Source organism: Silurus meridionalis, chromosome 21, assembly GCF_014805685.1.
Source record: "Silurus meridionalis isolate SWU-2019-XX chromosome 21, ASM1480568v1, whole genome shotgun sequence".
Taxonomy (NCBI): Eukaryota; Metazoa; Chordata; class Actinopteri; order Siluriformes; family Siluridae; genus Silurus; species Silurus meridionalis.
This window is the reverse complement of record NC_060904.1, coordinates 13,213,028-13,270,880: the sequence shown is the minus strand read 5'-3', so window position 1 is coordinate 13,270,880 and position 57,853 is coordinate 13,213,028. Positions and strand designations below refer to the sequence as shown.

Here is a 57,853-nt window from a genome sequence, read left to right as displayed (position 1 = left end):
CTTGGATAATTTAGTAACAGTATTTACTGTTGTTTTAATTGATGAAGTATAACAAAAGTTTTCACAACTTGAAAAAATCAAAAGATAAAATTTTATTCCTTAAATAATCATTAAATCTGTCTATTGATTTACATACCTCCCTTATACTTACTGCCACTAGGGGCAGTTCCTGAAATGTACATTCCGGAAATGTCAATGTTGGAATGATATTATTAGAAACAAAGCAGACACAACACAGAGACATAATCCAGGCAATAAGACATCAAAAGTTTATTTTGGTGAATCATTTGGGTCAGAATAAATAATGAACAGGTTTGCTCGTCTGTTCACCTAAGGGCCAGTGAACAATAAATAGATGGCACTGTTGCGGTGGCAAAAAAAAACAAAACAAAAAAAATTTAAAGAGCTTAGTCACATCCAAGATCAAATACCAATACTGTCTCACCGTCCTCCTTCTCGTTTATCCTCCTCTTCCTCCTGTTGTGGGTCGTAGTGCATTCCTTTGCAAACCGGTCTAAACTGAGCCCGGCTTTATTTTCTCCACGTTACATAAACACTGCGGAATGTAGCCTGAATCACCGGGAGGCTCGTGTCAAATTAAACCATGGACACAATTGCCACCATCGAATCTACATTTGTCCAGAAATCTAACCAGGGATCTATAGGACTTATTTGATTGGCTTATTTTACTTCTTCCGACTTATTTATAATGCTGTCTTTTAGCTTTGTAAACAAATTAACAAGAAAATTCCATAGAAAATCTGCAAACTGAAAAATATTAACACCTTTGAGAAAAAAAAAACAAAAACAAAAATTGTAATCATTTCATTCAATAGGATGGTTTTCTAATAGTAACCAAAACCCTGTGCATCATCATTTTTTATTTAAACATACAGGCTGAGCGAAATGAAAGATTAGAACGAGCGAGCCGATGCGAATCAGGCAGCATCGTTGATCGTAGGGATTTCGTTCGGGGCGCTGTGCCAGTCTCCTGAAATTCAGGGATTTGGAGATCGTGCAGGGGTCCTGAAGTGAAAGATGCGATAAGGTGAAGGGGTTAATTGAGGGATGGAGATCTCTCGGTGGTCCACAGGAGCTCGATGTACGACCACTTGGTCTGGAGGCAGCGCTTGATCGGCGTGTCGTCTGTACGCACCATTGGATCCTCGAAGCCGAGAACTAATGCGGTTCCCTCGACATAACTCACCTGTACGCAGAGAGTCAGACAAGATTAAGCTTTTCACTTTAGAAAGCCGTCCCAGGAGGCTCACATACAACAATCAGTACTTTTAAATTATAGTTTCTGTAGTAATAATAATAATCATTTTTTTTGTATTTTAATTAAAAGTTTTCAAAGCAGTTCACAAGCATAAAAAAAAACAAAAAAAAACACAATACATACATCAGAAAAAACTAATCACCTGAAAGCTATCCTGAGAAACTGAGATTTAAGAGCAGATTTAAAACGCTAAATGATTCAGCCGGTCTGATCTTAATGGGGAGAGAATTCCAAAGTTTTGGTGCACAAAAAAGAAAAGACCCGGTCCGAACGTAACAACTCGAAGACCGAAATCAGACAAGCGGGGAAGATCACATTAGGATTTTAAAGTCAATCTGAAACCTGAGAGAAAGCCGAACTGGATAGATGTGCTCACTGGACCTGGACTTTATCAGGATTTTAGCAGCTGAATTTTGAACAGCCTGCAATTTGTTTAAGGTAGATTAAGAAACCCCTGCATGCAAAGTATTACAGCAATCGATGCATGAAACAGACCTAAAAAAGTCAATCTTTCATAAGATAACATGGGCCGCAGTCTTACTGTGCAAGTATTGTGCAAATGCAGAAACATTGTGATAAACCTGCCACGTAATACAAAGTCTGACAGTAGACAAATAAAATAAAAACATGCGGTTAACTATCTAAGAAAACACATTGACTGTTATGGAAGGAGTCTCCAGTGTCAACATCACAGCCGGAAATAATAACAGTCAGTAACAGTGGTTTTTTTTTTTTTTTTTTTTTAAACAGTCAGTAAGTTTTGTCCTAAACGGGAAAATCTTTAGGCAAAGGAGTTTGTGCTTTTCAAGTTACATGGCAATTTTTCTGTGTCTTTAAGACGAAAAGGAATGAACATGTTTTGATGATGAGGATGATAAGGGGGAATTTTCAAGAGATTAGTTGCGTCGTGCAAATTTGATGTCTCCAGTGTCCAAAAAAATTTAATTAATAAATAATACAAAAAAAAAAAAAAAAAAAAATCACTAAATAAATAAATAGGGGGGGGGGGGGGGAAGTGATTCTTTTCAGACAATTTAATTACAACTTCACTATCAAGCCGGTGAAGCCATGGTGCAAGGAAATGTAGAAAAAAAGTTAAAGAAAATGATTGCTTTGATAATACAGAACCCTCGTGTGGTCACGCCAGTAAAGTTGACTGAAATATGCGGAGCTGAGGGCCAGTGAGAAGTCTTCAGAGAGTCAAACATATCCGTATGTACTGTAAACGCTCATGTTGGACAGAAAACAAAGTGATGACCAGAAGATTGCTGTAAGCAGGAAGAGGAAGGCCATGGTCGGAAGACAGTGTTTAAATTTTAGGTCAGTGTTCGAGCGCCAGTCTGCCTCTCATTACAGACGTGGCCTCCTGCAGTGACATCATGAGACCTGAGGTGCTCGATGGCTTCCATATGGAGGGCCTCTCATTGCCAGTGTGGAACCCAACCTACACTATGCCATGGTGCATGTGTGCAACGCTGCCTCTGTGTGTGTGATTAAGTGGCCCTTTATAACTGAAAACCATTACTAAGGTGTCAGTGAGAGTTGAGATTGCATTAAAAACATATGAGGATATTTCGTGCCCATTAGTGAGAGCGCGTGCTTAACATACCTTACGCACAACATCACAAGAGCCATATGCATGTTTAACAGCACTGTGTCATGGCAACCGTGTGTAGATGGCTCAGTGTCACGGTCAAGGCCATATCGGAACGGTCCGGATGCCGACATGGCTGAGATGAGAGGTTCGACGACCCGAGAAGACGTAAATCCGAGGTCTGCTCGTGGTCTCCAATTGTGCGATTTAACTCCTTCCAAAATGAGCATGCGGTCCGTCGAGGACTCGTCTGAACCGTTCTCGACTGGGAACAATTTGAGTTCGTTTGCATGTTGACCTGTGTAATTTCTCGGTACAGCGAACACGCTCTCTTAAGAATATAATTATGAACATACTGAGAGGGAAAAAAAAAAAAACATGCTGCGTTTGGTGCTTTGTAGGTAAAACAAGGACACATTGCGTCGGTCAGTTGAAACTCCACTCACAGAACATTCTTTTTTTTCTTCTGTGTGGTCTTGGCTGAACACTGAGGAATAATACATGTACTCAAAGACACTACGTAATTAAGTAAATATGAAAGTCAGTCAGTAGCTATGGGCATAAATATATTCAAAGGTCAGTCAGTCAGTAACCGTGCTAAGCAGTCTGTATGTCAGCCAGTCAGTATGTACAGTATATGCATTAGTATATTCAAAGGTCAGTCAGAAAGAAAGTTTGTGAAACAGTCAGTTAGTATGTCAGTAATTTGGTATGTCAGATAGTGTGGTTTTATACTAGTGATTTGAAAGTTAGTGAAACAACTGAAAGTTAGTTAAACAAAAAACAAATTGCTTAAATTGACAATAGACACCATTTTAAGGAAAAACAAATGTCATATGGAATTTGATGGCTGCAACAAAAAAAGTTTTACAGGGCCATGTTTACCACTGTGTAGAATCACATCTGTTGGTATACATCTGGAAACTGAGGAGACTAGTTGCTTAATTGTTGGTAGAGGAATTCTCTCCCATGTGTCTGATACAGGATTCTAGCTGCTCATCAGTTCTAGGTGTTCTTTGTTGTGTTTTTCGTTTTATGACGTGCCAAATGTTTTCAAAAGGTAAAAGTTCTAGAATGAAGGCAGGCCAGTTCAGCACCCGGACTCTTCTACTATGGAGTCATGCTATCGTAATAGATGCAGTATGCAGTTAGCATTGTTTTCCTTAAATATGCAAAGACTTCTGGAGGTGTTAATGAGCTTGAGAGTTCCATTTAAGAATCGTGGTTGTTTGAAGCGCAGTGCCGCCTGAGGGCCCGGCGATCACGGGCATCCAATATTGATTTTACCTATTTGAAGACACAGTCTTTGACAGATTGCCGATTCTCTGCCTATCTTTACTTCTGTGAGACTCTGCCTCTCTAAGCTAAATACAATATTTATACCCAATCACCTTACTGAGCTGTTATCAATTAACCTATTTAGTTGCAAAATGTTTCTCCAACTGTTTAATTTTGTTACCCCGTCCCTTTTTTGAAATGTGTTGCAATAATTATTATATATTAAAATAAAAAATTACCTTATTTTGTTCCTGAAAATGGTAAATTGTAATTTTTTCTATTGTGATAAAAATATGGGTTTATAATATTTGCAAATAATTGCATAATCTGTTTTATTAAAATTTTAGTGTTTCAGTCATCCAGTAAAAGAAATTAAAATCAATAAATTGCTATACAGTAAAATTTAGTGCTAAATTCAACATTGAGTGTTTTTTCTTTATGTACATGTAAATTGATGTCAAATCAACTTCTGGGAGTTTTAATTTCTCAAAACTGATACATGAATTTAAGTAACAGCAGCAAATTAATATTCTATATATTCTGTATGCCTCCGATAACCTATTCTTGACCCATCCTTCCAATGGAAAAAGTCAGCTGCTTTTTCCATCGACACAGAGTGTCTTTATTTGCCTTACCTTCACATGGAAAACTACAGGGGGGGATAGAAACTCTCTCTTGGACAGAATGTGTAAACACCTGCTATGAAGATTAAAGAATGTAAGAATCGGGCTGCAGCCGAATGGAAAAACCGGGAGGTGTAAGAATTACTTCATAAAAATTCTCCATATTATTTGGGATAGTGTGTGAAGTGCTCTAGATTATTCTTACAAGCCATAACAAATTAAAGCTCATGCTTCCTGAAAGATAAGGCTGGCTTGTTTTCTTACACTCGGGTCCAAAGATTTAGTCAGCATTGACCTCGGTGTTACTAATTTATAAGGAACCTTAGACACTTGTTATACTTGGTTGTTGCTGGCCACAGTCCCTTTAGTGCAGCCAACTATTTATGATTCAGAGATATTAGAATAAGCGTCAAGACTCCAAACGAGAATTTCCCGTGCCTGTCTGAGCCGGCCATAGTGCACAAACAGGGCAACAATGAATTTGTATTTGTAGTAACACGATTAGTCTGGTAATAGATGGTAATGCATGATACTATTGATGAGCCCAAAACAATACAAAAAGTGAAACACTGGCCATAGTGATGACTGCAGCAATCATATAGTAAAAGAATTTGCTTGTTTTATATTAAGAGAAAAATAAGAAAAAAAAAGAAAGGTGGTTTATACTTGTCAAATGTACTTTTAAATGATTTCTTCACATATTCCGGCAATGTTAGGAAGCTGGTGGTAGAGTTTAGGGTCAGCCGTGTTACAGTGCCCCTGGAGCACAGAGGGTTAAGGGCAAAGAGTGGCAGCTTGGTGATACCAAGTCTTGACCCCCCCCAAACATCTGAATAGGAGGGGTGGGGTAGGGGGTCGAGGGGTGGGGTAGTGGTGTGAGGGATTGAGGGGTGGCTCAGTAGTTAAGGCTTTGGGTTACTGACTCGAAGGTCATGGTTTCAAGCCCTAGTACTGCCAAGCTGCCACACTCGGGGCAATAATTACATTCGTAATAATAAAACTAACTATTATTAAAGCATAGAGGCTGCCTAGTGAAAGAGAGACAGTTGTTTGTTTAAATTCTGGTGCCACATTCTGTGCATGATATACCTAAAAACATGCTAGTTCTGGCAACAGTGTTATCAACATGTTTAAAACAGTGGTAAAACACACAGCGGGGTTCTGTGTGCCAAGAATCAACAGTTGCGTTGCTACAATTTACAGATGTGAACACATTCATTGGTAGTCCAAGTGTCACTTTTATTGTGATGTTTCGAATTAATTGGGTCCTTAAACAATTGCTAACCCAAAGAATGTTAATGGAAGTTTTTGGCAAGGCACATCAGCGGTATGTTTATAGATGCAAAAATGAAGCGTTCAAAAATAAAGAACGCAATATCCACTGTGAAACATGGAAGAGGCTTGAGTGTGTTTTGGGGCTGCTTTGCTGTATCTGGCATCGGGAGCGCTAGATTTGTGCTGGGAATAATGAAATCCCGAGCCTACTGAAACTTGAGGAGTGCTGAGGTCCTCTGACAGTATAATGACCCAGAACTTACAGCTCAAAGCACCCAGGAATGGCCAAGAATAAAACACTGAACTGTTCCGAAGCTTCTATAAGCCATGACCTGAATCCTATCAAACATCTACGGAAAGAGTTTGATACATTTTTTTTCAAATCTGTATAGCACTTTTTAAAAAAAGGGCATTTTCTCAAAGCATCTTTACAGAGATAAAGCGTTTATAAAGTAGTATAAAAAAAAGTTTAGGGCCTATAAGTGTGTTCGTTATAATTATAATTTTATTCCTAATAAGTGAGCCAGTGGCGATTGTGGCAAGCAAAATCTCCCCTGAGACGGTATGAGGAAGTAAGCGGGAGAGAAACCAGACTCAAAAAGGAACCTATCCTCATCTGAGTGGCACCGAATTGTAATGTCTATTCATTACATCATTACATCATTGTTGAGGTGCACAGCGATGGGCGATTACATGCAAAACTGTTCATGCAACAGTTCATTTGGTCCTGAGCCATTGTAGTAGACTGTTGATATTAATTACAGTCCAAATCCATCCTCAAAGTTCTTGAGTTGAATCATGCAGTCTGGAGAAAGCAACCTTCAAACCAGAGACAGCTGGAGCAGCTTGCTCATGAAGGCCAAACTAGCTGTTGACAGGTGCAAAAGTCTTATGGAATACATTTACATACTTTTTAATCTCTCAAAAAAATAAAAAAAATAAAATAAAAAAATATTAGATTCAGTTCAAGCGAATGAGAAGGGTTATTTTAATATTAGCAGAAGCCAAACACACCTGATTCATGGATAGACCATGGACACTTGATCCTAAATGACTTCTCCAGAAAAGCGATCCGTGTTCTGGAGGTTCGTTTTAGCATGGTCCCCTTGAAACCGGTAACACAGCAACTGCCTTTTTACGAGGAGACCGACTTCACGTTCGAATCTCCACTGATTAAAAAGATAAAGCACTTGCCACAGGTCTCTCTGTACGCTGCACACATCTCCTGTCCCTGTGTACATATGTACACATATTTCCTTAAACAATTGCTAACCCAAAGAATGTTAATGGAAGTTTTTGGCAAGGCACATCAGCGGTATGTTTATAGATGCAAAAATGAAGCGTTCAAAAATAAAGAACGCAATATCCACTGTGAAACATGGAAGAGGCTTGAGTGTGTTTTGGGGCTGCTTTGCTGTATCTGGCATCGGGAGCGCTAGATTTGTGCTGGGAATAATGAAATCCCGAGCCTACTGAAACTTGAGGAGTGCTGAGGTCCTCTGACAGTATAATGACCCAGAACTTACAGCTCAAAGCACCCAGGAATGGCCAAGAATAAAACACTGAACTGTTCCGAAGCTTCTATAAGCCATGACCTGAATCCTATCAAACATCTACGGAAAGAGTTTGATACATTTTTTTTCAAATCTGTATAGCACTTTTTAAAAAAAGGGCATTTTCTCAAAGCATCTTTACAGAGATAAAGCGTTTATAAAGTAGTATAAAAAAAAGTTTAGGGCCTATAAGTGTGTTCGTTATAATTATAATTTTATTCCTAATAAGTGAGCCAGTGGCGATTGTGGCAAGCAAAATCTCCCCTGAGACGGTATGAGGAAGTAAGCGGGAGAGAAACCAGACTCAAAGGAACCTATCCTCATCTGAGTGGCACGAATTGTAATGTCTATTCATTACATCATTACATCATTGTTGAGGTGCACAGCGATGGGCGATTACATGCAAAACTGTTCATGCAACAGTTCATTTGGTCCTGAGCCATTGTAGTAGACTGTTGATATTAATTACAGTCCAAATCCATCCTCAAAGTTCTTGAGTTGAATCATGCAGTCTGGAGAAAGCAACCTTCAAACCAGAGACAGCTGGAGCAGCTTGCTCATGAAGGCCAAACTAGCTGTTGACAGGTGCAAAAGTCTTATGGAATACATTTACATACTTTTTAATCTCTCAAAAAAATAAAAAAAATAAAATAAAAAAATATTAGATTCAGTTCAAGCGAATGAGAAGGGTTATTTTAATATTAGCAGAAGCCAAACACACCTGATTCATGGATAGACCATGGACACTTGATCCTAAATGACTTCTCCAGAAAAGCGATCCGTGTTCTGGAGGTTCGTTTTTAGCATGGTCCCCTTGGAAACCGGTAACACAGCAACTGCCTTTTTACGAGGAGACCGACTTCACGTTCGAATCTCCACTGATTAAAAAGATAAAGCACTTGCCACAGGTCTCTCTGTACGCTGCACACATCTCCTGTCCCTGTGTACATATGTACACATATTTCCTTACACACGATTGACGATACTTTGTCTGGAATAAGAACGGGCAGCCTTCAATCTCTCGTACTTCCTCTGGAAGTCAGAGGTCGCATGCTCATGCATACACACACAGATAAATTGATATACGAGGCAGGCAGTGTGTGTGTGTCTTACTCTTGGGATAGTGTGTTAATGCCATCAGGCTCTTTATAGGTAAGTGTGTGGAAAATGGGAAATGGCCCTCAGTGCAAGGTCGGGGGAAACCACTTTGCTACTGGTTACAGTAAGCGATGAGGATCCCAGCTTAAGAATATCAAAACTATGAGCAGTGAATGGCAAGTGGCAACAACTCCCACGTCCGTCACTGGCTGACGGTTGGATTTGAGCTGATATACAAGTTACAGGCCAAAGTGATTTTGAAACGGTTTTGAAGTTGTCTAGTGTACCCACTCGTAATTAAAGGCTTCACAAATATAAAAAAGTTATACTACAAGCCGGGGTGAGGGAGTAGCATGACTTACTAATTAGGAAGCTACTCATTTAACTATGGCCTTGTCATCATTTGACTGAATTAGTTGTTTAATTCTTAATGGTTGAGTCATCATGCAGCAAGTGCTTATTCAGGGTTTCTGCAGGTTTCAACAGGTCGAATTAAGACTTTATTAGACCTTATTAAAAATTTAATTGATGACCAATCTCACATTAAAAACATACACAAATACGTCAAAAAAACCGGCCTTAATCAAGCCCTAAATTGATTTCTTTTTTCAAGCCAAGTATTGCTAAACTTGCACTTCCCCATAGTCGAAATTTTAAATCCTATTTATATTTGGACTGGCAAAAGAAAGACCTACAACACCAAGGAAACAAACATGCTGAGTGGGCATTTCAATGAGAATCAGAAGTATCGTTACACGGACATCGGAAAAAATAAGATCCGCTTAAAAGTATTTATTTGTAGATTTTACACCTTTTTTTAAAGACTTTTTAAGACTTCATGGAAACCCTGTTGTTAAACGAGCACATCTTGTGTATTGCATTCACACAAATGTCACGTGAGTGAGAAGATCTACTCAGTGGGCACTAACACATGCATGCTTCAATTCACGTTCTTCGTCACTTTTGTTCCTGAAGTAAGACGCATTTAATGGCCCAACACTAAAGACGCGGTTTTAAATGCCATTACGTACTAAAGCGTAACTTAAAGCAAGCGAAAAGAGCTAAATAATAGACTCTGTGATGGCCCTGATGGTTTAATTCTACATCGGTTGAATTATTTCAATATTGGCACAGAGAAGTACCAAAAAACTTGTACTCTGTCTGGAAATGGGTTTTAAAGCATCTCTGCTCAGTATAGTACAAATGGCTGGGATGACATTGGACATTGTTCCAAAGCAGCTTTATTGAGATAAATACATCGACCAGGCATAACTTTTTGGCCACTGATCAGGCGTAACATTATAACCACCTGCCTAATATTGTGTTGGTGTCCCTTGTGCTGCCAAAACAGTCCCGACCTGTCGAGCATTAACAGCTTAAACATCTTCTGCAATTTGAGTTACAGATGTCCCTGGTGCCAGTTCACCAATGTTTCTTCCTTAGACCACTTTAATTGATACTGACCTCTGCAGACCAGGAACAGACCACAAGAGCTGCAGTTTTAGAGATGCTCCAACTTAGACGTCTAGCCATCACTATTTGAAAAAACCCGCTCAAATCCTTACATTAACCTATTTTTCCTGCTTCTAACATGTCAACTTTGAGGACAAAATGTTCATTTGCTGACTAATATATCCCACTCACTAAAAGGTGCCATGATGAAGTGATAATCAGTGTTCTTCACTGGTCATAAGGTTTTAATGTCTGGTGCCTGGTCGGTATAGGTTATAAAATTTTAATTTATATGCAAGTGCCTATAGGTTAAGTGCCTATAAGTCTATCCCTAATGAGCAAGCCAGTGGCGATAGTGGCAATGGAAAAACTCTTCGAGAAACCTTGAGAGGAACCAAACTCGAAAGGGAACCCAGCCTCATCTGGGTGGCACCTAATAGTGCCAAAGGCTTCATACCGCATATTCAGCAAGGATTCGATATTTTCAGATGGTCAGCAGTATAACAAAAAATCTTTAGGATGCAACGTCTATATCTTGCGACTTGTGTATTGTCAGGTAATACCCACTTAGTGCACACTGCACTTTGCGGCATACAGTGCAAATGCACTTCTAATCATATCTCTTCCTATAGTTTATCTATTTAAAGTCGAAATGTATTTTTCCATCAACTAACTTTGATGCCATGTTTTCTGACTTTCTGATCCTGTTCTTTTGTAAAGTTTTGGATCTGTGCCTGTGCCTCGAATATAAATAAAGCTATGCGTTTGTTAACACTGTCTGCCTGTTCTCGGACCAGTGGCTACGTACGTATGTTGAAGATGATGTTTGGACTGTCCTTAATAAAAAACATGATTGCGTCCTTCTACGTAACACGGTTGTAGGAATGACTGACGGATCAAACGGATGTTCGTCTCGTACCATCTGTGCAGACAGTCGTCTGCTAGAAAGAGTAAATTGGGACATAAACCAGGAAAACACTCCTCCGACGTTAACACGGCACAACCCTCCTCGAGTGCTTAAACATCGTATGCTAATTAATGTGTCATCAAGAAGGGGCTTCAGAGGCAGTCAACCATTGAAGTCAGAAACAACTGACCGACTCTTAGGAGACCAGTGGAGAAGTAAGTAGGCTGCTGAAACGGGTTAGAAGTTAAACACACAAACATTGTTTTAATAATAATCCCATTTAGACGACTTTCAAAGCTGTGCGGGGGGTCAGCTGAGATCAAGGAGTACGACTAGTGCTAATGTGTACGTGTGTGTGTGTATAATGTGCATGGGCATGATATGGGTGAGGTTGTGCGTGCGTGTTACCTTCTCATTGTGGTTGGACTGCTTTAGGCCGTTGTAGTGGTACACAGGAAATGAGTCTGGAATCCCTGAGTCCTGCAATGGCAAGAGGATACTTAAGTGTGTGTGTGTGTTCAAATGCAAGACCACCTTCAAGATAACCACATGCAGTCGTTCTTTATCCCAGTCTCTCCACACATGAACAGATCTGATCGATCGAATCTACCATAATTCAAATCAGGTGGATTGAAGTGGGTAAAACAAGTAGATGTAATGAACTGTGTGGGTGAAAGCCATAAAATAAAAGCATCATTCAGGCTGACTGACTCGACCTTCCTCAAAAATGTTGTTGCACAGAACTTTAATTAATGCTTCCCCCCATTCCAGAGAAAATGCCAAAAGATCTCTGTCCAGCACAAACTAATCAAAGTGAATGAAATTATGCCACTTTAGGCAACATGAAAAGTATTTTTCTGGACCTAAAGCGCAAGGGCCAGATCAAACAAGCATAACTCCTGCGGTTTTTTGGCTCTAGCGAGCAAAAAAAAGTCCCGGAGCCTAGTTCTATGCATCGCTGAGACCCCGAAACGCAGCCAAATCACTCAGTCTAGCCGTGTAGCGCTGACACAACTACAGCAGCGTGTTTCTGAAACGAGCTTCGATTGTTTGATGAAACAGCAAATGGAGGCATTTTGCCAGAATGTATCCCAAACCCCTGATCTATTTAACACGCAGTCAGAGAAGCTGCAACAGTAAATATAAGCGTCGCTTTCTATTTCCCCGTCTTCACCCGAATATTCGGCACATGGGCTAAAATGCGACATACGTTAGTAAAGAGAAGTCGTAGCTGCCAATACATAAACATAAAAATCCTAGAAGGGAGAGGAAAACCAGAATTATACCACAAAAACCTTAGCGCAAGTCGGCAGTCGGGACGGCTCTGTTCTCACAGCATAAACGATAAAACACTCATGGCTTACACCGTTTCGATTTTGAAACCAAACAGCTACTTAAATAAATTTACTTTATTATTTACATTAGATTTTATATATAGGAGTTTATTACTTAAACCAATAATAAAAAGATGTAGAGTAAGTCAGAAAAAGTTGTGATTTAAAAAAAAAAAAAAAAACCAAACAAACAAAAAAAAACTTGCATACATGTAGCTCGATTGCTTGTTTATACAGAATTGGATTGTTTTTAGACCAATCAGGCAGAACATTATGACATTATGACTGGTGAAGGGAATAACACTAATTATCTCATTATCATGGCACCTGTTAGTGGGTGGGATATATTTATTAGGCAGCAAGTGAATATTTTGGAAAAGTTGATGTGTTAAAAGCAGGAAAAACGAGCAAGCGTAAGGATTTGAGGAAGTTTGACAAGGACCAAATTGTGACGTCTAGACGACTGGGTCAGAGCCTCTCCAAAACTGCAGCGCTTGCGGTATGTTCCCTGTCTACAATGGTCAGTACTTATCAAAAGTGGTCCAAGGAAGGAACAGTGGTGAACCAGCGACAGGGTCATGGGTGGCCGAGGCACGTGGGAAGCAAAGGTTGACCAGTGTGGTCCAAACCAACAGACGAGCTCCTGTAGCTCAAACTCCTAAAAAGGTTAATGCTGTTAATGCTCGACTGTTTTGGCAGCAAATGAGGGACAGACAAAATATTAGGCAGATGGTCATAATATTATGTCTGATCGGTATAAGGCCCACATGGTGGATGACTGCAATTACAATAACTAAAAATATACAAGCTGCAAAATATACTATAAGGACAAATGTTTGTGGACACCTGACCATAAAATCTGTATGCCTTTTTTGTTCTAACAACATTCATGCTTCTGGGAAGATGTTCCACTAGATTTTGGAGTGTTCTTGTGGTAAATTGTGTTCATTAAGCCACAAGGGTGTTAGTACAGTCAGGTACTGATGTGGGGTGAGGAGGCCTGGGGTGCAGTCAACATTCCAATTAATCCCAAACGTGTTCACAATTGGGTTGAGGTCATCTTCCACTCCAAACCATGCAAAGCATATCTTCATAAAACATTGTTATAATAGAGCACGTGCAGGTTTTATTTCAAGTGAAGTAAATATTTTTGAAAATGTATTGCATCCAAACACATCCTATACAATTGTGTGCCTATAACTTTGTGGAAAAAGTTTGGAGAAGAACCACATATGGCTGAATTGTCTATATGGTGTAACAATAAACATAAAAAAAAAAAAAACATGTTTAAGCCACAGCCCCTTTAAAAGGGTGCAAACAAATCAATGTTTCAATTGTGCATAAATCCCATGCACAAACAGAGGCTGTCTGGAAGTATTAGGATTTTGACTCTTCCAATCTGTAAGCTTAGACGTTTCACCAACTAACAAGAACAACGTGTTGGCGCAATGCCGAATACTCTACTTTACCTGATCGGGGAAGAACTCGAGCAGGAATGGACCCAACAAAACAATTCCTAGTCCTTCTGGATCCAGCTTAGTCTTCATCAGATTGACACTGGTTTCAAAAAAAGAAAAAACATGAGAGAGGGTAAAAAAAAGAAAAAAGAAAAAAAAAAAAAAGTTTTATACTCTATACACACATTACATTACTGTATATCTGGTGTGTTCATGTTAAAAAAAAAAAAAAAGTTTGTACAAGAGAAAAAAAATATATAAAGTGTTGCAATACTGTGCTGTAATGCCAAATTATGACGGCCAGTAATAGAAGTTTAGAAGTTATATATAGCCATGAGTAATGTCTGGGACCTTTTTCTTTGAACACAAGTATGCTGATTTCTGAAACGAGCGGACTGTTGCTTTTTAAGGAAGCATGATCTGCAAAGGTTGTGCAACCACACTCGGGCACAAGCAGCTAGAAAACATACAGATGAGATGATTTGTGTTTGTTTCTCAATTCTGATTGGTTAGAAAGTGTTAATTGGTTTCCTATTACAGAAGCTCAGGTAGTAGTTCCGATCGCAAAGTACATCCAAGGTGATTGTTCTAATATGTTTATTGTTTGTGTACTAAATACTCATTTACTGTGTATTGCAGGGCAGAAAATATGCATACTATAGGCCAATAAATGGATAAACTCTTACTTTATTTTCATTTACAGAGTTATGATGGATTACTTTTTTTTCCGAGGCTGAAAGCAAGATTACAGATTGATATCCATATAAATGGTATTGGAGTTGCTCTGATTTGATGCCGTCCTTTAAAGGGATCCCTGATGAACCAATTTTGCCAAGTGTCTAATTCATGTACACTATATTTATGCTGTGAATACATGTGATGACTGTTACATATAAAACATTAGTGCCTCATGAATGACAAACTGCAGTTATACAGAACATAACAGGGTGTGCAATTTCATTATGAGATCTTTTGGTTAAAAAACGCCCCGTGGAATCTTGCCGACTAAAGCGAGCGCTAGAAATGAGCTGTTTATGAGGTGAGAGTTTCAAAGGCCCGCCATTCTGTTATGGAGTGTGTGTTTACAGGGAAAGTCTGCTCTGAAGATCTGAGTCTGGATGAATGTGCTGACCCCTCTGGACCTTCTGTATCACTTTAACAGAGCTGAGATGAAAGAGGGGGATTATTTTCCTCTGTTTCTCTTTCTTTCCTTTGCTTTGCTTCTCATCCTGTAGACCGTCCAGAGGAAACGTGAACCAAAAGCAAAAGACACCGGGGCGTCCCGAGGAGGACTGCAGGTGCGTCTTCTTATATACATACACAACTATATATACTGTATACACACGCTCATTATGGATACCAAAACACACAGAAAACATCCGACTACTGTTATCAGTGAAAACATTACATTCAACTATGCACAAACTTACTACTCCGGCTCCGAGACCAGATCCAAAGCCTTCATAACGTCCTCAAGCAGTGTGTCAGGAATGAACCCGTTATCTAAAGAAAAGAAAAGAAAAAAAAAAAGATAGGAAACATATGGTTAGTCCTACTGCTAGGGGTTATTCATTTATAAAAATAAAAAAAAAGAAGAGAGAATGAGGTATGAAGAAACTTAACCCTGAATCTTTCTCTAAATCCATGTAACATGAGAAGACGCCTAAAACCAGTGAACTGTAAGACAAGATTTATGCTTGTCTTAGCAGTTTTTCTTTATCATCCTCATAAAGCTATCGCTAATATATTTCAATTAATGGGAGAAATGATACTGAGGATATGTTTGACTCAGTAATACACAAAAATAAAATAAGAAATTTAAGTTCATGGTAGAACATTGAATTTTTATTTTTTTTATAATGTGTAGTTATTTAAATCATTTTTCCCATTTTTAAATCATCAACTTTCCCAGGACAGACATATCAAATATTTATACTCAAGTAAATACTCCAAAGTTCTGCCCGGTCCTATGGTTTGGTCACCTGAAAGGGCTAGTAGTGAAGTACATTAAATTAAACAAGTGGGAGAAAAAACAAACAAGGTTTCTGTTATAGCAAACAAAATTGTGGTTTTGAGCTCTGAATCACATGCAGGAGATAATTGGCATCTATTTTCTCTGCAAGATGTGAATGCTCACATGGTGTGATCCTGAAACGATCTTTTGATCGTGAAAGACCTCGGAAGAAAGCCGCCGCCTCAGCCAATGTGTGTAGCGCGGAAGGTGGTGGGATCCGGAACAAGTTGAGCTATTGGTTTTTGGTCAGGTGTCCACAAACGTTTGTTTATATAGTGCATGTGGTGTGTGTTTGATGTACGACAGTAGAACGTGTCTAAATTCTGCCACTGAATATTTCAAAGTTTGCCAATGCGATTTGAAAACTATACATATAAAGGAAAAAAAGTTAATTATTTAATGGTAATTCCTCTGTAGGAAGGAGTTACACCTCGTCCACAACATTACCTTCTTTCTCTGTACTTCTCAAGCAGGCACACAAACGCGTGTTGTAAAAGATTCTATCAGACTCTTAATCACAAAAAAAACAACAAAAAAAAAACTGTTCTGTTCTGAAAGAGGAGCATTGTTTTTGTTGAAATGCTCAAAATGTTTTATAAGTATTTGCACTCTGGTGACAGAATTGCCATTTTCTTTAACACCATCTTCAGCAGAATAAATAGTCATTCTCTCCCAGTAAACCTCTGTTCTAACTTTTAGCTTTGAAAATCTGGCTTGTAGATTTTAATCATTTTTTAGTATAAACTCTGCCTTAGTGCACAACAAAGATCTTCAATCCTGGGTAAAAAGAAAATTGATTACCCTAACAAACTAATCACCTGCTTATGTAAAGTAAATGCAGACAGTTCTTCACTCACAGTTCCAATGAAGCTCCTTGAGTTGCCATGCGACATTTCCTCCCCGTTTGCTGATAAATTCTATTCTTCTGGGAAGATGTTCCACTAGATTTTGGAGTGTGCTGCCACGTGGGTTTTGGTAAAGTCAGGTACTGACGTAGGTGAGGCGAGGAGGCCTGGGGTGCACTCAGCGTTCCGATTCATCTCAAAAGTATTCACTAGATTTGAGTTCAGAGCTATACAGCAGGCCATTCAAGATCATTAACCCATGTAAACCATTTCTTCATGGAGCTCAGATTGTGCACAGGGGCATTGTCATGCTGGAACAGGTTTGGGTCTCCTAGATCACGTGAAGGGAAAATTTTATTCTACCTCATTCAAAGACATCCTGTACAATCGTGTACTTCCAACTTGGTGGTAACAGTTTGGGGAAGAACCAAATATGGTTGGAAAAGGCAAGAGTCCCAATACTTTTTCTATACTGTGTACATACTCCTAGAGTTTATATTGCAGAGAAATGAGTGTAAGAGATACAATGCAAGTAGATGCTTGGAATTTTGTTGTTCTTTGTTAAATATTCTTGTGTTACTATGAAACATTAGGGAACTTTTTATACTGATAACAGAGGTGCTATTAGTTGTTGCTTAAGCTGAAAAACATCAATCTACTTTTTCCACAGAAACAAATTTCGGTTTGATAAAACTTTTTTTTTAAGAAAGATTCTGACCTGCGTTGAGAAGCCCAAGTACACGATTTTCCTGAGATACTATATATTGCTATAAGATTTCTGTTTATACCACCAAATGACGGATCTCACTTGGGGATCCAGATCGATCGATTGCCACAAGACTCAAGAATTGTCGTTGTTTGCTGTTGTTTGTCTGGGAATTCCTGCTTTCAGGTAAAAATCCTTTCAAAAGGTGGACATAACCTAAAGACCACTGTAACACAAACCACACTCAACAACCAATGATATTACATTCTAGTTTTACACCAGAACCCTGCATTAAAGCAGGTTCAAAACATTGCAGCTCTTTCTCGATCGATCTCTAGATTACATTTTGAGCTCCTGAATTTACCCCACACAGAAATAGAGGGGGAGATGGTTATGTTCTGAAAGAAAAATATATTGTTTATGTTACAATGCCAAGCATGCCATTAGTCAGAGATTTATAGAAATGTTTCTTTTATCCTGCAATGCAACAGAGCAACAATCTATGTCATTCCAAAGGGAGGAAAAAAAAAAGAGAGAGAGAACATGTCTTTCTATTGCAATTTCCACAATGAATTTACACTATAATGGAAAACTCAAAAACCTCTTTATAAATATTAACAGTTCTGTACCCACTGCTCTTTTACTGTTCTGCTGTGGTTAATCCCCAAAACTAAAAGGTCAACCAAATGCTAATGCAGATAAAACTACTTTCTTACAGTGCCTGTCAAAAACGTGACTTACAAAGATCACATTAAAACAAGTGAGCAGATGAGGGTTAAGAGCCTTTGCTTAAGGGGCCCCAAGTGGCAGTTTAGTAGACTGGGATTTAAACTCATGGCCTTCTTAATCAGAAGCGGCGCTACTACTTCCCATTGCATGACATTTCATGGCCTTGCGTTAAGGCTGAATTATGAAATGGTAGGCATGTTGGACCAGTATTCCTGTCACCCAGAAAAAGTCTCCAACTTTCCCTGCTCCAAAACAGGAGTCCACCTCCATGTTAGAGCCAAAAATGTCAAAATTAGACTCAACTGTCCATAGAACCTTTAATTCTTTTATACAAGGAACATGTACCAAAGAAACTAAGAACTACAGGAGAGCGATTACAGTACGATGTTCAGTCATCACGAGCTTGTTGTGACTCCATTAAAAAAAAAACGTAAAAGAAACGAGTGATTTTACATCACATTGAGTTTTGAAACATACAGAACGTCCTCTGTGGCACATTTTCTGCTTGCATATGTGCGAGCTTTGCTTGAGGTTGAGGCCTACAATCGCTATTGTACTCGGATGAAACCGAAACAGACGCTACATGCTGTTCTGATAAAAGACGTACGACATCTAAAGGGCATCCAGTCATTTGGGGGGTAAAAAACATTATTCAACTTCAACTGGCGTTCCGTTTTTGTGACTATTCAGAGTGCGCTTGGATTTGGAAAGTTTCATTAGGCTGTCTTAACATTTTGTCGTTTTAACGTCCTTACAGCCTCATAACCGTAAGTCACATGACTGTCCCGGGTGATGCTAGTTCAAAAATCCAGATGCATTTTTTACTTGCAGGCTAAAAGATCCCCCTTACCCCCCATTCTGTTTTCTGATATACTGTATTTCTCCCTCTATTCAACTCCTCATCCCGATCTATCAGGAAGCTTCGGTACTGAGGCTTCCATACTGTGTTCAGTAAATAAAGGAAACCTGCAGAAAATACTTCGACTTACACAAATGGCAAAAACAGATTGCTAAAACCACACAAACACACGTTACGAGCAAACAACGGTAGGATCGTAATCTACACCGAATTACACCATCAGCTGAGAGGATCGTTTTCTGATCGTGTTAATTAGATACATGGCTTTTCTTTGATTACAGGAACACATACACATGATACACAAATGCTAAGTTCACTTGCTAGACCACCAGGGAAGTGGAAGCTCTAATGCGTTTCCCCGTCCCATGTTTTGGTTGTTTGGAAAGCTACTGAATAAGACAGTGGGGGTTGAAACTCTAAATCTGCCTGGGGTAAAAATCACTATATTATTAAGCTCTTAACATGAGTAAATTACAGTCTAACAGGAGAATAGAATATTATTATAAAAAATAAGTGTATATTATATAAATATACACTGTGGCATCTATTAGATTCATATACTTTCTAGTCACCACTAAGGCACATAGAGTAAATAAATAAATAAATGCAGGCAGATTCAGCATGAAGCTGAATATTTGAGATCTGACTGATTCCAGTCAATTCCACATTAAGTCATAGACGACACTAGGAAAGTATGCAGGTCATCAACTAGTTTAGTAAATTATTATTATTATTATTGTTATTATAATTATTATTATTATATAACTTTGAACAGCTCAATGCTGGGTGCAACATTTCAAGATTTGGATTATTGCATTAAAAGCCAACCCCCGAAACAGTTCTAAACTGTTTAAAGGAAACAGGGCATTGTTTCTGATACAAGCGGAAAAAAAGGGGTAGCATTGAGAATATTTAAAGAAACCGTACCGGATATCAGCAACAAAGGGAAAAATAATACATTTTTAAAAGTGGAGATGAAAATACATAAAAAAAAGTGTTTACATATACACTGACCAGGCATAACATTATAACATTATGACCGATTATCTCTTCATCATGGCACCTGTTAGCGATGGGATATGTTAAGCAGCACGCAAACATTTTATCCTCAAAGTTGACGTGTTAGAAGCAGAACAAATGGGCAAGAGTAAGGATTTGCGCGAGTTTGACAAGGACCAAATGATTATGTCATGTGATGTTTAGACGACTGTTTCAGAGCATCTCCAAAACTGCAGCTCTTGTGGGATGTTCCCGGTCTGCAGTGGTCAGTATCTATTAAAAGTGGTCCAAGAAGGAACAGTGGTGAATTGATGCACGTAGGGAGCGAAGGCTGACCCGTGTGGTCCGATCCATCAGACAAGCTCCTGTAGTTCAAAGTGTTGTAGGAGTTAATGCTGTTTATATTATATAATATAATATATAATATTACTGTGATGTTGCATCAAGTCTGCAGCACGTTTGTACTTCTGCTCTGTGTGCTGTCCTGTATATAGGTCTGTTCGTTCGAGTTGGTTATGTGTGATTCAGTGTTAATTTATAGAAGATCTATATGCAGAAGAATCTATATTGAGGAATCTGGATTGTATTGGGGCAGAAAATTAGAATGGTGCAGAGAATACGTTTATTAATATTATTTATTGAACATTTTCATTCAGAATTCATGCTATGAATAGTGCTGCGTGTAAACAGTCAGTATGAGTTGATCCTGGTTGGGAGAATCAGCGGCTGTCCGGTCTTGATATAATTCATTGTGGAAATAAGGAGGAAACCCCTTTTAAAGACCGTTTAAAATCACAAAATCTGACAGGCTGCCTTTTGTAAACTGGGTGTCTATTCTGCCTGGAACAAGAAAATAAACAGAGCGAATGTTGCTTTTTCTGTCACTCTGACAGACAGTGAGGCAAATAAACATATGAAAGAGAAGTGCCCCCCAACCCACACCTTAGACACTTCAAGTCCATACCAATATCTTTAACCCTCGTTCTCTGTCTTTCTTCCTGTTCTCGTTAACTGATCTCCAGCGTTTTAAACTGTAAATCATTTTCTTAAAAACAAAATGAACAGTTAAGCTGTTCGTGAGTCTTCCTTTGGGATTGTTTTACCTTCTGGATCAAAGGTCTGAAAGACTCTTCTGGCCTGTTCTGAAGGGGACTCGGGGGCCACCAGAGACATCTCCTGAAAACAGAGAGAAAAAAAAAGGAGGCTTGTCAGCAATTTTGCAAAGTCGATTAAATAAACACCACTTAAGCAATTTTTTCCATTGAAACAGTTTAGATTTGTTTTAATGACGATATATCTCAAAAGCCACATATAATAATCATAATCAGCGGGTGCTGAAGAAATCGGCGCTGTAAATAAATAAAAATGTTCGAATGTCTAATTGTGGATTAAGAACTAACCGACTCCAGACAGTAAACAGCTGTGGTGTTCTAAAAAGCAGAACGGACGCCGTCTTTTCGCCGATTTGGAACGGAGCCCTTTTAACATCTTAACCGCGTCAACGCTCCGGCTTCGCGCAACGAGCAGTGACAAATCACTCAGATTCAGATAATCTGGGGGTCAGAATCTTAAAGCGGGGGGCACGGCACATTTACTGTGTACACAAGAATACTGAGCAGAGTTTGAACAGCACAAGGACGTCTCCGATTTCATTTGTCCAGAACTTTTCTTCACTGGTGATGACAGGCAGAGATAACACGACAACGAATGTTATTAAAAGGATTCTTCATCCTCGCAGCCTGCACAGAACATTACATGGAACTTGGAGCATAGCAAAGGTTCCTCTGAAAAACGTGTTTAACAAGTCAGAAATATTGTGACGGAATTTTCTTTCTTTCTTTCTTTCTTTCTTTCTTTCTTTCTTTCTTTCTTTCTTTCTTTCTTTCTTTCTTTCTTTCTTTCTTTCTTTCTATCTATCTATCTATCTAGGGTCGTAAAAATCCAAAACTGTTTAAAAAAAAAAAAAATAAGAGAAGGCAATTATTTCCATATTTCATGTTTAAGAATAGTGCAATATTGCTAGCTATGGTTAACTGTACAAACTAAGATGGGGGTTGAGAGGAGATTTTATGCCTAAAACAGTCAATTTTTTATATAATGCTATTACAAATCAATTACAAGATGGCCTATATTTTCCAGAATCATGTGTTAATTGATCTGTCTCATGTTAGCAAATTTAGTGAGCTAGCTAGTTGTGCACAGTGACATGTAGCAAAAAAATATATCAAATAAATAAATAAAAAGTCAAAAGATTTATTATTACATGGAGGATGATCCCAAAAACCGCCAAACTCAGTGTCATGCTCCATTTTCACAACTCAGGATCAGAATTCTTTATTGCTTCCACAGGAAAATTGTTCGGTTGCAATTGAAGTCAAATAATAATAAAATTTAAGGAATGTATATGGACAAAAGTATTGGGACACCTGCCCTTTCCTGCTATATGTGGTTCTTCTCCAAACTGTTTGAGCTTGAGGCATTTGATTGTATTGGACTTCTTTGGATGCGTTATAACAAAATTGAAGCTCCATGAAGATACTTGGTTTGGAGAGAAAGATCTCAACTCTACTGAACAGCTTTCTGATGAATGTGAACGCTGACTGCACCCCAGCGCTCCTCACCTCACCTACATCAGTACCTGACTCATATATATATATATATATATATATATATATATATATATATTTTGCACACGCCAATATCTAGTGGAACATCTTCCCAGAAGAGTGGAGGGAATTACTTTTGATCAACAAAAACCCTTTTTAAAGCACCCTTTCAAAGTGGATAAACCTGAAAAAGGCACATTTTTTATGGCGCACTGTGGACTGAGTAAAACGGAGGCTTTTGAACATGACACGTTTTTAGTCATTGCTGTGACGTTTCAACGAGCCGGAAAGTAAATAAACGGCAGGGGGAAATAACGCAGTACAGGGACGTAAGCGTTTTATTTTTAAACCCAGCCATTAGGGTTGCACAAGCCAGTGCACTCTTAGTGCCGGTCCCAAGCCCGGATAAATGGGGAGGGTTGCGTTAGGAAGGCATCCAGCGTAAAAACGTGGCAAATCGAACATGCGGATCACGAATACGGATGATCCGCTGTGGCGACCCCTAATGGGAGAAGCCGAAAGAAAGTTCAGTGTGGATGAGCAACTTTTGGAAAATGACTGAAAACGAAAGTGTGGAAACGTTTTCTTTTTTTAATGTATCTGGATTAGTGTAGAGATGGCCAATGGCCACTGTTTTTATATATATATATATATATATATATATATATATATATATATATATATATATATATATATATATATATATATATATATATATATATATATATATATATATACACACATATACACACAGGAGTGCAGAATTATTAGGCAAGTTGTATTTTGAGGATTAATTTTATTTGAGGATTAATTTGAACAACAACCATGTTCTCAATGAACACAAAAACTCATTAATATCAAAGCTGAATATTTTTGGAAGTAGTTTTAGTTTTAGCTATTTTAGGGGATATCTGTGTGTGCAGGTGACTATTACTGTGCATAATTATTAGGCAACAACAAAAACAAATTCATACCCATTTCAATTATTTATTTTTACCAGTGAAACCAATATAACATCTCAACATTCACAAATATACATTTCTGACATTCAAAACCAAACAAAAACAAATCAGTGACCAATATAGCCACCTTTCTTTGCAAGGACACTCAAAAGCCTGCCATCCATGGATTCTGTCAGTGTTTTGATCTGTTCACCATCAACATTGCGTGCAGCAGCAACCACAGCCTCCCAGACACTGTTCAGAGAGGTGTACTGTTTTCCCTCCTTGTAAATCGCACATTTGATGATGGACCACAGGTTCTCAATGGGGTTCAGATCAGGTGAACAAGGAGGCCATATCATTAGATTTTCTTCTTTTATACCCTTTCTTGCCAGCCACGCTGTGGAGTACTTGGACGTGTGTGATGGAGCATTGTCCTGCATGAAAATCATGTTTTCTTGAAGGATGCAGACTTCTTCCTGTACCACTGCTTGAAGAAGGTGTCTTCCAGAAACTGGCAGTAGGACTGGGAGTTCAGCTTGACTCCATCCTCAACCCGAAAAGGCCCCACAAGCTCATCTTTGATGATACCAGCCCAAACCAGTACTCCACCTCCACCTTGCTGGCGCCTGAGTCGGACTGGAGCTCTCTGCCCTTTACCAATCCAGCCACGGGCCCATCCATCTGGCCCATCAAGACTCACTCTCATTTCATCAGTCCATAAAACCTTAGAAAATCAGTCTTGAGATATTTCTTGGCCCAGTCTTGACGCTTTCAGCTTGTGTGTCTTGTTCAGTGGTGGTCGACTTTCTGCCTTTCTTACCTTGGCCATGTCTCTGAGTATTGCACACCTTGTGCTTTTGGGCACCCAGTGATGTTGCAGCTCTGAAATATGGCCAAACTGGTGGCAAGTGGCATCTTGGCAGCTGCACGCTTGACTTTTCTCAGTTCACGGGCAGTTATTTTGCGCCTTGGTTTTTCCACACGCTTCTTGCGACCCTGTCGACTATTTTGAATGAAACGCTTGATTGTTCGATGATCACGCTCAGAAGCTTGGCTATTTTAAGACTGCTGCATCCTCTGCAATATATCTCACTATTTTTGACTTTTCTGAGCCTGTCAAGTCCTTCTTTTGACCCATTTTGCCAAAGGAAAGGAAGTTGCCTAATAATTATGCACACCTGATATAGGGTGTTGATGTCATTAGACCACACCCTTCTCATTACAGAGATGCACATCACCTAATATGCTTAATTGGTAGTAGGCTGTCCAGCCTATACAGCTTGGAGTAAGACAACATGCATAACGAGGATGATGTGGTCAAAATACTCATTTGCCTAATAATTCTGCACTCCTGTATATATATATATATATATATATATATATATATATATATATATATATATATATATATATATATATATATATATATATATATATATATATATATATATATATATACATACATACATACAAATTCTTAATTTGATATTTTAGAAAACCGAAAACTGCAATAGTATGGCAAGACAAATATAAAATTTTTTGCACACTAATCCAACCTAAACTAAACCTGGAAATTACTCAAATTAAATTCCATACTTTTTCCTACTTTACCAAAATATATAATAACCCTGGTAGCATGTTGAATGCATACTATACCAAGTGATTGTAATCATGGTTCAAGCAGTATTCAATAAACTATTCTCTCCTCAGGTCGTGAAAACAAACGAAATACCTGCTAAGGAACAAACACAGTGGTTAGTTTGTGTTGATGCACCAATAAGCACAAACATTCAGCCAGTCAGGAACGTGTGTTTCTGTTTGCCTGTCAATCATGCCAAATTCTAAAATCTTGTACCAGCATTTAGTGGTGTGTGAAGGAGCAGTTATCAGAACTTCATCTTTTGACCAGCTCAGTGGACGCTGTACGGATTTGACATCCGTTTTGAATATTATGCAGGGAGCATAAAAGCAGAATTGCAAGAAAATAGTCGGAACTGCGAGAAATAAAGCAGCAATTAAAAATAAGAAAAAAAAGATTTCTGAATTACGAGAAATAAAATCGGAGATTAGGCTAAATTTTTTTTTTTTCTGTGACGAAAATGGGTTCCCATACTTTACTAACCATACTAGAGAATATCTATAAAATGGAAAAGACCTATAAAAGTCTATGAGGAAAAATCTTCCACTTTAATGGATAATGTCTATAGTCTTGTAGAAATCTCCTGGTCTGATGAGATGCCTTGGACTGAATAAAGGTCATAAATGCATTTGACTGGACTAAAGAAGCTGAACTGGCTAATGTTTAGAAAACAATCAGTTTTTCTTTACTTCTTTTGCCCAAATACTCAGTTTGGTCAGAGAAACACTTTGACCAGCCTTGGCTTTGACAGCATGCACGTGTTTGGCTACAAGTGTATAAACTCAAAGACAGCTAGGCCACTGTATGATTGAATTTGGCCATCAGCAGCTTATCTAAAACAAACCGAATGATAAAAACAGACAAGATGTTTTTCCTCCAAACAAAATCCCACCCAAGAAATTGAGTATCAAAACATACACACGCTAATCCAAACACTCTTCTCTATCCTTTCATCAGATCCCTCGATCTAATTGTTTAGGAAGCATGTTAGTGTTCATGTGTATGTAGTGTGGACACGTTAATGAGATGAGTCCTCAAATCTGGCCTGCGTTAGACATCTCGACAGCTCTTCACTCAATCCACACATCTGAGTGGATTAAACACCAAGTTCTGGTGAAAAGCCATGAGTTTCTGCAGCTGGGGTGTGAGCTGGGCTTGTAAAGAAGCTGTTATTAAAAATAAAAATAAAAAATAAGTCATGTAATATTGTAGGGTGAGGAGGCCTGGGGTGCAGTCAGAAATGAAAGGTGAAGGAAAATTTATAGTAAAAAAAAAAAACCAAAAAAAAAAAAACCATAGTATGTGTTTATGGTTTTATTAAGACTATGGTGTTTGTAGCTATCCTGAGAGGATTCATAATTCCTGTGCTTTCCTTCTATTCGCTGCTTTTAATTGAGCGTCATAACTTGGAACAATGGACAACAATGGAATTTAATTCTATTCCCAGTGAGATGCTTCCTAAAAGCTTTTTATTACAAAACTACAGCAACATGGCTAACAGGCACTGACCCGAAAAAACTCTTACACTCTTGTAGCCCATGTCAAATGTGTTGCTTATGGGAAAATGCTTTTCTGCTCACCACGGTTGTAAAGACTGGTATTTGAGTTGCCCCCCAACAACCAATGGCCGAAAACACAGAGCTCCTCAGCATGGTTTTTCACCTTCTGATGCTTGACGCCAAGGTTAACTGAAGCCCTTGACCTGTTAATGCAGGATTCTATGCACCGTGCTACTGCCACGTGATTGGTTAAACAGGTGTACATGTGCTTCTAATAAAGCGGTTCGAGAGTGTGTGTGACCGCTTGTGCATGACGGTATCGTTCACGTGCAGATCCACGGGCGCAGACGTAAAAACCAGGTCAAACGGCTCGACGCGCGCCGGTTCGTTTCTCTCTCACGTGCGACGAGCGGACGGACTGCGCGTACTGAAATGGCCAACCACGAAGCACACACACTGAAAAACAAAAACATTTCCTGTGTACTCGCACAGTATGGGTTCCATACAACATTCGCAAAACAGACACAAATGTTTAAAAAATAAATTACACATCTGACACTTGGGAGATCAGAGGGACAAGGGGACACGAAGAGGGTGAGGAACAGAAGATTGATGTAGAGTAAAAGCGAAAGAGCAAAACAGAGCAGCTGGAGGATGTTCTCTAACAAAAACACACACACACAAAACTACACTCACTTGGAAAAATGAAATAAATGAACGCCCGAGGCCAGCTGGAAAAATGAACTCTTGGCCTGCGTGTAATGAAAAGATTTGTTATTTTTAACTTCCATCGAAATCAAGCAGAGCGCGAACAGCGGACGGTTACCAGCCATCTCGTTAAATCCTTTTCGATAGTCTGAGATTGCATTCTGGGAAACGAGTCTACCGTGTCAAGATACTTTTGCTTAATAAGAGGGAAAATAAAAACGAGCAGGAATTGAATCGTGACACATTGAAGCTATAAAACCTTTAAAAAATATAAAAACAATGACATAAGCGTGTCATTTGTGCAATTAAATATTTTTTTTTACAACTCCGAACACTTGCATCCCTGCTGTCTGTTCGGGGAAGAAGCGATCCTTAAAGTTTTATTGCTGTTTATGTTGCTGCCGCCAAGCAAACACGAGTCTGTAATCCAAACTGCAGAGTCAGCATTAATAAGAGACAACCTATGAGACAGACACGCACTTACAAACACACACACACACACGCACCTGAATTACAGACTGCTCTGCTGAATTTTAACAACCCCAGGCATCGGGAAGGATGTCGGACGAGGGTAGTAAACAGAACTGCTAAAAGGCGTATTTACTTGTAAACAGCATGTAAATGTACCATCATTTTTACCGTGCAGGTTTTATTATTTAAAATATTCCAACACTGAGATATGATAAGAAAAGGTATAAAAAAGTAAGGACTTTATGACAATTCCATATGCAAATAACAGTTTTCCTACGTGGATCGTTTACATTTTATTGTTGCCGGTACTGATAATGTGTATTGATACTTATTGGTACCGTTATCGATACTACTCTCTATAATTTGGTGCACAGAGACGTGAAAAAATGTTGAAAATGTCATGATATAGTATTACTGTTGAACTTTAGTAATGCAGATTAAAAATGGCACAAAGCAAACAGAAAAAGGCACAAAGCAGATTTTTTTTTAAATAAAAAGGCCCTTCAAAAAAGAGAGAAAGAAAAAAAGAGAGAGAGAGAGAGAGAGAGAGAGAGAGAGATATATTTCCTCAGCATATCACAGCACAACACAGCATGAGCATAGGAGAACAACAGAATTGATCCGGGAACTCTGGCGTCTCCCTCATTTAGCCGTTTAGACACTGCCGACACTTCCTACACATCGCTATGGTAAATGGACAGCTCCTGAGTGTCTGATGTTGAATGTCAGTTATTTATGTTTAGATTTCACATTTTCATATGGTGTCTCAAACAACTCCTAGTCCTAACTAAAGACTGATTTTATAATGAATGTTACCTTTGTTTGAGGCTGAGGCAGGGGAGTCGGGAGACTACGGAGACAGTAAACACTGCGTATTGCAGTGGGTAGATTGCGTGTTTTGTCTGGAAATGTTTTGTTAGTGTTGCCTCCTTTGTTCACTATTATAAAAATTGAGACGAGTTTTGTAGCATGCCAGCAGATGACAGCACAAGGCTGTTTGCACAGTCACAGGGAGCACCGACCCTCATAAGTCAGTGTGCCAAGACATAGTTCTGTGTATATAGGGAGTTGTGAAACTGGTGCTATTCGGACCACACGTGTTACAGCGTCTGCTTTTCTGACCACATGCGCACTCGGTCACTGAGCTCCCCTTACATGCGAGTTTCTCGCAAGAAACGTGTTCACACTTCGCACCCACCCTACTCGCCAGATTCGACTCGTGCGCAAATATCAGAAGGTGCTTGACACGCTTCGGAAAGTAGACTTCCAGGACATATTCCAGAAGTGGCAGGAACGCTGGGCGCGCTGTACTGCTGTGCAAATGTAGATATAAAGTACTTTTATGAAAAACAGATCTGGTCTTGAAATTATTTTTTTTCCATTTCAGCATTGCTGCCTTGGTGGACTGTCTGCACACAAACAAACACCAAACATGAACCTCGTGCAAACATCGGCCAAGTGATGACATCATTCAGGGATGGAAATGAAAAGCAACAGCCTCTAATTCACCATTAACACTGACGTATATGAAGTTAAAACTATGCAAGTATCAGTATTGTTTCTCCTGAAGCTTATCATTAGTCCAGTACTGACCCAATTACATAATGATCCTAAAAAAAAAAAAAAGCCGGTTCCCCGTACACATCCCTACTTCTGAATAGGGTTGCAAAATTCCAGAAACTTCGAAGACTCTCAACTTTCCATGGGAATTAATAGGAATAAACTGGGAATTTTAAAAACTGCAGGTTTGCCAATAACAGGGATATTAAACGAATAAAAACTTTCTTTCGGCTTCTCCCATTAGGGGTCGCCACAGCGGATCATCCGCATGTTTAATTTGGCACGTTTTTATGCTGGATGCACTTCCTAACGCAACCCTCCCCATTTATCCGGGCTTGGGACCGGCACCAAGGCTTGTGCAACCCTAATGGGCTGGGGTTGGTTCCCTGACCGGGGATCGAACCCGGGCCATAGCGGTGAGAGCGCCGCCTCCTAACCACTAGACCACCAGAGAACCTAGGGATATAAAATGAATCTGATCTTGGAGGTTAATCTTGGTGAGATTTAATGCAATCTTTGTTGAATTTCTGCGCTGTCCATTCATCAATCACGCGGCACACTTACAGCAGAGCTTAAGGCCATACATGCGTTGTGCATTTCTCCATAACATAACACAGATCATTTCTTGAATCCTGCACACAAAATAATGTAAAAAACCAACCAACAAACAAAAGAAAAGGACCATCTTGGACATTTTAATTACATAAATATTACATAAAACGTCCGTGACCTGCATGTAAGCTGTTGTGCAAAAAAAGTGATACTAAAAATTTAATGAAAGTTATTTATTAAATCTGTATTAGTTTGCATGCATGTGCAGGCGCATAATTTGAAGGAGGAACATGTGGGGGACTGGGTGGTAGGGAGACGTATGGAGAGCTGTGGTGCCCCTAAATGGGAGCAGCCAAATGTAGTAGTAGTTTGCATGTATGTCAGCGTTTGACCAAAACAAAATGTATATGATACAGTTTACATCAATTTTCCAAAATTTCTAATGAATTCCCCAAAATTCCTCTGAATTCCCATAAATTTGCTGGAAATGTTCTGTTCCTTTGTAACCCTACTCCTGAAGAAATAAAAACAACTAAGCGGATAAAAAAAAAATAACGGGGTAAAATAAAAATCGTATCTAATTGCATTGCATAGGCCGAGATCTCTGAATGGCCTATGCGATAGGCGATCAACCAACATGGCCGCAGCCAATCAGGGTCGTCTATGAGCTTGAGTATGTGAAAGACGGCTGACAGCTTTTTCCTTTACAACCCCTTGGGTGATTGGAGAACAAGTGGTAGAATGAGCCTTGAAGGCACGTTTCGATCTGCTCAAACAGACCACATGTCTAAAGGTGATCTGGGAGGCACAAGGCCACATTTTCAGGTGAACCTGAATGTCTCTCATTGTTTCCTGGACAGCAACCGAAAAAAACCCCAACTAATCAACTGCAGCGCCGCCCTAGCTGGGGAATAGAGGAGAAAAACGTAATTGCTGCATGACTGTTTGGTAATTATGCTAAATGGTAGAGCGCTCTGCCTCGTGGTTAATGGCTTTGTTATAGCAGCAGCTTTAAAAGCCACCTGCTTTTCATACATTCATTCATCATCTCATCTTTCATTCAGTTCCGCTCGTGGACCACGTGATTAAAACCTCTAATGCGACTCGTAAAAGATACGAGACAAGATTACACACAGCCTCCAAAGAACTGCAGCGGAAGTCTGACGCAATAAATGTGCGAACGACGTTTCTGGTGGAAGCGATTGATGTAATACGATCGGGAAAGTTGTAAACGGAGACATAATAATCATAATTCCTGGGGGTGAACAGCTGTGCGTGTCAGCTGTCCACTCATCCAGAATGCATGTTACTGTATGGTGTGAATGGGCACTTTGATCATGTGATGCAGGACAAGCAGTAGTTTCACAAAACTCGCACTTCGCCATAGCTGTGAAAAATAAAATCCATTTTTAATGGATGCGAGATTTGCACCAATAACAGGAAGCTGGTCTCATTTGTAGTTGTAATACAGCAAATTATATTTGGACTAGCGCAAGAACAAATTACCATGGAAACGAACAAACAAAAACATTCTAAAGTGCTTTCAATGAGCATTTCAATGAGCATTAGAGGTAGCATTTTACATTAGTTTTACATTAGGACTTTTTTTAAATTCTGCAGAAACCCTGGAGCAGTCACGGGTTCCGGTAGGAGGGACCAAGCGTAAAGAAACAGGAAGAAAAAAATCTTTAAAATCTTTTTTTTTCTTTATGTTTTTAATAACTAGACGTATCGAATAGGCTTCGTCTCAAACAATTACACACTATTGTTGGTGTAATCGTTTAGGCTTCTAATAAAAAAATATGCAGGCAAAAACCAAGCCTGAAAAAGGTTGTTGCAATGTCAGACAAAGCCATATTTTCTGACTCTCCATCATGCACATTTTGTTAAAAGCTTTTCGCTGTAAAAGCATTAGATCAAACCGAGCTCCATGGCGAAATCCGATTTATATTAGGGAACAATAAAGATGAGGTTAATGCCCCGAGTCAGACTCAGATTACACATAATAACCAGATGATGAAGTCATATAAAGTGCTTGATGTTTTTTTGGTTACAGAGTCATGAACATTCCTGGCTGGCTTTGCTATCGTCTACAGCAGCGGCGTAATGGAATAGCGGTGTGTTTGTGAACGCGTTTCTGTCCGAGCTTACCGAGCGATGTTTTTCGACTCTTGCGCTGAAAAAGAGTTTGAGGTTTAGGTATCGAGTGTCTGGTTTTTATCAGTTTAACGTTCACCTACAAACACACACGCACACTTTGGAAGACTGCAGTAGAAAAGCAAGAAGCCATAGAAGGAGATTAGAGAGGCAGGATTTGTTTTGTACAGGAGCTTGTACGGCCAACACAAGCTGCTGACCGAGCCTCAGAAATATTCCACAGGACAGGAACACACACACACACACACACACACACACACACACACACACACACACACACACACACACACACACACACACACACACACACACACACACACACACACACACACACACTACTAAATTCGGTGTTGTCCTGGCAAACACAAGACAGGAAACTCGCCGCTTTACAAGTCTGGAACAACATGACAGGAATGACAGTCTGAGCGATCAAGAGGGAAAAGAAACATCTCTTTGAGGGACACAATCAGCCTCTCGCTCTTTCATCCCGCTCTACCTGTTCCCTAAGCAAATAATAATTTCCTGGGTGTTTATCCTTCAGAATCACTGACGAGGACTTTTACTCCTCTCAATCTTTGCTTTTAGTATGAGCAGGACATTGGTGTTTTAAAAATGTTATTGAGACACAGTACTCAAAAAACGGATTACAAATGTGTCAGGACTATGCTGAAGGAGTTAATGGTGGCAGCTCAGTGGTTATGGAATTGGACTCTGGATCAGAAGGTCACAAGTTCAAATTTCAGCACCACCCTCCCAGCTGGGCCCTTGAGCAAGGCCCTTACCCCGCAACTGCTCATTAGGGAGAATAAGGGAGTTTGCCAAATGGCAGTAAAGCAAATGTAATGGATTCTGCACTGCACATCAGCTTGGGGTTTATAAGACACTGTTTGACAGTCCTTCGAGGACCTTCATGACTACTTTCCTTAGCTGTTGAATGCGAAAGTCAAAGCTGGTATCTATTTCAGGAAACGGATAAAGAAGATCCTGTAATGCAAGAAATTTCTAAATAAACTCACAAGAAACCAGAAAGCAACAAGGAACAGTGTCAGTGGTTCTGGGGTTCCTTGAGACACTGGTGGTTAGATCTTTCACATGTCCCTCAAAGTCCATATCCTTGATGCTTAATCAGGACGCTGAACGCTGCTACTAAGGATTACATATAACCAGAACATGATGAGAGACATGTCCTGGTCACAAAAGCAAATGGTGATCAGATTGCTCTTAAAGTTCCTCTGCATGTTCCTTGAAGAGCAGAGACACTGGTGCAGTAGGTATCACTGCTGCCTCACAGCTGCCGACTTCACAGCCTGTACGGGTTTCATGGGGCTTCTCCGCTTTCCTCCTGGAGGTGCTTCCAGCCAAGCCTGCATTTGGTGGATTGTTAAACATGGAAAGACACATTTCCGTTGGTATAAAGCTGCACATCTGGCAATGTATGTCCACTGAAAGCAAGACTAAATTCTGCTACAGTCAAGCATCAATGCAGAAAACCATGCACATAGTAATTAGTTTCTAAAAATGCAATATTGTTACTATTGCATTACTATCAACAGCATCAACTGATGGTATTATTGCAGCCATACTCTACATGGCCCTTAGGGATAAACCACTAGGGTCTAGGGCTGGAACGATTTAAACAAAAAAAGACGACAAAGATTCCAAAGTTTGGGATCATTTCAAACAAAAAAATGTAGAAAACACTATACAGTGTGTTTAGCTTTTTTTTGTTTTGTTTTGTTTTAGTAATTTGAAAGTTTTTGTAATATTTCAATGATTTTTTTTATTTATATTTATATATATTTGAATTTGCATGTTGATGTAACATTGCAATTAAATGCAATAAATTGGTTGTCACAGATACATTATTTTATGCAATTTCAGAATTTTTCTAAAAAAGTAAACCAAAAACTTATGTTAAGAGATCATATTTTCTCTTGTAGATTTAGTATTGCTCTTTAATAATACTTCCGAATACACGATTAAATAATCGGTAGCTGTAGCCTTTATATATACACTATATTTCCAAAAGTATTGGGTCACCTGGTCATAAGTATAGTATGTGATTTTTGAACTTTGCATTCCACATTTGTTCCTATAAATCCCTCCACTCTTCTGGGAAGATGTTCCACTAGATTGTGGAGTGTGCTTATGGATATTTGTGTTCATCAGCCACAAAAAGGCAGGTACTGATGTAGGTGAGGAGACCTGGGATGCAGTCAGCGTTCACATTTATCCCAAAGGTGTTCAGTAGTGATGAGATCAGAGCTCTATAGCAGGCCACTCAAGATCTTCCTCTCCAAAGCATGTAAACCAGATCTTCAAAGAGCTCACTTTGTGCACAGGGGCATCATTATGCTGGAACAGGTTTGGGTTTCCAAATTCAAATGCGCATCTAAAGATGTCATGTATACAATTAAGTCCCTCCAGCTTTAATGGCTGATGCTTACATTTCCCAATACTTTTGGAAATATAGTTTGTATGTTTAATATACATATTACATATACATATAGAAATATAAATAAAATGTTCTTCACTCAGGACTTTGGCCTCCTAGTCAACAGAATGCAAAAAATGATAAAGAATAATATCGGTTACGTTCTGTAAGCCGATCTTTGAATGTAAAGCTCTCGGGAAATAAAGAGAGAAAAAGCTTGCCAAGGCATCTGACAGAATGACCGAGTAACTCCAGGAGCTCCAAATGAGAAAAAAAAAAAAAGAACAGCATCTTGGTGGAAGCGTTTAGCCTTAAAAGGTAAAATAAAACATTACTCAAGCGAGGCAGTGTTTTTGACAGAATCTACATCAGACCTATTTCTGTCATCTGCACACGTACCTCCACATCAATGTGACATAACCCAGAAGTATAGATTTCTGTCTATTCTTGACCATATAGTGTCTGAAATTGTTTTGACTCTGCAAATGAGAAGCATATGGTCGAGGTTTCTGACGCAAAGAAAAGAGATGAACATTTCATTCTGGCAGTTACAGAGATATGATCTTATTGTAGTAGCCTGCATTTAGTCGGACTTTAGATTTAGTCAGACTTTTAGCTGTCATTTAGTACAGTGGTACCCCGCTTACCAACCGGCTCGGACATCGACCTTTTCGCTTAGCGAACAGTTTTTCGACCGAAATTTGCACCTTCTGAACGACCAAATGCCCGCTTATTGACCTTTTATTTTTACCCCGACCCACATGGAGCGAGGGAAAGGATCTTCCCAGTCTCGCCTCAGCCTTGGGTTTGTGAACAATAAACTGTTATTTAGCGGTCAATATAACAATTTAGTGCGTGTATATGGTATATTGCGTGTACATTCGCTCTTCGACCTTTTCGTATTTCGACCGGTTTTAAGGAACGGATGAAGGTCGATAAGTGGCGTACCACCGTAATTTGAATTATTTTTTTCCGATGGAGTATTTTTTTTTTATATCTGAGTCAAGTTAATACATGTTTGCATTGCGTTTCTTTGCATTGAGGGTTTTAATTTTGCCTCTTTTATATTTATTTATTTATATTTTAGAAATAATCAAACAGAAATGCATGCTGCATTAATCGTGCTTTAATAAAAATTAGCACCGTTATATATATATATATATATATATATATATATATATATATATATATATATTTTTTTTTTTTTTTGACCGGTGAAATGAATAAAACTGATTATTCATCATGGCACCTGTTAGTGAGTGGGATTTATTAGGCAGCCAGTAAACATTATGTCCGAAAAGTTGTTGTGTTAGAAGCAGAAAAATTGTGCAAGCGTAAGGATTTGAGCGAGTTTGACAAGGGCCAAATTGTGTTGGCAAGACGAGTGAGCATCTCCAGGACTGCAGCTCAGTATCTCAAAAGTGAGTACACTACTACCATTTCTGAAGGGATGCCATCATGTTCTGCTAAAGATTGGCACTGTACATGTTAGAATCCATGTTTCCATGCAGACCCAGACCATGATGCTACCACCACCATGCTTGACAGCTTGGTAACTCTTCACCAGGGTGTCGCCAAACATGTTGGACAACATCTGAGCCAAAAAGGTTTTATATAGTCTCGTCAGACCACAAGACACGGTTCCAATAATTTATGCTTTTGATCAGGTTGTCTTCAGCAAAGTTTTTGCAGGCTTTCTTGTGAGCCAGCTTCAGATGAGGTTTTCTTCTGGGATGATGGCCATGCAAACGGGCTTGTTGCAGTGTGCGGCGTATGGTCTGAGCACTGACAAGCGGACCTTCCGCTTCGAAGACATCTACAGCAATGCTTTAGCACTTATGCCTATTTTTTATTTTTATTTTTTTAAAAGCAGCTTCTGCACCTGACGCACAGCACGAGGACTTCTTTGATTGACCCTTACGAGGTCTGTTCCGAGTGGAACCCGACTTGGGGTTTTACAAAACCTCTGTATGACAGTGGCCACTGTACATCCGTTTCAAAGTGTCATCGATCTTATAGCCTTGGACATCTTTGTGGATAGCAACAATTCTATTTCTCAAATCCTCAGCGAGTTCTTTGCCATGAGATGCCATGTTAAACATCCAGTGGTCAGTATGAGAGAATTTTAACTGCTTGAATACAAGATACACAAATTTGTATGGTCCTCACCATGATGAATTGGACATGTGGCTTTGCACGGTTACATGACGTACAGCTGTTATTACTTAGGGTGCACTTACTTTTCTTGCCAGCAATTTTGACAATAATGGTTGTATGTAGAGTTATTTTGTTTTTAGAGAACAGTAAATCTGTACTGCTATACAAGCTGCACATAGACCACTTTTAAATACATCCAAATTTTTATTTCTACAGTATTGTTCCACTAAAATGCATGAACCCTTAAGGCACAAAACAATTCAATACATTTATGGTCACGACCTTACTACTCTGCCACGGTTGCATAGTCTGGGCAGTAGCTGCTGGTAGGCAGCCTCAAGCAGACTTCCAAATGATGATCGTGGTGGAACGGTATTTCGACTTGATCTGGGAATAATTTGGGAACGGGCTGAGTCACATAAATAAGTGAAGTCATTTAACTAGCGGGAGTTTTGCGGTTACTCGAGCATTTGACCACGTATGCGTAGTGACCTGCGTCTTAGAAGAGAAGAGATCTCAGACTGGCCGACCTGTACATCAATCAAGTGGCAAATGTCATAGGGAGGCATCGTTTATTAATTTCTTTTTAGCACGGTTGACCGCGATCGACTTATTGGGAATCTTAAAGATTAAAAACAAAAAAATTAAATAAAAAAATAAACTAATCACTATTTGCCAGAATTCAGCAACATCTGTCAGCGTTTCATAGGCTGCCAAAGCAACCACTTTTCCCGTGTTCACATCAAAAACGGTTTTGTTAGAGCGATTCAGTGATATTTTGTAACCAGTAACCAGTCTAAATAGGGCTCTTAGCAAGGCACCTTCAGTAGGAAATTTGACCTTCGGGCAACTGAACATTTAAAAACCTGATACAACATGAAGCAACACGGGTGACACTCAAAAGCTGCCCCATCTTGTTTATTCCACTTCCTCTTCTCAGCTAGACTTACTTGTTAACATCGTCTCTGCCTCTAATCTTGTGTCACACTCTGAATTCACAATAACTCCGTTTTCTCCTTCAGTAAAGTATCTTACATACTCAAAGCTGCAGCACAAGCTATTCTTCGCTCTTAAGAGTTGGGCTTTTCTGTGTTACTAGACCCTTGGGGATGGATATGGATTATATGCACGCAGTTTGCGTCAATAAAATTTGAGTTATTACTAGAAAACTCTACTCAACACACATATGAAAGACAAGCGGATGCCAGTTTGTGTGTAACTGATCACTTACGACTAGAGATAAGATTAACGAGCTGTCAGCCAGCATAATGCCCCCAGGAGCCTCGCTGTGTGTGCGACGAGGAACCTGAACCATGCCACGCAATACTGGGCGCGATAATTTTACGTTTCCTGACCCATCCTTTTAGGCTCTGGGTGCATGCTTTCGCCATCTTTTATCTGCGGGTTTCGAAACAGGTGCTGATGGATGCTATTTATGGTGACAGAAAAGGGGAGCTGAGATCATTCGAAGCACAACTCACGCTGCAGAGAAGCCGAGGTTGCCGAGACGTGCTCGGAAGAAAGAAAAATCTGAGGGCCTTTCTAAATTCCATAATTTCAACACCAGTCTCTTTGCGCCTTCTATATAAAAAAAAAAAAAAAAGAAATGCCTGTGAAAGGCAAAACTAGGAAAGAGTAAAGCAGCAGGATTGAATCCAAACCACTGAAAATAATAACACCGTGTGAGGTAGAAGGAAAGGAAATGAGGGACGTGAACCACGTCGTGGCCACTCTCTAGAGAGGAGACGGCATAAAAAGAGATCCAGAGAGGAGAAACGGCTGCTGACGGTGGCAGAACAGACACGAGGGCGCAACCTGGTGTATCTCCTTGTCATTTTCGATTTGTATGTGACAAAGTTCAGATTGTGAGTTTGGTGTAAACAGGGGGCCTCTGCTTCGAGACACACATGGATCACATTACTTTTCATTATACACAGCTATATCTACCATACTGGCAAAAAATTATAGTAATACATTTAAAAAAAAAAAGGCTCAAAACTGTGAATGCCCACTTTCTTCTTTTCCCAGGGCAGCTCATTCCTCTAGTGTCCAATGTTTGTGAGCAGGTGTGTGTGTGTGTGTGTGTGTGTGTGTGTGTGTGTGTGTGTGTGTGTGAAGCTCTCCCTGTGCCCCTCATGGGACCTCACCGGGTCGGTTGTGTATTGTCCGTCACATTTGTGTACACGAATCAGATAAGAGTGGAACACAAACCCTATTAGAGGCTAAAAGCAGAGGCATTAAAACAGCAACATGAGCTCCTGTCCACAGGGAGAAAGGCATTAAACCTGCATGGCCATTAAAGGCACCTCTCTCACCCGCTCTCACACACCTTCTACCCTGCACCCATTGGCAATGAAACTAAGCATCCATCAGCGTTAGGAACAAAGACCATTAGAAGGCCACGCTCTAAACCTGGAGAGGCACTCAACACACACATTAAGAGCAATCCCAGACCTACTGCTTTAACCAGAATCCTAGGAAATGGGAGTGAAATCTAATTCAACACTTCATACAATTACTAAAATCCCATTTAATCTCCAACTATAAGGATTACACACTTAATACATATAACGTACAACATACTTCTGCAGCAATGGCTTCTGATGTTAACTTTTTGCAAGTGTCCATTACTTTATGTTTAATGTATCCAGCAAGCAATTTCCTCCCAGGGTCAGTATTCTAGAGTTCACATGAATTCACAATTCAGAGGTAAAAAAAATCTGCCAAACCATTATGGGAAGCATTAAAAGAACAGTTCAAAGTCAGTGTATTATATTGACCATATGGTGCCTAACCCAAACCAGTTCCAAAAACCAATAAATTCCCAGTGTTAGAAAAATCTCAGCGTCTGCAACATCTATCACCTCAGAGTCCCATTTCTTTTGTTTTTTGTTGACTGGAGTGGAACCTGAAGTGGTTTTACTGCTTCAGTCCATCTGATTTGAGGCAGTGCATTCTAAAATTGCTTTTCTGCTCACCACTGATGTAAAGAGTGATTACTTCATTTCATTTAGCATGAACCAAACCTTTTTTACTCGTTTACCCTATTCAATACACACTAGAGACTGCTGTGCATGAAAATACAACAAAAAACCCGTCCAACAACCAGCAACCTATAGTCAAAGTCGTATAATTTTCTACTTAAGTAGCTCAAATTAAATGATAGATTTTAATTAGAGACTTAGTACAAAGATAAAAGTCAAAAGAGATCACCTTTATGTTCACATCTGGCCATAAGAAGTGCCCGACTCCTACTCATCGCTCATACTCAGAGTCCTAGCTAATTAGTCTACCAGCCTTGGATGGGTTAAAGGGGGGTTGTATATTGGGTTGAAAGCAAGGGGCTAACGGCTCTGTTAAGGGTAAAACTAAGAGCATTTCCGTGTCTTGCAAAGATCAGCTCAGTGACCCTGGAAGTGTCTCTGGGGAAAGAATAAGCCAGATGGCCATGGAGTTACATGGCTCTAGGGAAACAGATTTAGCATTTCTAATGCTGAAACTCTGACAGATCTTACACAAGTCTAGGCTTGGCATTGCTGAAACCTTTGCCACTTAATTGCAGCATTTGTGTGCAGGGATTATACAAGGTGTCTACCGTCAGCAGTTAGAATATCCTTTTACTTGAACTGTGGAAAATGTCCATTGAACAGGCCTCAAAATGGAAACGAATGCCTGCAGATGGCTAAATAAGAGTTCAAGGACAGTCTACTGAGGTGATCTTTAAAAACAAAAAAAAAACAAATACTCAATCAGCCACACAAAGACACTTTTATAGCAGCATCCACCTTGACTTGGCCAAGGGACAAGTTGCTTGCTTATCTTTTAGTTTTGAACATCGCCAAAGAATCAAAATAGAAAAATATGTGAATAAATAAATCTAATGAAATCAATTACTAAGAAACAGCCTAAAAAAATATTTCCCTGAATACAAGCAGATGGTGCATGTGTTAAATCTTTTAAACTGACCATCATGTAAAAAGTGTTTCTGCTGATCAGGAGGTAAAACCTGTCGCCACACGCCACACGCCACACACACACACACACTCCAGATGATGTTAATGCACTGACAGTAAGAGGCTCTGAGTGGAAGGCAGTGATTAATATTGGCTGTCAATCTTGCTTTTGACAAGGCACAAACCTTATAGAGTAAGTAACCTAAGTCATATCTCATCACCATCACTGCACCCCACAACATTGTATATCTGCAATAAATGGACGTTCGGTGCAACCCAGATGAGGATGGGTTCCCTCGAGTCTGGTTCCTCTCAAGGTTTTTTCCTTATGCCATTTTGGGCAGTTTTTCCATGCCACAGTCGCCACCAGCTCATCAGGGACAAACTTACACTTATAAAGAACATATTCATTTTTTATCACCACACAAACATACACGCATCGAACAGCACAAATTGGGTTTTAATAGATAAGTGAGATGCCGTGTTCGCAAGAAGGAGGTCAACGCCATCCTTGGTTCTCACGTCCGTCAACTGGCCCTTCGCACCCAAAGCAATTCTGTTACACGAACGGACGACATTCGCACTGTCTGGCGTTCGACTTCCTAAAATCTGTGAATTGGATGTGCTAAAACCCTAGGGCACGCTGAGCGGCCGGCAGCCAAAACGCACCACACTGGATGCCTTATAAGTCCAAAAGCTTTCTTGCTCATACTTGGTCCATAATCCCTCCCTTATCTTTTTTTCCCCCCTTCTTTTCTCTTCAAAACACGTCTGCAGCATTAAATCTATTAGAGAGCACATTCTTGTGTTTTTGAGGTTCTGCTGTGTAAGAATAGAGAGCGAGACACAACTGCTCTCTGCCAGACTCAGAAACAGGGAGTGTTACAAAGAAATAAAGTACGTTTTAAAAATACAGAACAGCTGACGTATAACTGTAAGTATGTGAGTCGGCTCACGTGTCAGTTTGTTTTGTTCGTGCCTTCTATTTTCAGGATTTTTAAAAGAACGTTTGCCAGCAACTCACCTTGGTGAAAAACACGGAGAGATGCGTCTCACTGCCAAGGATCCATATAGGGAACTTTGGAGATTTGAGAAATGATCCGACCTGGAAAAAATAAAAAAGGTGAAGGGAAAAAGAAGAATTAGAGTGACCACCAGAATAGTATTTATTTTTGAAGAAAGAAAGAACAAAATGCACAGCAAAGATCTGCAGAACATATAAACTTAGGATGAGCCTTACATAAATGCATCATTCGAACTAAAAAAACAAAAACAAAGAATGTGCCTGTTTTTTCCTTTTATTTTAAATGACTAAAACGGCATTACACCTCTAATATATACAATCATGGCTTTAATTTGACAAGTATCCAGTTTCTACATTTACAACCATCCGTAAAGCACAGCGGTCCCCAACCTTTTTTGCGCCACTGACAGGTTTAATGTCAGACAATATTTTCACAGACCGGCCATTAAGGTGTGGTCAATAAATACAACTAAATAAAATGATCCGACCGGCATAAAAACTGGTATTTTCTAAATATAATAATAACTGCGAGACTACTGTGTTGTTTTTAGTTTATTTTGCTAGCTTGGGGGTTTCAATTTAGCGCTAACGTATTATGTGTTAGCGTCCAGAGCAGCCCATTTATATAGGTAAGATGTAGGCAAGACGTGACCGAGGGAAGCATAATGACCTGCATCAAGAGTGAGTCATAGACAGATGTGGTGGAGAATCCGGTTATTTTCCAAAATAAAACCGTTCAGAATCAGATATTAAATAAAACGGAAAAAAATAAAATGATGTATTTTTCTGTGCGGCCCGGTACCAATTGACCCACGGATCGGTGCCGGTCCGTGGCTTGTAGGTTGAGGACCACTGGATAGCACAAGATTTGATCCGAATGGTGCAGCTAAATGAAGATATTCCATGCTGTTAACACACGCGTGTCTTGCTCCTCTGATATCCTGCAAAAGGAGCTTGCAAAATATTCTCAAACCTATTGACTAATGAAAGATCCTAACTGCTCAGATGTAACTAAATACAAAACAAATATGTCCAAATGTACCAATAAACTATACTTAGGTTTTTTTTCCTTCTAGTGGAAACTAACTGCGTGTCTGAGCATCAGCAGGAAACATACCGAGCATCTGGTATTATACAGACATCCACGAGTCGCAAAAACAAGCTTGTGTTTCTAACGTGCAGATTTGTTCTTCGCTCTGAAGGAATAAAACTCGTTTGCAAAAGAACTAATCATCTCCTTTGTAATCTAAACTAAGCGTAAGTATAGTTAACCCGAGAGCACAATGCTAAGAGAGTTTCAAGAACCTTGGTTATGCCATGAAAGCAAAAAAAAAAAAAAAAACATTTAGAATAATTCTTTGCATTAATTTAACATATTTCCTCGGGGTTATAAATAATTATGGACCCCAACTCTGGCTTTTCTTTTCTTTACAGTTAAGTCAGCAGTATGAGAAGAACAGAGACATGATATAAGACATGCAGATTCTGCTGAATAATCATGTTTATGGTGGGTTTTCTGAACCTCTCAGGCCGGAATCCAACCGTATATTCAAACACCACAGTGCTGAAGGACCTCCTCAAATCACTCCTCAGGTAGGCAGTTACTCTGGTTTAGTCTATGCGCATGCATCAGGAACACAGCATTAAGATCGTAATGAATATTGTAACGAGGGCTCAGATGCTCCTAAATATGAGGCGACACATTCCTGCGGACTTCCACTCCAAACACAGCGAGTGTGTGTCCTGGAGCACCACACAGTGAGGCGCCATTCCAAATAAACCAACTCCCTTAATTAATGCTCTGCTTTCAGGATTGTACGTTTTACTCTCAGGTTAAAACAATACATTGTGCAGAATATGGGACACACAAAAACACTCTTTTGGGAAATATGAAACATTTTTACATTTCAAAATTCCAACCTTTTCCAGACACAAATATGCAGACTTCCCGAAAAAATTTAAAGAGCATATCTAACATCTAACAATGATTTTAAATTTCAATATGTGTTATGTTACAATCTCTGTTGCATGTCTGAGTCAAAAACTCTGATGTGTGCTATTCTTCTTCTTTCGGCTTCTCCCATTGGGGGTCGCCTCAGCGGATTATCCTTCTCCATAACCTCCCCCCCACATCTGCCTTTTTCAATCCTACAAAAACTACCTGCATGTCTTCCCCTAACCACATCCATAAACCTCCTCTTTTCTAATAACTGTGTCGAATACAATTCTGTTTTGCCAACCTCTTTCTCCTTATGCTCTCCTGCACTTCCTCATTCCTAGGTACACCTTCTACCACGTCATCTAACTCACTCCAGAATTTTTCCTTCTCCTCCATCTCAAAACCCACTTGTGGAGCATAAGCACTGATGACATTTATCATCACGCCCTTCAACTTCCAGCTTCACGTTCATCACCCTATCAGAAACTCTCTTTACCTCCACTACACACTTACTGTACTCTTCCTTCAGGATCACATGTGTAATTCAAGAAGAGACTACAAGGCAGAACTAAAATTTGTTAACAAGAACCTTTTGGCCCTGACCAAACGCTTGCCTTTTCCTGTTTTTACCTTTCCTGGTCATTGCCAACTGAAAAGGTGTATTGTATTTACCCTCCAATCACATACCTTACAATTACTGTAAATGACCAAAAGCATGAGAATCTATAATCATTTATATTTATGGCATTTTTTACAGCGAAGCAGTTAAGGCCTTGCTCAAGGAGCCCAGGAGTGGCTGTTTGGTGGGGCTGATAACTTGAACAAACATAATTCTGATCTTAAGTTCAACACCTTAACCACTGGACTACCATGACATCATGAAACCCGTATGTACTTGTTGAACGTTGTATTCCAAATGTAGTCCAATTTTGCCATTAAAATAACACCTCCACACTCCTACTAAATATGTAGTGTGGTTGTAGGGATTTGTGTTCAGCCAGAAGAGCAAATGAAGTCAGGCAGTAATGTTTGGTAAAGAACAGTGGGATGCAGTTGACATTCCAGTTCATGCCAAAGGTGTTCATTGGGGTTGAGGTCAGGGATCTATTCAAAGTTCAGCACACAAAAACATCTTATACAAAGAGCATTGTATTAGATGTTCTTGCCAATTTCAGTGGCAACAATCTGGCAGAAGCACCACATATCAAGTGAGCACAAACTTTTCGCCATGTTTTTGTGATACATGAGTGTATTCATATACACCTTCATGGTACCACCCTAATAACAAGAAATCATTGCTTCTATATACTGGATTACACTGGTAGAGATGTTCCAGGATTTAAAAATGTATTACGCTTATAGGAAATTGTGTGGAATGTGCAACAATCACAGAGTAGAAAATGCAACCTACAATACAATATGGAACCTAATTATCTGCTAGAGCTCCAAATTTGCCTCGAGCGTCTTTAAACTAATGAGTTGCACTCTCGAGGACCCGACAGTTGCAACTTTGTAGTTTAGGAGTTAGGAGTTGAACAACCTGGTCAGCAGCACAAATCCTCTGGGAAAACACATTCAAAAACTAGACCTACCATTTGTTTCAATGAGCCTTGACAGATTGACATAGATGATGTTTATTTTTTGTTTGAATACTTTATCGAACCCTGTCCAAAAAGATTTTATACGAGAGAAATGTAATATATGCCTACTTTTTCCCCATCTAACTGCAATCTGATCGCCTTACTCACCATTCATGTACTAGAGAGTAGTTTACAATGTCTCAAAACTGACACCGTCGACGTATTTTATAGCATGGAGTCTACTGTTAACAATAAAATCAATAAGTCATACGTTTCTAATTGATATTAAAGGCCTGGGTCTGGTAGTCTCGTTATGTTTCAGTTTTTCTCTTAAACCCATGTGATTTGAATACGGTGCGTTCTAACCAAAAACCCTGAAGCACATACATTTGTGTGCATGTCAGTTAGAGCACGGTTGATGCGCGTGGCACATTAAAATCCAGGGCGTTTGATAAGGTCGTTATTTTGGTTTGGAGGTCACTGCAATTAAAAAGGAACACTGCAACTGCACAAGCGGCACAAATAAGCTGACATCAGTCTGAAAAGAGACACTTTTACAGAGTGGATATTAATTTTAACGGCTTGATGGTATTTTGGGTTTCGGGGTCCCAAAGAGAATGTACAGTTACTCAAAACCAGTGGTGGACAGTAACAAAGTAAATGTGATTCGTTACTGTACTCAAGTAGCTTCAGGGTCGAGCGCGCGCTCCGTTTTGAACTGGTTTCGATTGACAATTTGTGGTATCTACTTATCCCCAACATACAGTACAGTGTCAGTTCAACAGCAAGCAGAACATTTTAAAAGGAATAAATGGACTCGTGATCATTTTAATAGATACCAATCAGTGTTTGATTCATTTACATCATTCTATTAATAGATCGGTGTGTGTAGAGTAACAGAGTCTTTTCACATAAACCGAGCTGAGCGAAAGTCTTGTGACAAAAATGATAATAGGAACATTATAGCCATAATAAATATTACTTTGAATATTTAAGTACATTTCAAGTCAAGAAGCATTTTTTTCTGGAGTGATATTTTACACAGTGTACCTCCATTTCTACTCAAGTACATGGTTTGTATACTTCATCAACCACTGCTCAAATCATCATTAAAAGTACAACTTTTTACAGAAGTCACAGAGGATCTTCCTGTAGTGATGGATTTCTGCCTCAGAATTGTCACCTTCAACAACACAAAAAATAGTGTTCATTCTCAGCAATTGTGGTTAAGGCTCTGGCTTACTTATTAGAAGGTTGGGGGGCTCAAGTCCCTGTATTGCCAAGCCGCCACTTTCAGGCCACTTGAGCAAGGCCTTTAACCCTCTGTGCTCTGTGCTCATGGCTGACACTGCACTTTGATCCCAGCTTCCTACCTGAAGAATTAATTTCACTGTTCTGAAAAGTGCATGTAACAAGCATAAAAGCATCTTTCTTTCTTGTACCATGAATGGGATGCCAATTCATCATAGGAACCCTGCGACAAGTCATCAGGACCTGCGTCCACAACACACCCAATCACGTGCGTTTGTGTGTGAATACCTTGCAGTATCGGAGAGATTCCATTAGTGTGAGAAAGCCAACGCTAGCCTGTTCATGGATCCCATACAGCTCTGTAGACAAAGAAAGGAAAAAGCCTTTTAATCTATAACTTCAAACTAACATCTTAGTAATGCTAATTTAGTGGTTTCATATCTTTAACAACAAAGAGAAAGATCAGCAACTGCAATCTAATAGAACTGAAATGTAACACTGCCACCTAGTGGAAAAGTGTAGAAGCAACAGACATGCTTACTCATTCCAGAGCATTCTCTGTCTCCATCCCAAACATTTGACACTGCGTGTCCGGTCACAAGCAGGTTGATCAGACTTTGACTACAGAAACAGACAAAAGTGAAGAGTATGAAAAAGAGAAAGAAAGAGAAGAGGACCAATGTTTAATTCAACAGTAAATAGTTGCGCAGCAGTTAAAGCCTTTTTTCGGCCTTCTGATCAGAAAGTGAGTTAAAATCACAGCACTGCCACTGGACCCTTAAGCAAGGACTTTACAATAAACAAAACACTGGTTAATCTCTAAATCAGTAGAAAAAAACAATACAAATAAAAAATTAGAAAACAAAATGGTTAATATGAGGAAATAGATTAAGAATAAATAAATAAATAAATGAATAAATAAATAAATAATAATAATAAGGGAAAATAATGTACCTGTGCTTTCTGAGATGATTTTCTGCTCAACACAAGTGTAATGAATGACTTTTTGGCTTGCTTTAGCTCAATCCAGTCTGGCTATTCTCCTTTTCCACTTCTCACATCAAGTCTTTCTGTCCTAGTCTTTGACAATTTTTTTCTTCCCAAGACAAATCGGAAAATTCACTGGAAACTTAACTATTTAACATCATTTACCACCTATTAACACTGTATTAGTAAGTTTTTTTTTTTTTTTTTTTTTTCTTTTCTGGCCCTCTAGTGGACCGATAACTCATTGCACAAAATTTATTTTTATAGTTTTTTCCCCCGAAACCTGCAATAATACAGAAAATAACTGTAAAAGTCAAATCATACCTGCCATGACCATACACAGGGTCAATAAATGGCTCTGAAGTGTCCTCTATTTCATTCTTTATATTCTCAATACCCTGTAGTTAAAAGAAAAGATTTTTAGTACACAAAACACACACACTAAATGAATCCTACACAATACAAATCACAGCTTTAAGGCACAAAAGCAACACATACATATAGAGATTACAGACTCTGGAACGTCTATTTTACCTTTGTTAGTATTACAGAATAGAGGAAGAGCAAGACACCGAATTTATTCCTCCAAGTGTCAAACAGTGATATGATTATCTCCTTAAGCTCAGGGACGGTCTTTAGTGTCCTTTTACTGTGAATAAACAAAATACACAGGATCAATAAAATAGCCATTAACTGAATACACACATAGTGGTTATGATTTTTCTTTCTTTTATTCACCACTGAACCAATGGGCATTCTCTTCAGTGTTTTTGTTTTATATAATGCATTAAACATGACTGTGTTCTTTTATAAAAATGGTCAATAAAGTTAACAGCATGTCACAAAGTGTTTCTCTTGTGATACGGTTTACAACACTAACATTTATCCACTATAAAAAAAAAAAAACTTATCACTGTTAAGGTCTGTGAAAAAAAATAGCATTTGATTATTATATGATAAGATTATTGTGCAAGTTGTTCAAAATTTATTTATTTATTTATTTTTTAGCTTTTGCCTGGTGTGTTTTAGTAGAGTTAACAATGTGCACTTACTGTACCATGCTGTGAAACCGCTCAAAGCCAAACTCCTCAGCAGCCAAAGCGGCTACATACACAAACACAGCAAAAACACGTTTCACAGAAATATCCAGATAAATTAAACAAAAGCACATTAGGATTTCAAATTTCAGACCAGGTTCTCCCCCCCAATGGGACAGGGGTTCTGATATTTTTATACACATTTTTTACGGCCCAAATCAATCCGAAACCAAATATTCCAATCGTTATTACAATATTAAGGAGTCAGACTCTTACTGGACTGCTGCTGCTGCTGGGTGTGTGTGTTCTGACTGGATTCGGGTTCTGTGTGGTCTTCAGTGATGTCCCTGTTCTCGTCTGTGGACTTAGAGGGAGCCCATGTGGCCAGGCAAAAGCTGTGGGTCTTCCCAATGCAGGCAGACACCAGAATCTCAGTAAGAGTGGAGCACAGGGCCGAGCGCTGCTCCTCCTCTAAACAACATACCGATTTCAACTGTGAGGCTGAGCAACACAATTACTCTACAATGCTACAATCAAATTCTATTAGTATGTAAACAATAGTACTAAAAAATTGAAATAGTTAAAAAAAAAAAAAATTAAAAATTTACATCTGTATTGGGCCTTAGCAATATAATAGCAATATAATGATAAAATACATCACAATATGCTTCTATAACATTGTGTATATATAAAAAAAAGTTTTAAAGGCTTTAAAACAGTAAGAAAAAAATCTATTTATTAAAATGTATTTATTTTTTGCTTTCCTTATTTTTTCCCCTAATTTCTTTCAATAATTTTCATAAATGTAAAATAGTTTTCCTCCTTTTTTTTAATGCTGCAATATAATAACGATGTGATATTTTTGGCACATCTGTTTAATCAAACCGTATAACATGAAATATATATTAGAATGTGTTCTGATATATTTCACAGCGTTAAACAGATTTATAAACACACTGGTGCATCTTGTCTATAGAAACAGGAAAAAATTATAAACCTACATATTATACAACATCAGCAAATCTGAAAATGATTTGGGAAAACTGCTAAAATTCTTTGCACATACCCGAGATATTTCTCCAGTTTAAGCCCTCCATGTTGAATAGGATGTTCTTCAGCAGGAATGCCTACAATTAAAAGGCAAATCAGCATATAAGACTTATGTGATGAACAACTGCTCTCCAAGAATCCATTTTCATCAACAAACATCAGCGTATTAAACGTGACTTGCTGTTTTCTATCCCCTTTTTACATACTGGTATAAACAAGTGTGATCAAGAGACATGTCACATGGAGTTTATTACACAGAAATGATGTCCCCACTTTTTTTATTTTGTTAACTTACTTTAGACAAGTTTCACACGATGATTTTTCCAGACACGTGGACACAATAACGTGCATGACATAACGATTAACACATATATAATGGCAATGTAATTCAACTGACCATAATATAGAAGCTTCATTTTTATCAATGTATAGAGAATAAAAGAAAGAAAAAATAAACCTGGCAAAGGCGGGAGCAATCTTTTATTCAAACATTGAAATAAAATGTAATTGGTTTTATCCTTCCTGTGTGAAATGGTACTGGTCCAAGGCCCGGAATTTGGGGATCCCTGGCCATGTAACAGGGGATAACCTTCTTATTAACAATAAATTGTTATTTTTTTTAAGCTGTAGAAACGTTGTAGAAACAAGCTGTAAATTTGCTGTAATACATTATCTTAATATGTTCCTGCAATGTTTAGCTACTGTTCTTCTGCCTCACAGCAACCAAATGCTGCTCTCTGCCATGTGGCAATCTTACTAGATACTATAATCTTATACTGTGGGATTTTCATACAAGGTTTTATTAAAATGTTTTGTAGCATGCCAACAGATAGCAGCACAAAGTTGCACACACAGTCACAGGGAGCACCGACCTTCATAAGTCAGTGTGCCAAAAGACATTGTTCTGTGTACGTCAGAAGTGTGCAACTGGTGCAATTCCGGCCACGTGCGTCACCACGTCTGTGATTTCATCATGCACAGCAATTTAGAACAAAGAGCAAACGTAAAATTCTGACGTGAAACTGGGCAAATCTGCCACGGAGACGTCGCAAGTTGCTGAAATGAGTCGTTCAAGGTGTTCTGAGGGGCACGCGAGCTTCAGGAGTGAAAGAACATGACGGGAACACGAGAGATCAGGAACACCTTCAACGAGCTCAACCTCCAACCCCCTGCCATTTTCGGAACTATCCAGGTAATCTTTACTTGTGATTTGAACATGTGCAGTGTTGCTGCCATGGTCGTCCCCAGGCTGCTGACCCAGGAGCAGAAGGAACACCAAGGTGCCATGGATGACTTGTCCTTCATGTTGAGGATCATTACTAGAAAAGACATTTGGGTGTACGGGTACAACCCTGAGATAAAGTAAACAGTCTTCACAGTGGAACAGCCCATCATCTCCATGACTGAAAAAAGGCGAGGCAGGACCACAGGTCGATCAAGTGCATGCTCATCATCATTTTCTTTTTTTACATTTGCCACATCGTGCATTGAGAATTCGTCCCTAGGGGCCAGATGGTCAATAGCGAGTTCTACAGCAAGGTTTTAAGGGAATCTGAGGGAGGACATTCAGTGAAAGATACAACGCTAGAACAGAGCTAGTCACGACCCCTTTTATAACTTAGCTGGGTTTTTAACACCTTGTGTGGGTTCAGTCCGAACAGTTGATCACTATTCACTACCACGATTGACAGGCAATGGCTAAGCAAATAGCAGCTGTTCAGAAGAGGGCATTTACTGTCTTGTACATTTATAGTTTTCCTTTTGCACACAGGTGCAGAGTTCATGTGACCAAGTAACAGGGTGTGTGTAAACTATGATCTCCATTAGTACTGCATTACATAATATGTGATAAAATGGCACTAAAGTAGTTCAGAAAGCAATGTTATTTCCCCCCCATAGATTTATCCTTTAAGAATTACTCTTACAGAGAAACATAAGCAGATTAAATTTTAGGATTAAAACCTAATTTAGGTGACATTTATGTTTAGAAGCTTCATGAATATGTGCCCTGGTGTCTGAATGGATCATCAGGAAAACCCTTCACTTGGTGAGATTTGAATTTTGCTCTGTACAGCCGCACATTCATGAAATTATCCAGTCAATCAATCAAGTGGAAGCAGAACAATGCACAAGTCATGCAGATACGGGTCAGGAGCTTCATTTGATCTTCACATCAAACATCAAAGTTGGGGAAATGTGATCTTGACGGCTTTGACCAGGGCATGGTGGTCAAATATTGGTAGTAGATTGCTAGCTGGAGTATTTAAAAAAAAAAAAAAAAAAAAACTCTAGGAGGACTAGATAGAAGAATACCATCAGCTTCTGCTCTGGTCAGTAAAGAAACTGGTCAGCTATAGACCAAGCCCAGACAGAGTTTTATTATTGTACATATTGTAATGTTTCTGCATGGGTGAGCATTTATACCAGAGAAATGTATCAGTGAGCACAAAAACTTCTACCGACTTTCCCGAATGTCCCAAACTAATTTGAACCTTTGTTGCACCACTTCATCACCAAAGACACCAAATTCGCACGATGCATGCCTCAACCTTTTTTTTCCCGAAACGATACGAATGCTCACAGCCTTTACAGAATAAGAAAAAACATTTCCAATACACTATTAAATGTTTAAACTACATAAATAACCTGCACAGGTGCAATCACAGCACATGGTCCACCTTCAAACTGCTCCAGTGCGCTGTGCTCTGTCTCGCTGAAGACAAAACCTGCAGGAAAAAAGAGGAAAGAATTCATTAGAAATCCATTTACTTCCCCACTCACACCCACCATCCCAGTATAGTGAATTTCAGAGCTACTGCATGCAGAAAGAAATGGTTCATGTGATTAAGCGGTTTGATGACAAACTGACAACTTTAGTGAAAACACATCATTAATATTCAGCTAGAAAACTGCTTTTAGGCTAATTATTTACAGCATGGATTCCACGAGAGGAGATCCTGGTCCGTGTGGACATGGTTGCATCACAGACCTGCTGCACAGCATGCAGCGAATCTCCTGTTCCAACGCATTCTGCATACACGTCATTATATTTTGAGCTGATAACTGGGGAGGAGACAGAATATCCCTGATCTTACTGTCATGTTTCTAAAGCTAGTTTCTCATTCAAGAAAGTAGCTATTTTTGATCAGAATCTCGTTCAGTGCTCTGTTTTTATAAGCATCAGGCCTCAATGTTCAACGGCTGTGCCTCCTGAGACTCAATCTGCTCCCAGTTGTAAAAAGTGACCATTTTAGCTATAAAGTCTGCAAAGTTCATAAATACTCAAACCTACTCATCTGAGGTCAACAGACAAAACACAATCATAGTCACCAAGATTTAACATTTCGTTATTGCCATTATGTTTGACATTTATTATTAAAGCTCTTGACCTACATGTGCATCATTTTCTGCATTGCTGTCAGGTGACTGGCTGAATACATGTATGTAGGTGTAGGGGAGTTACCATGTTGAGAGAACACAGAGAGACAGACATACAGACAGATGTAGGACACACAGGGAGCAGTATGGACAGGAGGAGGACACACAGGGAGCAGTATGGACAGGAGGAGGACACACAGGGAGCAGTATGGACAGGAGGAGGACACACAGGGAGCAGTATGGACAGGAGGAGGACACACAGGGAGCAGTATGGACAGGAGGAGGACACACAGGGAGCAGTATGGACAGGAGGAGGACACACAGGGAGCAGTATGGACAGGAGGAGGACACACAGGGAGCAGTATGGACAGGAGGAGGACACACAGGGAGCAGTATGGACAGGAGGAGGACACACAGGGAGCAGTATGGACAGGAGGAGGACACACAGGGAGCAGTATGGACAGGAGGAGGACACACAGGAGCAGTATGGACAGGAGGAGGACACACAGGGAGCAGTATGGACAGGAGGAGGACACACAGGGAGCAGTATGGACAGGAGGAGGACACACAGGGAGCAGTATGGACAGGAGGAGGTCACACAGGAGCAGTATGGACAGGAGGAGGTCACACAGGGAGCAGTATGGACAGGAGGAGGTCACACAGGGAGCAGTATGGACAGGAGGAGGTCACACAGGGAGCAGTATAGACAGGAGGAGGACACACAGGGAGCAGTATAGACAGGAGAAGGACACACAGGGAGCAGTATAGACAGGAGGAGGACACACAGGGAGCAGTATGGACAGGAGGAGGACACACAGGGAGCAGTATGGACGGGAGGAGGACACACAGGGAGCAGTATGGACGGGAGGAGGACACACAGGGAGCAGTGTGATTGCTGTTACCTTGGGTCCACCTGCGGAACAGAGACGCAGACACACCGCTGCTACTCGCCTGTTTCCCCCAAACCAGCTCCACAACGTCCCGTGTTAAATCCGACATGTCCGAGTTTCCTCCTGGTGAAGCTTCAAAAACCGCGGGTCAGTTAGCTTAGCTTCCAGTCGCCTCAGCACTTTCATTCATCCACTCACTCGAGGGCTAGCTGCTTCTGGCTAGCGAGCAGCTCTGTCGTGTACTTACTGAGATTTTGTTATAATAATTGGAGGAGTTTTTACCTCCTAAATATCACAACACAAGAAAGGACGCTATCTCAAGCGCTAACTTGCTAAGTAGAACAGCTACAGTGCTGGTTAACGTTACCAGTGTGTCCAGGGTTTGTTTAAATAGCGTTTATAAAGTATAATTTCTGAATGATATACATTCTCTCTGTAGTAATACACGGAGTATTTTTGCTCTGGAGCATTTAATTTGATCTGGCAGCTAGCTTCATGCTAACCCTAGTCATTCATGGTTAACCTGAGCTCAGCACACTGCAGTAGTGGGTAAACAGGAATCCAGTGTTAATGGAGATAAAGAACTCCGGTTATGACGAATAAAAAAAATGAAAGAGGTCAAGTCCGTGGCTCGGGTCGGAAACACTGCAGTTTGGAGCAGCTTCAGTCATTTTTCAGCTCGTCGCTCTTTCCGGTCACTCCGTTTATTTACTACGCGACGTAATGACGTCACTTTCCGAATGATTTGTCCACATCCAGACGGTTCGAATGACGGGGAGGGGCACGCGCGCTTATTGGGCCATTTAAATGTTAAGCTCGTGCTGACACGGTTGGTGGTTGAGAAAGTTGCCATGTAGCGAGAAATGCAGAGTAAACTGTGTAATTCATTTATTTGTGGATGGGTGGATGGATAGCTAGCTAGCTAGCAGTAGAGGGCGGTCAGGACCAGCAAAGCCTTTTCTGCTGGCCTAAACACTATCAGAAGCACTGATCTACATTTTCAATGTATTGCTTTGAACGTGTTAGTACGTGTATGTGGATGTAAAATTTTTTGTCCAATCAGATTTCAGCCTCTATGTGCTGCAATGTCAATCTAATCTGCCCAGGGCCTTCAAAATCTGTTCTGCTGGCCTTTTTTTTAAACCATTGTCTCCATAATAAATAGCTCTGTTTCTTTAACCAATCAGATTGTTACAGCCAAGTTCGACTGGCAAGTGTGTAGTGCTCTGCACACATGAATACATCTGAGTTAGACTTTATTATGTCTAAGGAGGAAGAGAAATGTATTTGGTCAAACATACATCGAAATCCATGTAAAATAACATTGAACTATAACTTAAAATAAAAAACAAAAAACATTCACTGAATCATGAGAATGTCCTATATGAAATGCATATATAATTATAATTATATATTGAGAAAAACATGCATTTAAACTGAAACAAAAAGTATCAAATAAATGAAAACAGTTGCATCCAAAATTGAATCAGAAAGAAACTTCAAATAAACAGTTCGGTGTTAGTGATTTGCCTCTTGGGTTAGCTCTCATACTGTATAACACAACCTGGAAAAACTATCCTTATGGTTTTTAACGGCCAGCCAATAGTTCCAGCAAACAATTATCAGTGTGGAATAATCTGCAAAACCGATGAATCAGTCAACCTCTGATAATTTGAAATTTGTTACTGATGCCTTCTACCCAGGAGAGCTCATGTGCTGCTTACCTGCTTGTCTAGCAATCTTGGATCTGGTAGTCTGTGACCCAGGAGTTTATATTAATGTCTTCCTCACCCACCCATTTTAGTAACCCCTTTATCAAGGTCAGGTTCATGATGGATCCAAATCTTATCATGAAAAACCTGGATGTGGGATGGAATATGCACTATGCCAGTTCACCACAGGCACAATAAATTCTCCTTCACACCTGTTGCAGAACCACATCTAGTGTCTACATGCATGCATCCCCTTATCTTCCCAAGTAGAGATGGATAAAGTGATTTGTCCAAACAAGACTGGTTTAAATCTACAATTTCATAATTAATAAATTCCTTTAATTTGAGATGTGATGACCACTGGGCTGTTGATGCTGATAGCTGTGAAACACATTTTGTACATCATTGGAAGAAGGGAATGATATTTTCCAATCAGTGTACCCCAATATTCCTCAGGTGGACCAGGAACTGTCAAACTAACAGAACTGCACAGAGTTGCAAGGCCAGCACAGGCCTTAACCCTTGTCATGTGTTAGAAAGCTGGACACATGTTAATGGGTCAAATTTGTAAAAACCCATGTTTTTTACCTCATAGATAACTTGTTATGCATTGATAACACTGCTTTGAATAATATATTTTTTTCCTATTTATCTAAGAATGTACCACTCATTTTCATTAAAATAAATGTTTAAATTCACTCATTGTATTTGGTATAGTGAACACAATGGGTATTTATGTTATCTGAAAATAAATTCCTGCCTCTGGATATTGTTCTCTTCGACTAGAGGCCACTCTGTGCAGCTTGGGACGGTTTCTCATCAACGTCTTGGGTGGTTCCATGAAATTCCAGAGTAAGAACAGGCGCTTTGAGGATGGATTGAACTGCTGAATTGAATTGAATTGAAATTGCTTGGTTTTTTTTATATTACTATTTTTTTTATATAACTTAATAGTATTACCCATAGTGACATCTATTGTCTGTTGTGCACAGATTCATGTTAGGAAATAGGTAAAAAGTCATTTTTTCCACAAAATAAAACTTTTGTACAAAATTGTGAAAATTCAGATAGAACATGTAAAAGGGCATGAACAACAGCATGTTTTTCTCATTGTCAGAATTGAACATTTAACAATGGCAACATAATTTGTGTCTGTTTGTGTGTGTGTGTGTGTGTGTGCGTGTGTGTGTGTGTGTGTGTGTGTGTGTTCAAATGCATGAATCACAGTATGTGATTGTTTCAGTGTGCTCCTTACACATATGTTTCCCAAATGTGTAGCAAGTGCTCCAAGCATTTTTGCTTGTTATTTACACAATGAGCAGCTCTTCTCTATTGATTGTCTAAGATAATTGTACTCTTGGCAATACCTTAAAAGTTTGAATTGACATGGTAGCTTAAAAAATACTCACTGACTCACCATCTCATTAGCTGTCTGTAGCCTCATTACAGTATCCATATACCCCAGCATGAAGCAACAGCCCTAAGTAAGCATCCAGGTGTGTTTTGTCGATCTTCGTCCAGCTGTTGCCAAACACCCTTCTCCTTTCAATCTCAAGCAGGATCTTCCGAACAACTCAAATGCTGTCTTGATGTCTTGAACATGTGCTACAGCATATTTAGTAGACCCCAGGGTCATTCTAATGATGTTCTCAGTTGGTGCTCTGCCTTGAATTTATATAATGGATTGATGACCATTAAATGTCAACTTTTTATTTGAAGATTTCCCTTTAAGCATCTGTGCTATTTGGGCTGTCCTTTTTATCAGATGTATTCTCTTGTTCAGGATCATCCTCATCCTCAGACACATCCAGCTCGATGTCACTTTGGGCTCTGTCCTCAATATCACATTCATGACCTCATATACACTGAATATCTCGCTTATGTTGAAATTGATAACACACATAGCAATGTTCAGAAAATTCTGTGCATATTGTTCACACAACATCCCAAAATATGATGAGTTTCAATATTCCGCAAGAAAATTTGTGTTCCCATTGGGTAAGGTGTCCCAGTGGAAGACAGGGTTGTTCGTTAGGATATAAGCTGTGTCTGGCTTGTTGAGCCAAATTTGATTCACAGAGCAACCGACAACCTTTATATAATGCATGGTCAATATTCTCTGCAAGTCATATTTGACCACTAAAACCCCACAGATGTCACAGATCCTTATTTTAACAGATTGGCGTAACATCCTTACTACAACTCCTGGAAATGTTTTCCACTGCTTCCCATCTTACCCTGTAACTGAACCAGAATGCAGCTACTAAACAGAGATACTTACAAAAAAAATCAGACAGTACCGTCCTACCTGAAGGCACTTATC

At 39.4% G+C, this 57,853-nt stretch overlaps 1 protein-coding gene across 1 annotated transcript; it reads right to left on the bottom strand.

Annotated features, from left to right (window-relative positions):
* Positions 1-246: 246 nt before the first annotated feature.
* mindy3 (MINDY lysine 48 deubiquitinase 3) lies at positions 247-54,564 on the bottom strand. The gene is made up of 15 exons (XM_046833773.1): positions 53,831-54,564; positions 52,197-52,276; positions 49,567-49,627; positions 48,777-48,971; positions 48,516-48,567; positions 47,998-48,112; positions 47,788-47,861; positions 47,018-47,097; positions 46,765-46,835; positions 41,707-41,787; positions 21,106-21,178; positions 15,281-15,353; positions 13,863-13,950; positions 11,468-11,539; positions 247-1,207 (listed from the first exon to the last, which is right to left on the bottom strand). Exons 1-15 carry the CDS (start codon positions 53,925-53,927, stop codon positions 1,058-1,060), a joined length of 1,362 nt encoding a protein of 453 aa, XP_046689729.1. The 5' UTR covers positions 53,928-54,564; the 3' UTR covers positions 247-1,057.
* Between the last annotated feature and the right edge of the window lie 3,289 nt (positions 54,565-57,853).

Coding starts and splice junctions, on each gene's coding strand:
- mindy3 (XM_046833773.1), bottom strand. CDS start 53,927: ATGTCGGATTTAACACGGGACGTTGTGGAGCTGGTTTGGGGGAAACAG. Junction 47,098..47,787: donor CCTGTGTATGGTCATGGCAG/GTATGATTTGAC, acceptor CTGTTTCTGTAG/TCAAAGTCTGATCAACCTGC. Junction 13,951..15,280: donor CTGGTCTCGGAGCCGGAGTA/GTAAGTTTGTGC, acceptor TTTTGAAACCAG/TGTCAATCTGATGAAGACTA.